The sequence below is a fragment of the Vidua chalybeata genome, chromosome 8 (genome assembly GCF_026979565.1).
Source record: "Vidua chalybeata isolate OUT-0048 chromosome 8, bVidCha1 merged haplotype, whole genome shotgun sequence".
NCBI lineage: Eukaryota > Metazoa > Chordata > Aves > Passeriformes > Viduidae > Vidua > Vidua chalybeata.
In genome coordinates, this window is record NC_071537.1 from 35,881,245 (window position 1) to 35,948,641 (window position 67,397).

Below are 67,397 nucleotides of genomic sequence, written 5' to 3' on the forward strand. Positions count from 1 at the left end.
AAAGCATTTTGCCATTTGATATTTGTGGTTTGTTGTTGATTTATAGAAACATGAAGTATTTTAAATATTGTGCTTGTGAAACAGGAGTTCTCATTCTGCTGTTTTGCTTTGGCTCTTTGCTGTTGATCATGTCTGTGGCAGTGCAAACACGATGGGAGGATTATTCCAGGGAGTTTTGGCTTTGTTTTGTTTTCTTACATTGTCAAGCAGGCCCGCACGCTGTCTGTAGCACTGAAAGCTTTCCTCTGAAGTGCACCTGCAAGAACAAGTTGAAAAACAGAATAATTTAAACCTTTTTCAATCTGCCACAGCATGAAAGTTCCTCTTTTGAGACAGCCAACTTTAAATTAAGCAAGCAATTAAGTTAAATTTTGGCTTCATCATTCTTTTGATAGACTGTTCCACTCTGAGTGTAACCTACACTTGTTTCTTTCTGTTGGATTTGTAAGAAGCATTTTTCTGGCAAACAGAGATCAACAAATAGGAACTCACTAAGATGTGAGGAGCCAACATTGTAGACCATGTATTTCTGTAGAGGTTGTTGGAGGTTGTTTTAAGTTCAGCACTGAAGGCTCAGCACATTTCCTCAGGGCAGAAATATTTTTAGTTACAGTCATATAAATGTGATCAGCTCATGTTCCTGATCAAGGGTCTGTTGTTAATTCTCTCCTAAATGGTCAGAATTTGTAGTTATTGCAGCAAGGTTTCCCTCTTTTACATGGTTGCTGCAGGCTTTACTGAAGTGCAATATTCTGCTGTAGTTCACCCGTGAAATACATTTGGCTTTAGGAGAGTAATGAGCTAAGGAAGAGTTTCACATTTGTGTCCTAATTTGCATAAATAAAAATTAGAAAAATCAATTGAAGCAGATCATTATGCTTCCCTATCTGAGCAACTATTGCTCTTTCCACTGTTTTTTCCTGTCTTCCCTCAATTTCTTTTCAGATCAGCTTTCTCTGAATGTTGAATTTTGCCTTCCATTCTTGCCCTAAGCTGCTTGGAACAGCTTGTGCCATGCTGGGTCTGGGCTGGGCAGACATCTACAGCAATTCCTTCAGTAAAAAGGAAAACGGGGACATTTTATTAGTTTTAAATACTCAACTATTGTAACATTGGCACATCAAACCAGCACTTCATTTCCTCTGCATTGTTTATCTTTTATCTGATGATTCTTGACCTCTCTTCTACAACAAAAAGACCAAAGAACCCCTTGGTGCCACCTCATTTTTAAATCATGTCTTTTCATTAGAAATGTTGTATTAAAGGTCTGTGTAGTGATTTGGTTTTGAAACTAATTTTTCATGTTCTGTGATCTGAAGATTTGAACCAATGAAAACTCTGACCACTTCCAACCCGGTTGACACACAGAGGTTTTCATCAATGCTCAGTGCTGACATATTTATAGTAGGAGCGGCACCATTCTTTTCTGTCTTTGCATCAAGACTTAATACTTGGTTTTCCATCCTGATGGCTGTGTTTCCCCTACAGTTTCTACTTCCTTTTACAGTCTTCATTTTCCTTTGTAACCTAAGAAAAATCTATTGCCTTGTGACATTGCTTCTCATAAAAATAATTTGTCTTCCTTACTTGGAAATTTTTTTGCCAAAGGGCGAACAAGACATAAAGCAAGTTCTCTTTGCTATGCCAGAACTGCTCCTCTTGTGTCATTATCATTTTTTGTGGTGAGATGGGGTATTAAAGACCAGGGCTTGAACAATGGGGGTGTTTTCCTTTGTGCTCTTTATATTATTTATTAGTCATGTGCTACAGTCTACATTAACTAATGTTGCTGTAAGCCTGAGACTGAGAAATTAATTCCATGGAAGGCTGTGACTGTGGAGCTTGAAAGCCAGCGTGAAATCTTCTCCAACGGGAACTCAGTAAAAACACACTTCCAGCAGCTGCCTCATTCATGTATTTCCATGTGCATAACTTGGAGGTATCTGTTCAAAAATGGAACCCCCCAGCAAAACCCAAACAGTTACACACGCTCCCAAAAAAAATCACAACCCAAACAAAATAATAAACAGCACCTGGGAGCATAAATTGAATCTGCACTCAGTTTCCATGATTCCTCGCTCTCCTTTGTCCTTTCCTTTGGCCTTTTGCCCTCAGCCTGATCTGTGGACTGTGCATTTCTGGACCTCTTCTCAAAGGGCAGTAATTTTACTGACCTGCAGTAATTTTACTGACCTGCAGATAATTTGACATATACACACACAGAGATAAGATGCTTGTTGTGCATTTGTCTTGTCAGCTTCTATTTATTGTTCCTCCCTTCGTTTGGCTGTCCTTATTTTTCCAACATCTGACCCATTTTATGAGGCAATATGGTGCCATTAATTGCTGATGCCTGTGGAAGTTGAGATTGTTCCTTTTTCTGCAGGTGAACTCTGAGCGATCTTTGAAAAATTACCCATGTTCTGAGTTCCTCCTGAGAACAGCAGTGATGGGTGAAACTCCTGAGTCTTAATGAGTGCAGACCCATCAGTGCTGGTTCAGACCAGGAGAACCCTTTGGAAATGTATATCCCAGTCATCCCAGCTCTGTGTTGCAGGGTGGTCCTGGGGCATGGAGCTTGTTTTTGGTTCCTGGATCCCACTGCAGCTCATTGGACATAGAAGCCCTGACATGGAGAGCTTAGTTCACAGCATTTTCCTCCACAGATGTGCTCCCGTTGGCTGGCTCTCTGCATCTTGGAGAGCACAAGGTAGGCATTTCTGGCAGCTGGGCATCAGCAGGCCTTAAAATGGGGGCGTGTTGTGGAGCGAGCCCAGCTGAGATTCCCTGAGGGGAGCCCAGTGCTCCTTGCTCCTCTCTGCTGACACGTGAGCATCTGTCTGGTTTTGGGACGGCCCTGGCTGTGTCAGGGGTGCTACGTGGACACGAGACAGCCGGTCCTGTCCCGCTGGGTCCCAGCAGTGCCTCGCAGCAGTCCGGCATCCACGTCAGGATGCTGGCCAAGAGAGGCCCTGGAAGCTGAGGCAGCTGATTTTAAGCTTTTGCAGATACACACAGGGGATGGCCAACAGTGTTCCCTCAGGATACAGCAGTCCTCAAGTGCCTCCCCAGAGCTGCCTGAAGCTGCCCACTCCTTGTGGCACCAGTTGCTTTCCTGTGGAATGTTCTACCTCTCCCGAGAGTGAAGAGGGAGCTGGAGAAAGAGCTTGCCAGGCTGCTCTCCATCCTTTCCCAGCAGCCCTGGCTGAGTGGAGAAGTCCGAGCTGAGCGCAGATGTGCCAATGGAACAGCCGTGCACAGGAAGGCTCGGTGGGAAGGATGAGCCAGGATCCATAGGCCTGGCAGCCTGAGCTTGCTGCCAGGGAAGGCCTTGGAGCAGATGCTCCCGAGTGCCATCCCATGGCACTTGCAGGGAACCAGGGGGTCTGCTGGAGGGTGGGGAAGCTCTGCGGAGGGACGGGGACAGCTGGGGGTCCTGGTGGGCTGTTGAGGGCTTCTGTGGGTATGTTTGTGGGGGGTTGGTCTTGGGGAGCATGTTGGGGAAGGAGTTGTCTGCAAGGTGAGAGGTCTAGGCTGGAATTTGAGTCAGCTTGAAGGCAGCATCTGTGGTTTGGCACAGCTTTGCTTATGGAGGGCAGCAAGAATATCTGTGACTATTTCTGTTCATGGTCCTGATTCTCCTGCAGGGAACAAGATGGGAGAGCTGTACTTTATTGGCCACTTAGATATCTGTACTGGGGAAGGATGAGCCCTTCTTCCATCTACTCATTTGTTTGGGCTACTTTTGTAAGACTGAGTGGACTTTCATTCCTTGAGAGCTTTCATTCCTTAAGAGAATCACGATATTATCATCCCTTCATCGAAAACCATTTGCACTGAAACATAAACTTTAAGAGATTTAGAGATTCTAGAGGAGCTAAGATTTTAGTTAGAGATAAGCCTTACTAGAGTTAATTAAAATAAAGGGATTCTGTAAGTAGGCCTTGATGAAGTTAAGAGTTAGTAGTTAACTAAGAATTGATTGCTTGTCAACACAATGTTTAGTGAGCTGAGTTTATAATGAAGAATATAGAAACTGACAAATAGCTTTTAGGAACATAAGACAATTGTGGGCCTCCTCTCTTCTGAAACCAATTGAAGACAAGGAATGGGAGTTCTACCAAGGTTCATATTTGCATTGAAAAGGTAGAAAGATCAGAATGAGGAAGACTTCATTGACTTCCTCATTTTGGGACCCCTCCCCATGAAAGGGACCACCGACCCATTTCAAGGAACAAACTACGCATGCTTAATAGCTTTTGAAATGATTAGCATAGGAAGCGAGGAATGGCATGTACCAAAATGATGAATATGTCTTTGTATTTTAAATATTCAATTCTTGTGTGGATAAAAGGACTCTGTAATCATTGGAAAGGTGCGGTGGGTATTTGGGAGCTATCCCGCACGCTGTCCGGCGTCGCAATGAACATACACTTTCTAACTTTAAAACTGTTAGAGAGTTTTTGTCCGTGTCAGTTGGATATTGGTGCTAGATCAATATCCATATTTCTTTAATAAATCAGCACACCAAAGAATGGCCTTCTTTTTGCCACTGTATAGTGCTATGTTTCCAAAGTGACTTTCAATGGAATGTGTTAAGGCAAATTAATTGCTGCTTGTAGATGGGAACAAACTTCCAAATCCTTCACGTTCTCCGGCAATCGCTATTAATTTGAGAAGTTTGCAAATGTTGGAAACTCCTTCAGTTGTGCAATGAGAAGTAAAGCCTTTAAGAATTGAGGATTCTTAAATGCCCTGATCCCGCAGAGGAGGGCAGGGTTTGCTGGTGGTTTGAGCTGTTCCTAAAGATCCTGTCGGGCTGTCTTAGACACTTGGAGCCAGGGATTCCTTCCAAGCTGGGCCATTTTGGGGGGGCTGGGGGCAGCCCCAGGGCAGGTGACAGTGTGTGCAAGGTCCCTTTGTGACACGCTGCAGCATGGTCAGCCTGGAATGGAACAGGACAGGGTGTCCAAGGGCCCTCCCTTTGTGACACGTGGTGACATAGGAGCTGGCGGTGACAAGAGCACGCCACAGTGCTTGGTGCACGCATCAGGACAGGACAGAACTGAGTAGTGCTGTGAGGAGCCCCCCCACAGCGTGCTCATTTGTGTCTGACCCAGCAATTTTCCAAGGCGTTATTCCTGCAGCTGACCTCGCGGCCAGACTGTGGGACTTGGTGATCAGAATCATTTACGAGGAGTCTCCTGTCATTGTGGCAGGAGCCCTCCAGACCACAGTGCAGGACTTGCTGTCCTGCAGCCTTCCTGAGGCTCCTCTGTCTCAGGTGTCTTCAAGGGTCAACTGCAACTGTTGACTTGGATATATCCTGAGGCATCTCTCTAGAAGGTGCCTTCAAGGCTAGCTGGTGGAATGGCGGGCAGATTTCTCAGCCTGTGCAAAGTGTTCAGAAGGGGAAAAAAGAAAGGCCCTGGAGCTGCCCCAGCACAACAGCCTGAAGAGCCAGAGCAGATCCAGACACTGCAGGATGGTGAGTGGCAAAGTGGGGCCACAGGGCTGATGCCTGCAGCCAGCTTGACCCCATCCCATCCCATCCCATCCCATCCCATCCCATCCCATCCCAGCCCATCCCCTGGGGACATGCCCATGGACAGGATGGAAGAGGGGCTGGGCAGACACCCCGCAGTGGCCATGCTCCATCCCCTGGGGCGTCCCGGGGCTCTCCCTGCCTGGGGAGCGCAGGGCTGGGCTGTGTTCTCCGGCCTCTCCCGCAGCCCCTCAGCTCTGGCTGCGCTCGCTCTTTGCCAGATGCAGCCCTGGGCCGGACACAAGAGCGGGAACCCACCCGTGGCCGCTTCCACAGAACCCTGAAGGTACCAGCAGCCATCCCCACCTGGGCTGGGCCTGCTGTCACTGCTCAGCCCAGCACCACACTTGGAGCACTCCATGGAACACTCCGGGCTTCCCTGTCCTTTGTTCTCCTGCAGATGTTCCGGAGGTTCCTGCGCATTCGGCGTAGAAAGACCTCAGTGAATGAGGATGTGGCCATCACAAGCACCAAAACGAGGGAGACTCAGGGCCTCACAAATACTGGTACCACGCCTGCTCCAACTATGATTCCTGCTCCCACTATGGATTTTTTCAAAGAGACTGCTGTTCCTCCTCAGCAGCGGGTAAGCAGCCGGGGGCCAGGCCTGGAGGCCTCCCAGGATGGTGTGTCCCCTCAAGCCACGGTCACTGGGCCCCTCAGCTTTTGAGGCCAGCACAGTGTGGTGGGAACAGAAGCACTTCTTGGGGGAAGCTGGGCAAGTTTCTCCCTTGGACAGTGCTCCAAGTCTCCCCCATGTCTCCTCCAGGTGCCAGCCAAGGTGAAGGACATCCACCAGAGTCTCCTGTCCCACGTCTCTGCGGATGCCAGGCTGCAAAGGGACATTGTGAGGCTGGCTGAAGAACACCCTGCTGACGTGGTGCTGACCCTCCTGCGCTGTGCCCCAACATGTGACAGGTACGGGGCCCACGAGTCTTCAGAGCTCAGGGCTCAGCAGCCTTTAGGGCCCGTGGCCCTGCACAGCCTGTCCAATGGGGTCTGCCAGACAGGCAGAGAGGCCCAGGACCCTCGGGCCCCTCTGTTTCCTGAGCCTGCTGCCAGTGCTCCTTCCCTGCCCTTCAGGGCACCGGGGCTCTGTCACCTGGGCCCCCACAGCTGCACAGGGCATGGTGCTGTGACTGAGATGCCCCTGACACAGAGCTCCCATCCCACAGAGCAGCTGCAATGATGTGGAGAGCCATAGCCTCATCGGGACCAGCAGTGGAGAAAGTGCTGCCAACACTGCTCTGTGTGATGGAGGACTGGCCACAGCACAGAATGTGCACCTCCGATGGGGACAACGAGGCTGTTTTTGCCCTGGCTGTGAGTTTCTGGACCTGGCCTCTGCTCGCCCCCAGGTCACCTTTCCAGCAGCATTCCATCCTCTCCGTGCCTCAGGCGCTGGGCTGAAACCGGGGCTAGGGGCAGGCTCAGGGGGCACCAGGCCCGCTGCTCCCCCTGCCTCTGCCCTTGGGCCCTGCCCATGGACACCTCGGCACTGAGCGCTGCCTTGGGCTGCTTCTTTTGCAGGCAACTCTGGTGATCTGGGTGATTGTGCCTGTGTACAACAAGGCGATGATCCCTTTTACTGGGCGATTGTTTGTGGCTCTGCTCTTCCATGTTGCCATCGCCACACAGCAGATGCCACCAGAGGAAGTTGCTAACTTCTGGAGAGCGTGCCGGGAGGAACAACGCCTTCCCAGCAAGCCCAACAGGTCCCAGTCCTCCTGTCCTTCCCGTGCCCTTGTGGCCAGTGCCAGTGCTCCCAGTGTGACCTGGGCTTTGCTCTGCACACAGATTTGCAGTGCAGGCCATGAAGGCTCTGCTCTACCGACTGCCGTGTGACAAGGTGGTGATGGCTATGGAGCGCAAGCGTGGCTGGGACACGCTGCTGCGTGCTCACACCCAGCACTATGCCGTGGGTCTGCTGGCCAGGTGAGACCCCCCTCTCCCCACTGCCCCCGGCATTTGTGCCCTGTCCCCGGATGCCACTCACAGTCCCTGTGGTCATGGGCCAGAGGGCCTTGTCACCGAGGGACACCTGAGCAGACTGGAAAAGGCTGGGAAAGGAGGGTGTCCAGAAAGGGCTGCCTCACAACGCGCCCACATCCCCTCCAGGGATGCTGGGGAAAGACCGGACCTCTGTGACTCAGTCCTGGGAGTGGATTGGTCTCCCCACCTCAGCGCCTTTTTCCCCCCTGCCAGGGAGATGCGCCGTGTCTCGATCCTTTTCTGTTCTTGCATCGCACCCCACGTGCTCTGGCACCTCAGCAGGGAGGAGCCATGCTGGGATCTGCCTGCCCTGGCATTCCTTGTGGAGGTGAGCCTGTTGGTCAGCGCTGCCTCGCTCAGCTGCCTCCCAGCTCCCTGCCCTCTCATAGCCACAGCTGCCTGGGACAGTGCCCATGCCCTGTGCTGCTGCCTGGGCCCAGCCCTGTGCGCTTCTGGGCTCCTGCCGGCCGGCTCCCCTGTCACTGCCCTGTGCCTTTCAGGTCCTGGATTGCCTGGACTTGAGTAAATGTGGTGGCAGCGTCCTGAACATCATGTCAAGGCACCTCCAGAGTGAATGCAGTCAGAGGCGTCGCCTGGCACTCAGAGGCCTCGTGCTGCTCAGCAAGGATCCCTTGATGGTGAGAAGGGGGCAGCGGCTGAAGCTGCGCCGGGCAAAGCAGCCCCGTGGGCTGGCAGGGTTTCAGGAGCTGAGGCAGCTACTCCCAGCTCTCCTGCCTCACCTGCCCCAGTGCTTTGGGACAGGCGTTTGGCCTGTGGGCCCTGCAGCAGCAGGGTGGGGTTGCAGTGCCAGGGCGGTGTTGGCCATGCAGCCGTCCATGGCTTCCCAGCACAGCCTTGTGTTCCACACAGGCTGGAAGGATGTGCAGTCTGTCTTGCAGCCTTCTGGAGCTGCTGAGGGATGCAGATGGAGAGGTGGTCAGCATGAGCCTCCGTGTGCTCACGAATGTGCTCCCGCACCACGGCATCCTGCTATCCGGTACCACTGCCCCAAAGCTGGCTGAGGTGCTCCTGCTGCTCTTTGACCATGTAAGGTTCTGCATCCTGAGCCACAGGCATCAGGTGCTTGCCAGAAACTTTGTGCCCTGTGGATTTTCAGGCCTTTGCCCAGGTGGGCCTGGAGTAGCTGGTGTAGGTCTTTTCCTTTCCTCTAGGACAACAGCCACGTGCAGTTGCTCTGCATTCAGCTCTTCTGTAAGCTGATGGAATTGGTAGCGGATGAGGGGAAAAAGCCCCTGAAGACGATTGTGATCAAGAGCCTGTATGCACTTTTAATCTACTGCCATGATGACAACTGGCACGTGGCAAAGGTGAGCATTTCTATGATGCTGGGAGGGGGCTCGGCTGCCTCCTGCCCTGGCGCCTGGCGGGCTGCAGCCTCCTCCAGGCCTTGGCACAGGGACACAGGTCTTGTGCCCTGGGCTGTGGGGCCATCTCTGGGTCTCTGCTGCTCTCCAGGCCTCTCGGGAAATGCTGCATTGTGCAGCCAAGTTCCTGATGAGGAGAGATCTTGAACAGCTGGTGGAGAAGGAGCAGCTGTCAAAGTTTGTCAAGTGCCTGGTAAGAACGGCCTGGAAGGCCCAGCCTCAGCCTGGAGAAGCCCCCTGAGCGCGGTGCTCAGTGTGTGGGCCGGCAGCTGTGCTCCTGCCCGCTGCTGCAGCCAGAGGCCGCACGGGCTCTTCTCCAGGCTCCCGTGGCCCCGAGCCGGGTGCCGATGGAGCCCTGGCCCGGCGGGGCTGCGGGGCGGCCCCGCGGCTCCCCGGGCAGCAGCCGGCCCTCTGCCCCCTCCAGAGCCCGGCACCAGCGGCTGCTGGCCGGGCCTCAGGGCTGTGCGGCCAGGGGAGGCCGGGGCTGGGCGCAGGGAGCGGCCGGCCCAGGGGCTGAGCCCGCGCCAAGCCTTCCCTCCTGCCGCTCTCTCCAGCTGGCAGAGGACAGGATCCGAGCGGCCGAGCACCTGCGCCGGGCCCTGCCCTACCTGGAGAGCCCAGAGGAGCCCCTGCGAGAGGCGGCCCTCAGCTTCATGGGTGAGCCACGAGCCCGGGCTCCCTCCCCGCCCCGCCGCAGCTCTGCCCCAGCCCCGCCTGCTGCCCCGGCAGCGCCATCCGGGCCCGGCGCCGGGGAGCCCCGCCTGGCCTGGGCGCTGCTGCCGCCCTCCGGCAGCCGTGCCCTCGGGCGGCAGTGTGCGGCAAGGGCCCGGGCTGAGCCCTGCCGGGCCACGAGGCCGTGTGGCCGCAGGGCTGGCAGCGCCGCTGGCAGGGAGCTGTGCCGCTGGGGCCAAGATGAGCTCTTTGTTCTCAGGGATGGACGAGTTTCCCATGATGAGGGGGCAGCAGGAAGAGCTCCACGGCCTCAGTCAGGGCGCTCCAGGCAGAGCTGACGCTGGGCACAATTCTTGTGGCTTCAGCCCTCTCCCTGCCTCTACATAGCTCCCTCCCTCTAGATAGCTCCCTCCCTCCAGCCCTCAGACACTGTCCGTCCCCTTTTTTCCCTCCACTCTTCCTGTCTTTTGACAGCTCCATTCCTCTAGCCCTCAGACCCTGCCCATTCCCTATTTTTACCTCCCTGCTCATCCCTTTGTTTCATCTTCCATTAATAAAGAGTTTGGCTTTTTCACTTTGCCTCCGTCTCTGTGGAGATGAAACGACGCCAATCCCGAGCCCTGGGACACGCAGACCCCTGCTGTCGTTCTCTTCCACACCGTCTTTTGTGCGCACACACAGAGGAACGAGGGCAGATCAGGCTGGAAAGGTGCCTGTGCTGAAGCTGCAGTTCCACAGCACTGTGGAGCTGCAGATCTTGCTGAGCACCCTGGAGCCCCTGGAATTTGGAAGAGCCAACCTGAGGATGCTCTGAAGCCAGCTGTGAGGGATTCCATGGCAAGCACCCACGGAGGGCAAAGGAGCTTGGAATGCTGGAAGGTTTCAAGAATAGCTTCCTGAAAGCACAGCAGTGCTCCATCCCTGCACAGCATGAGGAAGAGGACAGAACCAGCGACCATCCGGGCTTAACAGGGAGCTTTAGGTGTGCCTAAGAGCAAATGAAGCAGCAGCGCGGTGCCCGAGACTGGGACGCGCCACCGTGCCAGTGCCTGGAGCGCTGTCAGGCAGTGCCGGGATCCAGGGTGTGGTTCTGGTCTCCAGAGGTGAGGAATGGCAGCCCCAGGCTCAGAGCCAGTCAGAAAACCAACCAAGTGAGCCCACAGAGAGGGCACCCTTCCAGTTTCTCTTGGGCATGGCTGCAAAACAGCCCCTGCTGCTTCTTCCTCCGCCTGTGTTTGGGCTGTGCTGCTGGCAGAGGCAGCCAGGTTGTGCTCTGCCTTCCAAAGCCTGTTGGGAGCGGGCATGAAAAGCGCTGCGTGCACAGCGGAGAGTCCTGGAAGGTGCTGGTAAGAGCGTCCTGCGGGAACAGGGCTCTGGTCTGTGGCCGGGAACAGCCTGGTTTTGGTGCCGTGAGCGCAGGCAGGAGTTGAGGCAGGTGAAGAGGCAGTGAGCAGCTTGTGTTTGTAGAGGGCCTGGGGCTGCACGTCTGAACCTCCACCTGGAAACGCACTTGGGGGAATAGGAGCGAGAGCTGGAGTGCCTGGCCTGAAAGGACATGAAGTCCTTCAGCCTTGCCAGCGTTCCTTAAGGCTGTGTTGGTGTTCCCCAGAAAAGCTGTGCCTCTGGGAAAACGCCTTTGGAGGAAAGGGGCTTGCTTCTCAGGGAAAGCGCTTCCCAGGGAGCTCCCAGTGAGGCAGGTGCAAGTGGGCACCGGCGGAGGCGCGGTCGCAGCGCTCACGGGCCGGGGGCGGCGGGCGGGAGACGAGTGGCGTCGGAAAGTGCAGGACTGAGTGTAAAGAACAGGCAAACTCCAGCTCCTTCCCCTGCCACAGGAGCTGCTGCCCTTTGGGAAGCTTTGCTCTCCATCTGCATCTCCTTCCCACACCAGGACCGCGTCCATCTGTTTCCCGCCAGGAAAACATGGTGCTCACCTGGTGGAAGCCCAAGTAGTCCCGCACGGTAGGGGAGATGTAGAAGATGCAGCCGTCTCCAGTCACGGCGATGACAAATCCATTGAGTGCCTGAATGCAAAAGTTTGGTCCAAACTTACTCTGCCCAGCTTCAATCCCGCTGCTGAAGGATGAAATCCCCCAGCTGTTTCTTCAGCATCCAGGGACAGGAAGGGACCTTCTTCCTCAACAAGGAGCCCCACAAAGAAGGACAGCACTTGGTAACCATGCAAGATTCAGTTCTGTGGAGTTTCTTCTTCTCAGCACAAGCAATGATCCAAGCTGGACTGACCACTTTCTCCAAACCTCCCATGCAACCCCCTCTCACTGCAGGGCTGCTCCTGCATCAGGAGGGACCAGATAAGGAGAGGTTTCATGGAGGATCTGGAGTCCTTCTTTCCAGCTGCGAATAGCTACACTCTCCTAGGGCTGTGCTTTGGACACTACGATCCTTGTGGGTCCCTTCCAGCTCTGCATATTCTATGATTCTGGTGACCATTTCAGGCTGATTTTCCCCAAAAGCAAAGCACTGCACTAGATAGTAATTCATACCCCCTGTTCTTCACTGTGGTGTGTTTAATTTATTAGCGAATGGAAGGAGAGAAATTAGGGAAAGAACACCCGAAATGGAAACCTAGCGTACAGATCCAGCTTGCTGAGGGACCAGTCCCTTCCCTTTGTGTGCTGCAGCCCCCCTGAGGGGTCCCAAGTCAGAGATTTCTGCAAATCACAGTATATGCTTAACATTATCTTTGTGGAGAGGAAAAAAAAGCCACCAGACAGCTCAGCGGGGGGATTTCTGTCACAGGAACACCTCATGAGCTCTCCAGGTGCCTTCAGTCACCCCAGCCTGCCAATGCTCTGATGGTGATGGCTCAACAAATTCCCATCATATGGTCCAAGTCCAAAGCCCTGGGGAGTGCTCAGGAGATGCTGGGGCTGGGGCAGTCACGGGCTCTCTCCTGGCATCCAGCTGCTCCTCTGTGACCATCACACTGGCACACAGCTGGGACCTCGTGTGGTCCAAGATTCACTGCCAAAAGTCACACTGAGCTCCCAGGAGTCACTGCCTCACCAAAATCCCACATGCAGGCTCCTGCTGGGGGTCTGCTCACACTGCCTGCTGCCTGGAGGGCTCTGCAGGAGCAGGGCTGAAGTGACCAAAGCCAGGCTTAAAGAGAGCCAAGCATTCATCTGCTGGTGTGTGGAGAGGTGGGAGAAGAGGACTGAAGGCCCAGAAAGCCTATAGGAGAGTGGGAGAAGGTGGTGAGGCCCTGGCACAGGGTGCCCAGAGAAGCTGTGGTTCCCCTGGATCCCTGGAAGTGCCCAAGGCCAGGCTGGATGGGGCTTGGAGCAACCTGGGATAGTGCAAGGTGCCTGTGCCCATGGCAGCTCATCACAAGATGAGCTTTAAGGTCCCTTCCCACCCAAACCATTCTGGGATTCTGTGAAAGGCCAGGCATGGGAGATGCCAAGAACACAGAGTGATTGAAGGTCTTGCACAGACTGGTCCTGCAGCCCCAGTAAGCATGTTCCTCAGCTGATGTGCCCAGATGCTTGTTCAGCAGTCAGCCTGTCCATGGGACCTTCCATGCCAGGCCCTTCCAGCTGACATTTATAGATGGCAGCCCAAAGCAGCAGCACTGTGGGAGGCTGATTCACCAGGCCCTCGTGCTCCGAGCTTCACTGTCAGCTGTTTCATGAGACGCACGTGGCCTTTCTACAAAACATAGCTCTCATTTCCCACTGGTTTTGTCCAGCACTGTTGTCCAACATCCAACTGCTCTTCTTTTCTCCCCCAAAACCTACAGACTGAAGCTGGGCTTTTCCCATCCTAGGCAGGCTGTGAACTCATCCCTATGGAGCTCACACAACACCCCAGGTAAGGCAAGGAGTTCCTGGGGGATGTTTTGCCCCACAGCTCTCAACATTCTCCTCTTGGCCTTTGCTAATGAACCAAGCCAGCACCTTGGGAACTACTCAGGGATCAATCCTTACACCACCATATGACATCCCTGAACCTCTTGGTTGGGATGGAGCTTGTGTCCATGAGATGTAACATAATCAAAGGGGCAGCAAATTGCTGTGGGATGAGAGGGAATGGTGGGAATGGGGATCTGGACCCACCCCAGCCAGGCAGTGCCACTGGTCTCTGTCCCCAGGAACTCATTGCCTGCAGGAATCACAGGGAAGCAGCTCTAGGCAAGGCAGGGTCTCCTCCTGCTCCAAGGATGTGACCACAAGCTCCAGAGAAGCTTGGGGAGACCCCAGATGACCAAGCCACAGCACCATACCTGCAGCAGCAGCTCCTCCTCAGGAAACAGCTCCCTGTCACCCTGCGGCTCCGTCCATCTGTCCCCTCCTGGGGGTCTGGGCTGATCCACGCAGTAGCCAACCTTTGGAGCTGTAGCTGCAAGTGAGAAGGCAAGAAATCAGTGTGGAAGAGGCAAGGCAGGAGCCTCCCACTCCTCCTTCCCACCCCAGGGCTGCTCATGCAGCTACTGGATGCTGTGGACCCAGCACAGCGTGGAGGAAGGTGTGACCATCAGTGGGAACTGGCACAGAGCCCACTTACAGAGCCATGCCCAGCTTGCCCGAGGCTTCCTCCTCGAGGAAGAGATTCTTTCCCCTGCTTGACCTCATTGCTGGAAACCTCACTCCTGCCAGGGTGTGAGGCAGAGATGCAAAGGACAGAGGGGGGCTGAGTGCTTCTGTGCTGCCCAGGCTGGAGAACACCACCCAACATAGCCAGGAGGCTTCTGGTTAGAGCCTGGTGGAGCCGGGGTTGGCTTCAAGCCACCCCACCGGGGTGCTCTGTCTGCTCTGCTGCCCTTCAGGGTTAGAGAATGACAGAAACAACCCTTCCCAAAGCCCCTCAGATGCCATCAAAGCACCCATACTTGTTTTCTCCCTTCCACCTTTGGCTGCCTGGAAGCAGATCAAGAGCTGGCGGCCATGGTACTCCCAGTGACACCTGAGAGCTCTCGGCTCCCAGGACTTGCTGCCATGACCTCCCTAGGCTGATGCAGGAGCTGCCTCATGCTTCAGCACTGGACGCCTTCAAGGCAACACCCCTGGGTGCAGCCAGCATGAAACCTCCTGCTGCCCTGCTCGTGGGACCTCAAGCATCACAGGACTCCCACAGAACCAGTTGTTCAGGGAACAGGAATGAGGACAGGGGCTCCCAGGCAAATCTCCAGCATGATCCTTTATCTGCTGATTAACATTGAAAAAACTCAAGCCAAGCTCAGCTGCCAGCTAAAGGATGATTTTCAAGACATGTTTTTGTGCCAGCTCACACAAAAAAAGGAAAATCACAGAAAAGCTCAAAGCAGCTCCTGTGTAGGAGCCACCCCACCTCTGCCACCACCAGCAGCAGCTCATGCAGCTCCCTGAGGTCCGACTGAGTTGACACACCCCGTGTAATTCACATCCCAGCAGAGAGCACTGCCTGCCCCATCTCAGCCTTGGCTGTCAGATGGTGCTGGATCCAAAGGGAAAAGATCCTCTGAAAGCTGGATATGAGGAAGAACCTCAAACCATCCTGAGTCTGACCATATGTTTCATTTTCTCCATGGCAGAAGCTCTCACTTCACCACTGAAATGTTTTTGAGGTTTGTTGGGTTTCTTCCCTGGTAACACCAAGTTCAAAACCCAATTTGGAATCTAAAGAAGTTTCACGTGCAACTGCTGATCCGGGACATTTTGCTTTGCAGCAATCCTGATGGATTGGCGTGCTTGAATTCAAAACTAATTTGGAATCAAAGCATCCCTGGGATGTATTTACACCCGGAGCACGAGTGCCAACAAGCACCGACCCGTGGAGGCTTTCGTCAACCAGGGCATGGATACAGTAGGGTTAGGGTAACTAGCTGCAGGTCTTGCACAAGCTGACACAAATAGCAGTGGAGAGGGTGTTCTGGAGCAGAGTCAGCTTCCATCTCCATCGCTGGCAGAGCTGGGATACTTCTTGCTCCCTCAAACCTTCAGCACTCCTTGGAGATGCTCAGGCAGCATCTCCACCTTATCCATCAGCCATGGCTTCTGCTCTTTTCCATCCTGTGCTGTCAGACCAGCCTGCTCAGGGGATGTGAGACCTCTGCGAAAGGTTGGGAAAGATGAGATTCAACAGAATCTTTGCTTGGAGACACCAAGCAAAAAGCCTCCTCACATGATTGCCGAGTGATCCTCAAGGAAAAAAATCCCATCGGGACCACACGGCTTCCATTTGCACTTCATGGAGTGTAATAGTTTCAAAATGAAACACCGATTCTCATTTCAAATGTTACTTCTTTTGAAGGGCTGACTCCTCTGTAAAGCATTGAAATGAGGCAGGCTGCCAGGGGATTTCAAAAAGAAGCAAGTTCTTCCAAAATAAAGCTCCAAAAGGGCACAGAACTTTTTGAGAGCATGCACATCCTGAGAGCATCTGGTCTCCAGCTCTCTCCCAGCATCCACCAGCAGTATCTGCAGGGAAAGCTGGGGAGAGCTGCTGTGGCTTTCAGAACCCAGCAGGACATACCCATTTTGTGCTCTCCAGCAAAATTTCTTCACCTCTCCCACTGATCCTAGCAAGGGGCTTTTAATCTCCCACCAAAGGTGCTCACTTCCCCTTCTCTCAAACACAGAGCAGTCCATTTCTGCAGAACTGAGCTCAGAAATCCTCCAGAATCTGTCTCCCATGGGACACACGTGACCCAGGGAGAAGGTCTGGAGCATGGAGAGAGCGGAGGAAACTCAAAGAGATATTGTCTGCCACCAAAGGACTGGTGGTGTGGAGCAGCTGGTGGTCACATCCCGCCCAGTCCTCACTATCCACAGCCAGGGGCCATGCTGTTGCTGTGGCTCTCCTCCTCCAAACAGGTCTCTGAACTCATCCTCACTCAAACTGCCAAGAACCATTGGGACTGGGAGCAATCCCAAGAGAAAGCCAAGCACTTCCAGGTAGAGGACTCCAGGCCCACGCAACTGAAATGAACAGGGCTAATGCTTTTATTAATGTTCAGCTCTTTATTAAAAGGATCAGCTGGGCAGGGGGCTCGACGCAGAACTCGCCCCCGCGGTCGTAGCTTTCCCAGGCAGCCAAAAGGAAGGAGGCGTGCAGAGTCTGTCACTGGAGTCCTGAGCAGCAGCTGTCCTTTCTTCTTTCCTTGTGGCACAACGGTGGCCCAAGGACGAGGAGGCGTGGCGTGCAGAGTCTGTTGCTGAAGTCCAGAACAACAGCCGTCCCCGCTCCTTCCATGGTGGCAGCACCAGGGCTCTCTGTCTCTATCTCCCTGCTTCTCAGAGCCTAATATAGTCTGTTCTTTCTTAGGTGATGGAGACGGTTAAAAGTCAATCAGGGGATGTGTTTCCCTCTTCCTCAGCTAGGGCATTTGTCTAGACTCCTCTATTGTGTTCAGTTTTTTACTTATATTCCTTTTTATCTCCTAAAAATACTCCCGTAATCCTAAGGGGTTTTTATTTGCATGTTAGTCCCAGAATGGCAACGTGGAGGGGTGGAAGGCCAGTTATCTCCAGGTAGTTTAGAGAAAACAAACAGAGTAATTAGCTAATTAGCATTTCAATATCGGTACTTAGCTAGAGTTAGTAGGTTTTTTTTAGTGTTGCCATAGGAACTAGGAAGGCCCTGCCCGCGTCTCTGGGGAACACGTGGAAACTGTTCATAACAACAATGGTCTCCATGATTCCGGACGGAAAGAATGGAGCCTTGGTTCCAGGAGGTTCCATGATGTCACAATGGTCTCCTAGATTTTGGACCTTAACAATGGAGCCTTGTTTCCACGAGGTTCCATGATGTCATAATGGTCTCTTTGGTTCTGGACGGTAACAATGGAGGATTGGTTCCACGAGGTTCCATGATGTTGTAAGAGTCTGTCTGAAGCCCCTCATTTTCCATTCTGCCTTCTGATTGCCACGAGAAAGAATCCCTTCCTCCACTGCAGTTCCGGCTTAGAACAGGACACAGTGCAGGTGCAACCACTGAACCGTCACGCTAGCTGTTCCGAACAAGGCCTGGCAAGAACTTGGCAAGGAGTTGGCAAGGACTTGGCAAAGACCTGACATGGACCCAGCACGGGACAGCCTGATGCGCGGCCTGCTTCTAATCTCCGTTCTTAAGCCAAATGAACTTTTGGGGTGACTCCTGTGGTCCTTCATTGAAGACCCCCTCATCTGCCTCGTTACCACTGTGACAAACAAAGAATGAGAACCCTCCTCCCAAGGACTGAGACTGAGACCCCTACTACAGGGAGGAGGGAAAATTGGTGGTCTGACCACTAATGACATGACCTGTTTCCCTTCAGTAATTTCAATGGACTTATTCTTCATTGTATTCGTCTTGCTTTGGTGGTTTCTGTGGACTCACCTGTTCCCTCGTGGCGATTACAATGGACTTTCATTGTTACACTTGTTCCCCCCTCTTTCCTCTGTGGACTATAACTGGACCCCCGAGTCGACCAGAACTTCGGAGACTCCCCCAACACGACAAACGGATCCCCATCGTCCGGACCACTGAGGATCTGGCCTGTGTTGGTAGCTATTCCCATACCCTCTTCTCTCGCTCTCTCTATCTTTTTATCTCCTTTCTGATCCCCACTATCGCATTTACTGTTTTGGCCCCTAATAAAGGTGCATTTGTTGTGATTAACTGATAGTCCCTTGTTGTTTGCCTTTTTGCACTTTTGGGATCGGTGAAAAGAACCATCACGACACCCCGCAAGAAGCGGATCGTGACATTAAAATTGGCGTCACGGACAGGATTTCTGTCTAGACAGAAGGGTTGCAGCTGAAAAGGCACCCACACTGTCTTTGGCAATTCATAAAGGATCCACTAGTGCAAAAGGCGGGACACTGTTGTTTTGTTGTTGTTGTGTGTATCTGGTCTGGGAAGGAAGGGACAACTTGAAGAAACTAAGCAGAGCCTCCCAGGCAGATTATTGTCCTTTCACCCACCCAGGGAAGCAAAGGGCGACACAGCGAGGGCTGTGTAATTTTGTGGAACTTAAGTCGTACCTCCCTGTCGTGGTTTTGGTCCCTTCACAAAATGAGTTACAATCTTAGCGTTGAAATTAAAGCTGAATTTTATGCACTACTAGCCAAACACAATGCCAAACCTTCTACGGAAGGAGAAAAATGGGCACAGAGTAATTGGTTGAACTTAGAAAATGTTATTGATAGAGTGTGTTCATTACAACATGAAACAAAATTCAAACTGGGCAAAAATAAAACTATCTTATGCTCAGTTTTGGGAGCTTGTCTTATGGCAGCTATAGAAAATGGCTTCGAGCGAAGAAGTGAGGAACATGCTATAATAGACTCCCTTCAAAATCTAATTGAAATTTTGCAAAAACAATTATATGAAGCAAAAAATGTGATCTATGCATTGCGAGCTGCCTTAACAGAGGAACATGTTAACAAATCACATCATGCTGATTCCTCTACAGAGCCTGAGGAGGCTCATGTGAGTTTCCTCACATGAAACAAATCTATCCTCATCAAGAACTTGAAGCAGCAAGTAATTGTGAGGAACATTGCTGCCATCACTTGAGACCCTTGATTAAAACAGAGTATAACTATCTCAGTGATGATGATCTCCAACCTCACATCACAACCAAACACATACCATCACAACTAAACACTGCCACTGAGCTAGCTAAGCTTAAAAGGGAATATGGACACCCTCCACATGAATCAGAAACAGAATATGTTTTCCGGGTGTCCCTCACTGGTGGTGATCAAATTAACTGAACAGGAAGCCAGTGGGTACTGGGGACATGGTGTCTTCTTAACAACAGGAGATAAACGTGACACATGGTCCCTGACACAGCGTGCAGCTTTTTGGGCCGGGGGAACAAGCCCCTTGGAAAGGGGAGATCCCATAGCTAGAATTAGTACCCCCGACCAACTCTTGGAAAATGTGCACAAAGCTGCTTGCCTGCAAATGACTCACAAAAAGAAATTAATTCCTGACTTTGAATCCCTGATGCAATTACCTGTGAAGCCCGAGATAACGACCCCTTGAATTTGTGGGCTTCCAGAATCACTCAAACCTACAGCAATTCTCCTTCCAAAAACGATAGCAGCTGTATCTCCTGTAGAAAGACCAGCTAGATTTCCTAGTAAGCAGAAGGACCCATTTGTTCCCCTTTATGACTTGTTGAGGAAAGGGGTGAAATGGGATTGGAGTCTTTCTCAGGAGTCAGCATTGCAATTGCTGATTTTTGAAGCAACAGCTCATCAAGCAGTGACCCCTATCCATCCTACAGATCCTTTCCAGGTGGAATGGGGATTTGCCTCCTCAGGGCTGTCAGTACACATATGGCAGCGGGGTCCTGAGGGTCTGACAAGACCTGTTGGTTTTTACTCCCGTGGTTCCAAAGATGCTGAGAAAAGATACACTACCCGGGAAAAAGGATTGTTGATGGTTATCTTGGCTTTCATAGAAGTAGAAAAAATTGCACAAAAAGAACCAATTGTATTGAGAGGCCCCTTCAAGGTTATTAAGACAGTCACTAGTAGGACTCCCCCTCCTGACGGGGTGGCCCAGTGGGCCTTAGTGAGAAAGTGGTATGCTCAGGTTGAAAATTACTGTAACTTCTTCTCAATGACAGAAGGACCTGTAAAAACTTCAGCAGTCCAAGAAACTGAGAGCTTGGACAAACTTGCCTCTGTAATCAAAGTAACCCCTCCTTTCTGCCCCAAACAATCAGCAAACTCTTGGTTTACTGATGCTTCTGCTAAAGGGGAAGGAAAAGGATGGAAATATAGGGCAGAAGCCCTCCACTTTTCCTCTGGTGAGCAAATTATTACAGAGGGAGAAGGTAGTACACACAGTGGGGAGCTGATAGCTGTCTGGAGTATTTTTCAATGAGAAGCACAGAATTCTTCTTTGGTCTGCATCTACACTGACTCCTATGCTCTGTACCAAATGATCCTAATAATCCAGCTCATGACCCTGGCCAACCTGTTCTGGTGGACCTCTCTCACTATAGGACTAGTAGCACTTGTGCTAAAACCCCCTCTGAATAAATATGCATGGGAAGCCTCTGGTGCTCTAGGGAAAGAGCATTGGACAAATACATGCTGGATAATTCCATCATTCTAACTTTTCTGCCTCTCGGCGGCAGAATTCTGTTGTGTTTACTTTTCCAGAAGAACTCCGAGGGACATGAAGACCACCTAATCCATGATCAAACTGGTAATACTTTTCTGCATCCTACCACAACCCCATGGCCAGAAACCAGCTGAGTGACCGTGGTCTGAACTAATTGTGGTAGCATGCAGAAAAAGTGAAAGGATCTCTTTAAGCACAAAAAGGTTTGTACGCACCCAAGCATACAGGATTGTTGGCACAATTTTACACTAACAGAGACTGCAGAAGTGGTTTGCTTATGGGGAAAAAACACCAAAGGGCTTTCTTTTAAATTTATAATAAATGCTGTAGCCCAATCTACTACGGGTTATACCTATGACCCCAACACAAACACAGCCACAGCATTTGTGTTGACCATAAATGCCTCGGAGCATTTGATATTCCCTATCATTGCACTAGGATTAAATCATGATGGACCCACTTTCTATCCTTCTGAACATAGAGAATGGGCCCATCAAATTGATGACAAATGGCAAACTGTCAATTTAGAGTCCTGTACCATCTGAGAACAACTAGGGTTTATCTGTGAAGGTAATGCAATTATAGCTCAAGATATTTGTCTGGACACAGAACAAAATAGCTGTCATTTTGATATTCATCCTAACGAGACTTCTGAAACAGTCCTCGTATATACAGACAATGGGCGTGCCTGCTTCAGAACCGCTTGTGATACTGTGTTTATAGAAAGTACAGTAGTAGCACTAAAAATCATTCAAATTTTTGTGCTTGCAACTTTACTAAAATTGCAGGATGTGATTTTTCTTTTGTAGCTCCAGTTACTTCATATGAACTTTTAGAATCCAATTTCACGTTGATTCACAAGCTACTGCCTATTCCCATTGGGATGAACCTTACTCTGGTAAAGCAATTATTACTTCATCAAGATCTAATAGAGATCCTAGGAAAAATCAAGGGGAATGGACAGAGAACTCTGGTAACTGTTCATCATGATGTGCAAGAAATACATCGTGTTGTAGAAAGGGTGAAAAGTGATGCTGAGCACAAGTGGTGGGATACCCTTTTCGGGTGGTCACCCACCGCCACTGGTATCCTGAACAAATTGTGTCATCCCATTGTTGTTCTTTTGATTTTAGTTATGATTGGTTTTGTTTTATCAGTAATCTTGCTTATTGTAAGTTGGAGAATGATGAAACAATTAACAAAATTAACATCCATAATTAATGCACACCACTTGGCCGACATCCTTTACACTGTAGATGTTCCCAGGACTGTAGACACAAGAAGATTATAAGGTTAGAAGATATGTTTTACATAATTTTCTTTTATGATTTGTTTTAATCATTGTTTTAATTATTTTTTGTTTATTGATTATAAAATTGTGCTGAGTAATATTGATTATACTAAGTCTATTATTTTATTGTTTTAATATTGATTATACTGGTTTATTATTTGATCAATTTATTGTTTAATTGATTAATATTGATTATTATTTATGTTGTGATTGTTTTAGTTTTCCTGTTTTCTCTTTCCTTTCCTTTTTCTCTTCCCTTTTCCCTGGGACGTGCTGCCAACACCGGACGAGTCCTGAAGACTCCACAACGACATCATGGAAGATCTTTTGAGGGCAATCGTCAGTCACGGGGTGGTGTAAGAGTCCGTCTGAAGCCCCTCATTTCCCATTCTGCCTTCTGATTGCCACGAGAAAGAACCCCTTCCCCCACTGCAGTTCCGGCTTAGAACAGGACACAGTGCAGGTGGGACCACTGAACTGTCACGCTAGCTGTTCTGAACAAGGCCTGGCAAGAACTTGGCAAGGAGTTGGCAAGGACTTGGCAAAGACCTGGCATGGACCCAGCACGGGACAGCCTGATGCGCGGCCTGCTTCTAATCTCCATTCTTAAGCCAAATGAACTTTTGGGGTGACTCCCGGGGTCCTTCATTGAAGACCTCTCATCTGCCTCGTTACCACTGTGACAAACAAAGAATGAGAACCCTCCTCCCAAGGACTGAGACTGAGACCCCTACTACAGGGAGGAGGGAAAATTGGTGGTCTGATCACTAATGACATGACCTGTTTCCCTTCAGTAATTTCAATGGACTTATTCTTCATTTTATTCGTCTTGCTTTGGTGGTTTCTGTGGACTCACCTGTTCCCTCGTGGCGATTACAATGGACTTTCATTGTTACACTGGTTCCCCCCTCTTTCCTCTGTGGACTATAACTGGAGCCCCGAGTCGACCAGAACTTCGGAGACTCCCCCGACACGACAGATGGATCCCCATTGTCCGGACAACTGAGGATCTCGCCGAATAAAGGTGCATTTGTTGTGATTAACTGATAGTCCCTTGTTGTTTGCCTTAGTTGCACTTTTGGGATGGGTGAAAAGAACCATCACGACACCCCGCAAGAAGCGGATCGTGACAGATGTCACAATGGCCTCCTCGGTTCTGGATGGTAACAATGGAGCCCTGGTTCCACGACGTGCCATGATGTCACAATGGTCTCTGTGGTTATGGACTGGAATAATGGAGCCTTGGTTCCACGAGGCTCCGTGATGTCACAATGGTTTCCTTGGATCTGAATGGTAACAAGGGAGCCTTGCTTCCATGAGGTTCCCTGATGTCACAATGCTGTCCGCGGTTATTGAGGGTAAAAATGGAGGCTTGATTCCACGAGGTTCCATGATGTCACAATGGTCACCTCGGTTCTGGACGGTAACAATGTAGCCTTTGTTCCACGAGGTTCCATGATATCACAATGGTCTCCATGGTTATGGAGGATAACAATGGAGCCATGTTTCCATGAGCTTCCATGATGTCACAATGGTCTCTTTGGTTCTGGACGGTAACAATGGAGCCTTGGTTCCACGAGGTTCCATGATGTCACAATGGTCTCTATAATTCCAGACGGAAAGAATGGAGCCTGGTTCCACGACGTTCCATAATGTCACAGTGGTCTCCTAGATTTTGGACAGTATCAATGTAGCCTTGGTTCCACGAGGTTCCGTGATGTCACAATGGTCTCCTTGGTTCTGGACTGTAAAATTGGAGCCTTGGTCCCACAAGGTTCCATGATGTCACAATGTTCTCCTTGATTCTGCACGGTAACAATGGAGCCTTGGTTCCACGAGCTTCCATGATGTCACAGTGGTCTCCGCGGTTATGGACTGGAACAATGCAGCCTTGGTTCCAGAAGGTTCCATGATGTCACAGTAGTCTCCTAGGTTCTGGACGGTAACAATGGAGGCTTGGTTCCATGAGGTTCCATGATGTCACAATGGTCTCTTTGCTTCTGGACGGAAGCAATGTAGGATTGGTTCCATGAGGTTCCATGATGTCACAGTGGTCTCCGCGGTTATGGACTGAAACAATGCAGCCTTGGTTCCAGAAGGTTCCATGATGTCACAGTGGTCTCCACGGTTATGGACGGTAACAATGGAGGCTTGGTTCCACAAGGTTCCATGATGTCACAATGGTCTCCTAGATTTTGGACGGTAATAATGGAGTCTTGGTTCCACGAGGTTCCATGATGCCAGAATGGTCTCCCCGGTTCTGGACAGTAACAATGGAGGTTCGGTTCCACGAGGTTCCATGATGTCACAATGGTCTCCTAGGTTATGGACTGGAACAATAGAACCTTAGTTCCAGAAGGTTCCATGATGTCACAAGGTTTCCGTGGTTCTGGACGGGAAGAATGGAGCCTTATTTAGATGAGGTTCCATGATGTCACAATGGTCTCCGCGGTTATGGACTGGAACAATAGAGCCTTGGTTCCACGAGGTTCCATGATGTCAAAATGGTCTCCTAGATTTTGGACGGTAGCAATGCAGCCTTGGTTCCATGAGGTTCCATGATGTCACAATGGTCCCCGCGATTATGGACTGGAACAATGGAGTCTTGGTTCCACGAGGTTCCATGATGTCACAATGGCCTCCTCGGTTCAGGAGGGTACGAATGGAGCTGGTTCCATGAGGTTCCATGATGTCACAAGAGACTCCTTCGTTCTGGAGGGTAACAATTCAGCCCTGGTTTCACGAGGTTCCATTATGTCACAATGGTCTCCTTGGACGTGGACGGTAACAATGGAGCCTTGGTTCCATGAGGTTCCATGATGCCACAATGGTCTCATAGATTTTGGACGGTAACAATGGAGCCTTGCTTCCACAAGCTTCCATAATGTTCACAATGGTCTCCTTGGTTTTGGAGGGTAACTGTGGAGGCTTGGTTCCACGAGGTTCCATGATGTCACAATCCTCTCCTCGGTTCTGGACGGTAACAATGGAGACTTGGTTCCCACGAGGTTCCATGGTTTCACAATGGTCTGTTTGGTTCTGGAGGGTAACAATGGAGCCTTGGTTGCACGAGGTTCCATGATGTCACAATGGTCGCTATGATTCCAGACGAAAAGAATGGAGACTTGGTTCCACGAAATTCCATGATGTCACGGTGGTCTCCTAGATTTTGGACAGTATCAATGGAGTCTTGACTCCACGAGGTTCCATGATGACACAGTGGTGTCCGCGGTTATGGACTGGAACAATGGAGCCTTCGTTCCACGAGGTTCCATGATGTCACAATGGCCTCTTTGGTTCTGGACGGTAACAATTGAGGCTTCGTTCCACGAGGTATCATGATGTCACAATGTTCTCCTTGATTCTGGACGGTAACAATGGAGCCTTGATTCCACGAGGTTCCATGATGTCACAGTGGTCGGCGCGGTTATGGACTGGAACAATGGAGCCTTGTATCCAGAAGGTTCCATGATGTCACTATGGTCTCCTAGGTTATGGACGGTAACAATGAAGCCTTGGTTCCATGAGGTTCCATGGTGTCACAATGGTCTCCTCTATTCTGGACGGTAGAAATGGAGTCTTCCTTCCACGAAATTCCATGATGTCAGAATGGTCTCCTAGATTTTGGACCGTAGCAATGCAGCCTTGGATATACAATGTTCCATGATGTCACAATGGTTTCCGTGCTTCTGGACGGTAACAATGGAGGCTTGGTTCCATGAGGTTCCATGATGTCACAATGGTGCCCGAAGTTATCGCTGGAACAATGGAGCCTTGGTTCCACGAGGTTCCATGATGTCACAATGGTCTCCGTGGTTGTGGACGATAACAATGGAGGCTTAGTTCCATGAAGTTCCATGATGTCAAAATATTCTCCTTGGTTGTGGACGGTAACAATGGAGTCTTGGTTCCACGAGGTTCCATTATGTCACGGTGGTCTCTGCGGTTATGGACTAGAACAGTGGAGCCTTGGATCCACAAGGTTCCATGATGTCACAATGGTCTCCTCGGTTCTAGATGGTGATAATGGATTTTTAGTTCCACGAGGTTCCATGATGTCACTATGGTCTCCTAGGTTCTGGACGGTATCAATGGAGGCTCGGTTCCATGAGGTTCCATGTCACAATAGTCTCTTTTATTCTGGACGGTAACAATGGAGCCTTGGTTCCATGAGGTTCCATGATGTCACGATGGTCTCCTCGGATCTGGACAGAAAGAATGGAGCCTTGAAACTATGAGGTTCCATGATATCACAATGGTCTCCTGGATTTTGAACGGTAGCAATGCAGCCTTGGTTCCATGAGGTTCCATGATGTCACAATGGTCTCCGCGGTTATGGGGAGTAACAATGTAGCCTTGGTTCCACGAGGTTCACTGATGTCACAATGGGCTCCTCGGTTCTGGACTGTACGACTGGAGCCTTGGTTCCACGAGGTTCCATGATGTCACAATAGTGTCTTTCATTCTGGAGGGTAACATTGGAGCTTCGGTTCCATGAGGTTCCATGATGTCACAATGGACTCCTGGATTTTGGACAGTAGCAATGGAGCCTTGATTCCACGAGGTTCCATGATGTCCCAATGGTGTCCGCGGTTCTGGACGGTAACAATGGAACCATGGTTCCACAAGGTTCCATGATGTCACAGTGGTCTCCGCGGTTATGGACTGGAACAATGGAGCCTTGGTTCCACGAGGTTCCATGATGTCACAAGAGACTCCTTCGTTCTGGAGGGTAACAATGCAGCCCTTGCTCCAGGAGGTTCCATGATGCCACAATGGTCTCCTTGGATCTGGACGGTAACAATGGAGCCCTGGTTCCACGAGGTTCCATGATGTCAAAATGGTCTCCTAGGCTATGGAAAGTAACAATGGAGCCTTGGTTCCATGAGGTTCCATGATGTCAGAATGGTCTCTTTCGTTCTTCACGGTAACAATGGCCTTGGTTCCATGAGGTTCCATGGTGTCAAAATGGTCTCTATATTTCCCGACAGAAAGAATGGAGCCTTGGTTCCACGAGGTTCCATGATGTCACAATGTTCTCCTAGATTTTGGACGGTAGCAATGCAGCCTTGGTTCCATGAGGTTCCATGATGTAACAATAGCCTTATCGGTTCTGATCAGCACGAATGGAGCCTTGGTTCCACAAGGTTCCATGATGTACCAATGGCATCCTCGGTTCTGGACTGGAACAATGCAGCCTTGGTTCCATGAGGTTCCATGATGTCACAAGATACTTCTTCGTTCTGGAGGGTAACAATGCAGTCCTGGTTCCACGAGGTTCCATGATGTCACAATGTTCTCCTAGATTTTGGACGGTAGCAATGCAGCCTTGGTTCCATGAGGTTCCATGATGTAACAATGGCCTTCTCGGTTCTGATCGGCACGAATGGAGCATTAGTTACACAAGGTTCCATGATGTCACAATCGTCTCTTTGGTTGCGGAGGGTAACAATGGAGCACTGGTTCCATGACGTTCCATGATATCACAATGGTTTCTTGGGTTCTGGACGGTAATAATGGAGCCTTGGTTCCACGAGGTTTCATGATGTAACAATTGTCTCTTCGGTGCTGGACGGTAACAATGGAGGATTGGTTTCATGAGTTTCCATGATGTCACAATCGTCTCCTTGTTTTTGGAGGGTAACTGTGGAGCCTTGGATCCACGAGGTTCCATGATGTCACAATGGTATCTTTCGTTGTGGAGTGTAACAATGGAGCATTGGTTCCATGAGGTTCCATGACGTCACAATGGCCTCCTCGGTTATGGATGGTAACAATGGAGCCTTGGTTCCACGAGCTTCCATGATGTCACAATGGTCTCTTTGGTTCTGGACAGTAACAAGGGATTCTTCGTTCTACGAGGTTCCATGATGTCACAATGGTCTCCTAGATTTTGGACGGTAGCAATGCAGCCTTGATTCCCCGAGGTTCCATGATGTCACAATGCTCTCACGCGGTTATGGACTGGAACAATGGAGCCTTGGTTCCACGAGGTTCCATGATGTCAAAATGGTTTCCTAGATGTTGGACGGTAGCAATGCAGCTTTGGTTCCATGAGGTTCCATGATGTCACAGTGGTCTCCGCAGTTATGGATTGGAACAATGGAGCCTTGGTTCCACAAGGTTCCATGATGTCACAATGGTCTCCGTGGTTCTGGACGGTAATAATGGAGCCTTGGTTCCATGCGGTTCCATGATGTCACAATGGTGTCCGCGGTTATGGACGTTAGCAATGGAGCCTTGGTTCCACGAGGTTCCATGATGTCACAATGGTCTCCTCAGTTCTAGATGGTAACAATGGAGCCTTGATTCCCTGAGGTTCCATGATGTCACAATGGTCTTCTTGGTTATGGACTGTAACAATAGAGTCTTGGTTCCGCGAGGTTCCATTATGTCACAATGGTCTAGATTTTGGACAGTAGCAATGCAGCCTTTGTTCCATGAGGTTCCATGATGTCACAATGGCCTCCGCGGTTATGGGGAGTAACAATAGAGCCTTGGTTCCACGACCTTCCATGACGTCACAATGGCCTCCTTGACTCAGGACGGTAACAATGGAGGTTTCGTTCCTCATGGTTCCATGATGTCACAATGGTCTCCGCGGTTCCGGTCGGAAATAATGGCAACTTGGTTCCACAAGGTCCCATTATGTCACAATGGTCTCCTCGGTTCTGGACGGTAACAATGGAGGCTTGGTTCCACGAGGTTCCTTGGTGTCACTATCTTCTCCTTTTTCCTGGACGGTAACAGTGGAGGCTTGGTTCCACGTGGTTCCATGATGTCACAAGGGTCTGCGCGGTTATGGACTGAAACAATGGAGCCTTGGTTACACGAGGTTCCAGGATGTTAGAATGGTCTTCTCGGTTCTGGACAGTAACAATGGAGCCTTGTTTCCATGAGGTTCCATGATGTCAAAATTGTCTCTTTCTTTTTGGAGGGCAACAATGGAGGCTTGGTTCCACGTGGTTCCATGATATCACAATGGTCTCCGCGGTTATGGACTGTAACAATGGAGCCTTGGTTCCACGAGGTTCCATGATGTCACAAGGGTCTCCTCGGTTCTGGACGGTAACAATGGAGGCATGGTTCCCAGAGGTTCCATGATGTCAGAATGGTCTCCTTGGTTCTGGACGGTAACAATGGACACTTGTTTCCATGAGGTTCCATGATATCGCAATGCTCTCCTTGGTTCTGGACGGTAACAATGGAGCCTTAGTTCCACGAGGTTCTATGATGTCAGAATGGTCTCTTTGGCTGTGGACGGCAACAATGGAGCCTTGGTTCCACGAGCTTCCATGATGTCACAATGCTCTCCTAGGTTTTGGATGGTAACAATGGAGGCTTGGTTCCACATGGTTCCATGATGTCACAATGGTGTCCTAGATTTTGGACGGTATCAATGGAGCCTTGATTCCACGAGGTTCCATGATGTCACAATGATCTCTTTGGTTATGGACTGGAACAATTCAGCCTTGGTTCCACAAGGTTCAATGATGTCACAATGGTCTCCTCGGTTCTAGACGGTAACAATAAAATTTTGGTTCCACGAGGTTCCATATTACTGTGGCCTCCTAGGTTATGGACGGTAACATTGGAGGCTTGGTTCCATGAGGTTCCATGATGTCACAATGGTCGCTTTGGTTCTGCACGGTAACAAAGGAGCCTTGGTTCCATGAGGTTTGATGATGTCACTATGGTCTCCATGCTTCCGGACGGAAAGAATGGAGCCTTGGTTCCACGAAATTGCATGATGTGACATCGGTCTCCTAGATTTTGGACGGTAGCAATGCAGACTTGGTTCCACAAGGTTCCATGATGTCACAATGGTCTCCGCGGTTATGGACTGGAACAATGGAGGCTTGGTTCCACGAAGTTCCGTGATGTCACAATGCTCTCCTTGATTCTGGACGGAACGAATGGAGCCTTGGTTCCACGAGGTTCCATGATGTCAAAATGTTCTTCTTGGATCTGGACGGTAAACAATGGTGCCTTGGTTCCACGAGGTTAAATAATGTCGCAATGGTCTCTTTGGTAGTGGAGTGTAACAATGGAGCCTTGGTTCTATGATGTTCCATGATGTCACAATGGTCTCTTTCGTTCAGGAGGGTAACAAGGGAGCCTTGGTTCCACGAGATTCCATGGTGTCACAATGGTCTCCTTGGTTCTGGACGGTAACAATGGAGCCTTGGTTCCACAAGGTTCCATGATGTCACAATGGTCTCCGGGGTTAAGGACGGGAACAATGGAGCGTGAGTTCCACAAGGTTCCATGATGTCACAATGGTCTCCGCGGTTATGGACGGTAATAATGGAGTCTTGGTTCCACGATGTTCCATGATGTCACAATGCTCTCCTAGATTTTGGACGGTAGCAATGGAGCCTTGGTTCCATAGGGTTCCATGATGTAACAATGGTCCCCATGATTGCGGACGGAAGAAATGGAGCCTTGGTGCTACGAGGTTCCATAATGTCACAATGGTCTGTTTGGTTCTTGGCGGTAACAATGGAGGCTTTGTTCCACGAGGTTCCATGATGTCACAATGGTCTCTCTGATTCCAGACGGAAAGAACGGAGCCTTGATTCCACGAGATTCCATGATGTCAGAATGGTCTCCTAGATTTTGGATGGTAGCAATGCAGGCATGATTCCACGCGGTTCCATGATGTCACAATGCTGTCCGCGGTTATGAACTGGACCAATGGAGCCTTGGTTCCACGAGCTTCCATCATGTCACAATGGTCTCCTAGATTTTGGACGGTAGCAATGCAGCCTTGGTTCCATGAGGTTCCATGATGTCACAATGGTCTCCTTGGTTCTGGACGGTAACAATGGAGGCTTGCTTCCACGAGGTTCCATGGTGTCACAATGGTCTCCTTGGTCCTGGACGATAACAGTGGAGCATTGGTTCCACGGGGTTTCATGATGTCACAGTGGTCTCTTTCGTTCTGGACGGTAAAAATGGAGCCTTGGTTCCATGAGATTCCATGGTGTCACAATGGTTTCCTTGGTTCTGGACGGTAACAATGGAGCCTTGGTTCCACGAGGTTCCATGATGTCACAATGGACTCCGCGGTTATGGATTGTAAAAATGGAGGCTTGGTTCCACGATGTTCCATGATGTCACAATGGTCTCCCCGGTTCTGTACGGTAACAATGGAAGCTTTTTTCCACTAGGTTCCATGATGTCACAATGGTCGCCTAGATTTTGGACGGTAGCAATGGTGGCTTGGCTCAACGAGGTTCCATGATGTCACAATGGTCTCCTTGGTTCTGGACAGTAACAAAGGATCCTTGGTTCCACGAGGTTCCATGATGTCACAATGGTCTCTTTGGTTCTGGGCCGTAACAATGCAGCCTTTGTTCCACGAGTTTCCATGATGTCACAATGATCTCTATGGTTCTGGATGGTAACTATGGAGCCTTGGTTCCACGAGGTTCCATGACGTCACAATGGTCTCCATGCTTCCATTTGGAAATAATGGCGACTTGTTTCCACAATATTCCATGATGTCACAATTCTCTCTTTGTTTTTGGAGGGCAACAATGGAGGCTTGGTTCCACGGGGTTCCATGATGTCACAATGGTCTCCACGGTTATGGACAGTAACAATGGATCCTTGGTTCCACGAGGTTCGATGATGTTAGAATGGTCTTCTCGGTTCCGGACAGTAACAATGGAGCCCTGGTTCCATGAGATTCCATGATGTCACAATTGTCTCTTTGTTTTCGAAGGGCAACAATGGAGGCTTCGATCCACGTGGTTCCATGATGTCACAATGGTCTCCTTGGTTATGGACGGTAACAATGGAGCCTTGGTTCCACGAGGTTCCATGATATCACAATCTTCCCCTTGGATGTGGACTGTAAACAATGGAGCCTCGGTTCCACGTGGTTCCACGATGTCACAATGGTCTCTTTGGTAGTGGAGGGTAACAATGGAGCCTCGGTTCCATGAGGTTCCATGATGTCACAATGGTCTCTTTCGTTCTGGAGGGTGACAATGGAGACTTGGTTCCACGAGGTTCCATGGTGTCGATATATTCTCCTTGTTCCTGGACGGTAATAATGGAGCCTTGGTTCCACGAGGTTCCGTGATGTCACAATGCTCTCCTACGTTATGGACGGTAACAATGGAGCCTTGGTTCCACGAGATTCCATGGTGTCACAATGGTCTCCTTGGTTCTGGACGGTAACAATGGAGCCTTGGTTCCACAAGGTTCCGTGATGTCACAATGGTCTCCTAGATTTTGGACGGTAGCAATGTAGCCTTGGTTCAACAAGGTTCTATGATGTCAAAATGGTCTCCGCGGTTCACGACGGTAACAATGGATCCTTGGTTCCATGAGGTTCCGTGATGTCACAACGGTCCCCATGATTCCGGACAGAGACAATGCAGCCTTGTTTCCACAAGGTTCCATGATGTCACAATGGTCTCCTAGATTTTGGACGGTAGCAATGCAGCCTTGGTTCCATGAGGTTCCATGATGTCACAAGGCCTCCGCGGTTATGGAGAGGACCAATGGAGTCTTGGTTCCATGAGGTTCCATGATGTCACAATGGTCTCTTTGTTTTTGGAGGGCAACAATGGAGGCTTTGTTCCACGAGATTCCATGATGTCAAAATGGACTCCGCGGTTATGGACTGGGACAGTGGAGCATTGGTTCCATGAGGCTCCATGATGTCAGAATGGTCTTCTCAGTTCTGGATGGTAACAATGGAGCCATGGTTCCACGAGGTTCCTTGACGTCACAGTGGTCTCCATGGTTCTGGACAGTAACAATGGAGGCTTGGTTCCCCGAGGTTCCATGATCTCACAATTGTCTCCTTGCTTCTGGACGGTAACAGCGGAGCCTTGGTTCCATGAGGTTCCATGATGTCACAATGCTCTCCTCGCTTCTGGACGGTAATAATGGATCCTTGGTTCCACGAGGTTCCATGATGTCACAATGGTCTCCTTGGTTATGGACGGTAACAATGGAGCCTTGGTTCCACAAGGTCCCATGATGTTACAATGGTCTCCTTAGTTCTGGACAGTAACAAGGGAAGCTTTGTTCCACGATGTTCCATGATGTAACAAGGGTCTCCTTGGTTCTCGATGGTAACAATGGAGCCTTGGTTCCACGAGGTTCCATGGTGTCACTATGTTCTCCTTGGTTCTGGACGGTAATAATGGAGCCTTGTTTCCACGAGGTTCCATGATGTCACAATGGTCTCTGCTGTTATGGGCTGGAACAATGGAGCCTTGATTCCACAAGGATCCATGATGTCACAATGACCTCCTTGGTTCTGGACGGTACGAATGGAGCCTGGGTTCCACAAGGTTTCATGATGCCACAATTTTCTCCTTGGATCTGGACTGTAAACAACGGAGGCTTGGCTCCACGAGGTTCCATGATGTCGAAATTTTCTCTTTAGTAGTGGAGGGTAACAATGGATCCTTGGTTCCATGAGGTTCCATGATGTCAGAATGGTCTCTTTCATTCTGGAGGGTAACAATGGAAGCTTGGTTCCACGAGGTTCCATGGTGTCACTATGTTCTCCTTGTTCCTGGACGGTATTAATGGAGCCTTGGTTCCACGAGGTTCGGTGATGTCACAATGGTCTCCGCAGTCATGGCCTGGAAAAATGGAACCTTTGTTCCACAAGGTTCCATGATGTCACAATGGTGTCCACGGTTATGGACTGGAACATTGGAGCCTTGGTTCCACAAGATTCCATGATGTCACAATGGTCTCCCCGGTTATGGACTGGAAGAATGGAGGCTTGGTTCCAGGTGGTTCCATGATGTCACAATGGTCTCTATGGTTATGGACTGGAACAATGGAGCCTTCGTTTCATGAAGTTCCATGGCGTCACAATGGCCTCCTCAGTTCTGGACGGTAACTATGGAGCCTTGGTTCCATGAGATTCCATGACATCACAGTGGTCTCCATGGTTCCGGTCGGAAATAGTGGCAACTTGGTTCCACGAGGTTCCGTGATGTCACAATTCTCTCTTTGTTTTTGGAGGGCAACAATAGAGGCTTGGTTCCACGTGGTTCCATGATGTCACAATGGTGTCCGCGGTTATGGACTCAAACAATGGAGCCTTGGTTCCACGTGGTTCAATGATGTCAGAATGGTCTTCTCGGTTCTGGACAGTAACAATGGAGCCTTCGTTCTACGAGGTTCCATGATGTCACAATGGTCTCCTTGGTTCTGGACGGAAACAATGGAGCCTTGGTTCCACGAGCTTCCATGATGTCACAATGGTCTCTTTGGTTCTGGACAGCAACAAGGGAGGCTTTGTTCCACGAGGTTCCATGATGTCAGAATGGTCTCCATGATTCCGGACAGAAAGAATGGAGCCTTGTTTCCACGAGGATCCATGATGTCACAATGGTGTCCGCGGTTATGAACAGTAACGATGGAGGCTTGGTTCCATGAGGTTCCATGATGTCACGATGGTCTCCTTGGTTCTGGACGGTAATAATGGAGCCTTGGTTCCACGAGGTTCCATGGTGTCACAATGTTCTCCTTGGTTCTGGACGGTAATAATGGAGCCTTGTTTCCACTGGATTCCATGATGTCACAATGGTCTCCGTAGTTATGGACTGGAACAATGGAGCCTTCGTTCCACGGGGTTCCGTAATGTTACAATGACCTCCTTGGTTCTGGACGGTACGAATGGAGTTTTCATTCCACGAGGTTCCATGATGTCACAATGTTCTCCTTGGATCTGGACTGTAAACAATGGAGCCTTGGGTCCATGAGGTTCCATGATGTCACAATGGTCTCTATCGTTCTGGAGGGTAACAATGGCGGCTTGGTTCCGTGAGGTTCCATGGTGTCACTATGTTTTCCTTGTTCCTGGATGGTAAATAATGGAGGTTTATTTACCCCCATTATAATTATAATCGGGTTCCGTGATGTCACAATGGTCTCCGCAGTTATGGACTGGAACAATGGATCCTTGGCTCCACAAAGTTCCATGATGTCACAATGGTGTCCGCTGTTATGAACTGGAACATTGGAGCATTGGTTCCACGAGGTTCCATGATATCACAATGGTGTCCTTTAATCTGGACGGTAACAATGGAGCCTTGGCTCCAGGAGGTTCCATGATGTCACTATGGTCTCCTTGGTTCTGGACTTTAACAGTGGAGCCTTGGTTGCACAAGATTCCATGATGGCACAATGGTCTCTTTCGTTCTGGATGGTAACAATGGAGTCTTGGTTCCATGATGTTCCACGATGTCACAATGGTCTCACCGGTTCTGGATGGTAACAATGGAGCCCTGGTTCCACAAGGTTCCATGATGTCAGAATGGTCTCCTAGATTTTGGACGGTAGCAATGCAGCCTTGGGTCCATGAGGTTCCATGATGTCACAATGGTCTCGTCGGTTATGGAGTGGAACACTGGAGCCTTCATTCCACGAGGTTCCATGACATCACAATGGTCTCCATGATTCCGGACGGAAAGAATGGAGCCTTGGTTCCACGAGGTTCCATGATGTCACAATGGTCTCCTTGGACCTGGATTTTTCCATGAGGTTCCATGATGTCAGAATGGTCTCCTTGGTTCTGGACGGTAACAATGGAGCCCTGGTTCCACGACGTTCCATGATGCCACAATGGTCTCTTTGGTTCTGGACGGTGACAATGGAGCCTTGGTTCCACGAGGTTCCATGATGTTACAATGCTCTCCTTTATTCTATACAGTAACAATGGAGCCTTGGTTGTACAAGGTACCGTGATGTCACAAGGGTCTCCTTGGTTCTAGGGGGTAACAATGGAGCCTTGGTTCCACAAGCTTCCATGATGTCACAATGGTCTCCTCGGTTCTGGATGGTAACAATGGAGCCTTTGTTTCACGAATTTCCATGGCGTCAGAATGGTCTCCTCAGTTATGGACTGGAACAACGGAGCCTTGGTTCCAGAAACTTTCATGATGTCACAATGATCTACATGGTTCCGGCCAGAAAGAATGGAGCCTTGGTTCCAAGAGGTTCCAGGATGTCACAATGTTCTCCTACATTTTGGACGGTAACAATGGAGCCTTGGTTCCACAAGTTTCCATGATGTCACAAGGGTCTTCGCGGTTATGGACAGTAACAATGGATGCTTGGTTCCACGAGGTTCCGTGATGTCACAATGGTCTCCTTGGTTATGAACGGTAACAAAGGACCCTTAGTTCCACGAGCTTCCATGATGTCACAATGGTCTCTTTGGTTCTGGATGGTAACAATGGAGCCTTGGCTCCAGGAGGTTCAATGGTGTCACTATGTTCTCCTTGGCTCTGGACGGTAAGAATGGAGCCTTGGTTCCATGAGGTTCCATGATGTCACAATGATCTCCGTGGTTATGGACTGGAACAATGCAGCCTTGGTTCCACAAGGTTCCATGATGTCACAATGGTCTCCTTGGTTGTAGACAGTAACAATGGAGCCTTGGTTCCACGAGGTTCCATGATGTCACAATGGTCTCCTTGGTTCTGGACGGTAACAATGGAGCCTTGGTTCCATGAGGTTTCATGATGTCACAATGGTCTTCTTGGGTCTTGCTGTGGTTTGATATGGTAGTGAATTTCTTGTTCAGTAAGTTGGGTCAAACTAATTAGTGGTAAGGTTTGTATATTGTTACTTGCAGTGACTACTGAAAGTATGGACACGCTTTTGAGAACACAGAGGGTTAAAAGTAAGAACTTCTAGGGGAACTATCTCTTTCCTTCTGGTTAGAGAGTGCAGACTCTCTCTGGTTTAGCTATAGGCTGGGTGGGGGAGGGGAAGCTATGTGGCTTTGTGTAAGCTGAGGGGACTGAAGGTTTGGAACTGAGCTGGCTTTTGCGGACAGAAGGGTGGAGAGAAACGGAGATGCTTTTGTCTTTCCCTTCTAGAGGGAAAGAGACAGAGATCTTGACTGCACCTGGAAAGAGGAGAAGGAGAAAGAGGGGGGATGATGCTCAGTGTGGGAATGGAGAATGCTGGGCAAAGATTTCAGCTGTCTAGGGAGTCAGAACTTTTAACCCTTTCCTGGGAAATGAGGGCTTTGTAAAATATTACCCCTCCTCGATTTGTAGTAGAAGAGAGACAGTCTAGGCCTTGAGATGTTAGAAAAAGAAATTTTGAGGTGGGAGAAGATGATGGAGGTAGCTTTTAGCTAGACTTTTCTTGTTAGCCGTAGACTAAACCAAATTTTCCTGCAATAGAGACTGCATTTTAGGGGGATGCAGTGGTGACCCAAGGAGACCTGCTTCAGCAACCACCAGCACAAGAATAGCAAGAACAGAGGAAAGCTAAAGAGAGAATGGTGATGGCCTGTGTCTTCAGGAAGAAGATGATCTCTGTTCCTGGACCCTTGGCCCCAGGGGAAAATTGGGGGGACTGTGGTCCCAAGATGAGAAGCTGAACTGTTGTCTCTTTTGCTCCATAGCAAAGCATCCTTAAAGGAGCCCTATGGGCAGTCGGTCTGAAACAAAAACTTTAAGAAATTTAGAGATTTTAGAGGAGCTAAGATTTTAGTTAGAGACAAGTTTTACTAGAGTTAATTAAAATAAAAAGATTCTGTAAGTGGGCCTTGATGAAGTTAAGAGTTAGTAGTTAACTAATAATTGATTGCTCGTCAACACAATGTTTAGTTAGCTGGGTTTATAATGAAGAATATAGAAACTGACAAATAGCTATTAGGAACGTAAGACAATTGTGGGCCTCCTCTGTTCTGAAACCAATTGAAGACAAGGAATGGGAGTTCTACCAAGGTTCATTTGTCATATTTGCATTGAAAAGGTAGAAAGGTCAGAATGAGGAAGACTTCATTGACTTCCTCATTTTGGGACCCCTCCCCATGAAAGGGACCACCGACCCATTTCAAGGAACAAACTACACATGCTTAATAGCTTTTGAAATGATTAGCATAGGAAGCGAGGAATGGCATGTACCAAAATGATGAATATGTCTTTGTATTTTGGGTATTCAATTCTTGTGTGGATAAAAGGACTCTGTAATCATTGGAAAGGTGCAGTGTGTATTTGGGAGCTATCCCACACGCTGTCCGGCGTCGCAATGAACATACACTTTCTAACTTTAAAACTGTGTTAGAGAGTTTTTGTCCGTGTCAGTTGGATATTGGTGCTAGATCAATATCCATATTTCTTTAATAAATCAGCACACCAAAGAATGGCCTTCTTTTTGCCTCTGTATAGTGCTATGTTTCCAAAGTGACTTTCAATGGAATGTGTTAAGGCAAATTAATTGCTGCTTTTAGACAGGAACAAACTTCCAAATCCTTCACGTTCTCCGGCAATCACTATGAATTTGAGAAGTTTGCAAATGTTGGAAACTCCTTCAGTTGTGCAATGAGAAGTAAAGCCTTTAAGAATTGAGGATTCTTAAATGCCCTGATCCTGCAGAGCAGGGCAGGGTTTGCTGATGGTTTGAGCTGTTCCTAAAGATCCTGTCGGGCTGTCTTAGACACTTGGAGCCAGGGATTCCTTCCAACCTGGGCCATTTTGAGGGGGCTGGGGGCAGCCCCAGGGCAGGTGACAGTGTGTGCAAGGTCCCTTTGTGACACGCTGCAGCATGGTCAGCCTGGAATGGAACAGGACAGGGTGTCCAAGGGCCCTCCCTTTGTGACACGTGGTGACATAGGAGCTGGCGGTGACAAGAGCACGCCACAGTCCTTGGTGCACACATCAGGACAGGACAGAACCGAGTAGTGCTGTGAGGAGCCCCCCCACAGCGTGCTCATTTGTGTCTGACCCAGCAATTTTCCAAGGCGTTATTCCTGCAGCTGACCTCGCGGCCAGACTGTGGGACTTGGTGATCAGAATCATTTACGAGGAGTCTCCTGTCATTGTGGCAGGAGCCCTCCAGACCACAGTGCAGGACTTGCTGTCCTGCAGCCTTCCTGAGGCTCCTCTGTCTCAGGTGTCTTCAAGGCTCAACTGCAATTGTTGACTTGGATATATCCTGAGGCATCTCTCTAGAAGGTGCCTTCAAGGTTAGCTGGTGGAATGGCGGGCAGATTTCTCAGCCTGTGCAATGTGTTCAGGGGGGGAAAAAAGAAAGGCCCTGGAGCTGCCCCAGCACAACAGCCTGAAGAGCCAGAGCAGATCCAGACACTGCAGGATGGTGAGTGGCAGAGTGGGGCCACAGGGCTGATGCCTGCAGCCAGCTTGACCCCATCCTATCCCATCCAATCCCAGCCCATCCCATCCCAGCCCATCCCATCACCTGGGGACATGCCCATGGACAGGACGGAACAGGGGCCGTGCTCCATCCCCTGGGGCATCCCGGGGCTGTCCCTGCCTGGGGAGCGCAGGGCTGGGCTGTGTTCTCCGGCCTCTCCTGCAGCCCCTCAGCTCTGGCTGCGCTCGCTCTTTGCCAGATGCAGCCCTGGGCCGGACACAAGAGCGGGAACCCGCCCGTGGCCGCTTCCACAGAACCCTGAAGGTACCAGCAGCCATCCCCACCTGGGCTGGGCCTGCTGTCACTGCTCAGCCCAGCACCACGCTTGGAGCACTCCATGGAACACTCCGGGCTTCCCTGTCCTTTGTTCTCCTGCAGATGTTCCGGAGGTTCCTGCGCATTCGGCGTAGAAAGACCGGCAGCACAGCAGCTGAGGGCCCGGCCAAGCCTGACTCGGGGATGACTGAGCTCCAGGCAGAGCCTGATGTCAGCCCAGATTCAGCTGAGATCTCAGAAGACTCTGAGGCTGGAATGAACGGTCATAGGGCAAAGCCTGAGATGGCAGTCACTGAGGATGTGGCCATCACAACCGCCAAAACCAGAGAGACTCAGGGCCTCACAAATACTGGTACCACGCCTGCTCCAACTATGATTCCTGCTCCGACTATGGATTTTTTCAAAGAGAGTGCTGTTCCTTCTCAGCAGTGGGTAAGCAGCCGGGGGCCAGGCCTGGAGGCCTCCCAGGATGGTGTGTCCCCTCAAGCCACGGTCACTGGGCCCCTCAGCCTTTGAGGCCAGCACAGTGTGGCGGGAACAGAAGCACTTCTTGGGGGAAGCTGGGCAAGTTTCTCCCATGGACAGCGCTCCAAGTCTCCCCCATGTCTCCTCCAGGTGCCAGCCAAAGTGAAGAACATCCACCCAGAGTCTCCTGTCCCACGTCTCTGCGGATGCCAGGCTGCAAAGGGACATTGTGAGGCTGGCTGAAGAACACCCTGCTGACGTGGTGCTGACCCTCCTGCGCTGTGCCCCAACATGTGACAGGTACGGGGCCCATGAGTCTTCAGAGCTCAGGGCTCAGCAGCCTTTAGGGCCCGTGGCCCTGCACAGCCTGTCCAATGGGGTCTGCCAGACAGGCAGAGAGGCCCAGGACCCTCAGGCCCCTCTGTTTCCTGAGCCTGCTGCCAGTGCTCCTTCCCTGCCCTTCAGGGCACCGGGGCTCTGTCACCTGGGCCCCCACAGCTGCACAGGGCATGGTGCTGTGACTGAGATGCCCCTGACACAGAGCTCCCATCCCACAGAGCTGCTGCAATGATGTGGAGAGCCATAGCCTCATCGGGACCAGCAGTGGAGAAAGTGCTGCCAACGCTGCTCTGTGTGATGGAGAACTGGCCACAGCACAGAATGTGCACCTCCGATGGGGACAATGAGGCTGTTTTTGCCCTGGCTGTGAGTTTCTGGACCTGGCCTCTGCTCGCCCCCAGGTCACCTTTCCAGCAGCATTCCATCCTCTCCGTGCCTCAGGCGCTGGGCTGAAACCGGGGCTAGGGGCAGGCTCAGGGGGCACCAGGCCCACTGCTCCCCCTGCCTCTGCCCTTGGGCCCTGCCCATGGACACCTCAGCACTGAGCGCTGCCTTGGGCTGCTTCTTTTGCAGGCAACTCTGGTGATCTGGGTGATCGTGCCTGTGTACAACAAGGCGATGATCCCTTTTACTGGGCGATTGTTTGTGGCTCTGCTCTTCCATGTTGCCATCACCACACAGCAGATGCCACCAGAGGAAGTTGATAACTTCTGGAGAGCGTGCTGGGAGGAACACCGCCTTCCCAGCGAGCCCAACAGGTCCCAGTCCTCCTGTTCTTCCCGTGCCCTTGTGGCCAGTGCCAGTGCTCCCAGTGTGACCTGGGCTTTGCTCTGCATACAGGTTTGCAGTGCAGGCCATGAAGGCTCTGCTCTACCAACTGCCGTGTGACAAGATGGTGATGGCTATGGAGCGCAAGCGTGGCTGGGACACGCTGCTGCGTGCTCACACCCAGCACTATGCCATGGGTCTGCTGGCCAGGTGAGACCCCCTTCTCCCCACTGCCCCTGGCATTTGTGCCCTGTCTCCAGGTGCCACTCACAGTCCCTGTGGTCATGGGCCAGAGGGCCTTGCCACCGAGGAACAGCCGAGCAGACTGGAAAAGGCTGGGAAAGGAGGGTGTCCAGAAAGGGCTGCCTCACAACGCACCCACATCCCCTCCAGGGATGCTGGGGAAAGACCGGACCTCTGTGACTCAGTCCTGGGAGTGGATTGGTCTCCCCACCTCAGCGCCTTTTTCCCCCCTGCCAGGGAGATGCGCCGTGTCTCGATCCTTTACTGTTCTTGCATCGCACCCCACATGCTCTGGCACCTCAGCAGGGAGGAGCCGTGCTGGGATCTGCCTGCCCTGGCATTCCTTGTGGAGGTGAGCCTGTTGGTCAGCGCTACCTCGCTCAGCTGCCTCCCAGCTCCCTGCTCTCTCGTAGCCACAGCTGCCAGGACAGTGCCCACGCCCTGTGCTGCTGCCTAGGCCCAGCCCTGTGCGCTTCTGGGCTCCTGCCGGCCGGCTCCCCTGTCACTGCCCTGTGCCTTTCAGGTCCTGGATTGCCTGGACTTGAGTAAATGTGGTGGCAGCGTCCTGAAGATCATGTCAAGGCACCTCCAGAGTGAATGCAGTCAGAGGCGTCGCCTGGCACTCAGAGGCCTCATGGTGCTCAGCAAGGATCCCTCGATGGTGAGAAGGGGGCAGCGGCTGAAGCTGCGCCGGGCAAAGCAGCCCCTTGGGCTGGCAGGGCTTCAGGAGCTGAGGCAGCTACTCCCAGCTCTCCTGCCTCACCTGCCCCAGTGCTTTGGGACAGGCCTTTGGCCTGTGGGCCCTGCAGCAGCAGGGTGGGGTTGCAGTGCCAGGGCGGTGTTGGCCATGCAGCCGTCCATGGCTTCCCAGCACAGCCTTGAGTTCCACACAGGCCGGAAGGATGTGCAGTCTGTCTCGCAGCCTTCTGGAGCTGCTGAGGGATGCAGATGGAGAGGTGGTCAGCATGAGCCTCCGTGTGCTCACGAATGTGCTCCCGCACCACGGCATCCTGCTATCCGGCACCACTGCCCCAAAGCTGGCTGAGGTGCTCCGGCTGCTCTTTGACCACGTAAGGTTCTGCATCCTGAGCCACAGGCATCAGGTGCTTCCCAGAAACTTTGTGCCCTGTGGATTTTCAGGCCTTTGCCCAGGTGGGCCTGGAGTAGCTGGTATAGGTCTTTTCCTTTCCTCTAGGACAACAGCCACGTGCAGTTGCTCTGCATTCAGCTCTTCTGTAAGCTGATGGAATTGGTAGCGGATGAGGGGAAAAAGCCCCTGAAGACAATTGTGAACAAGAGCCTGTACGCACTTTTAATCTACTGCCATGATGACAACTGGCACGTGGCAAAGGTGAGCATTTCTATGATGCTTGGAGGGGGCTCGGCTGCCTCCTGCCCTGGCGCCTGGCGGGCTGCAGCCTCCTCCAGGCCTTGGCACAGGGACACAGGTCTTGTGCCCTGGGCTGTGGGGCCATCTCTGGGTCTCTGCTGCTCTCCAGGCCTCTCGGGAAACGCTGCATTGTGCGGCCAAGTTCCTGACAAGGAGAGATCTCGAACAGCTGGTGGAGAAGGAGCAGCTGTCAAAGTTTGTCAAGTGCCTGGTAAGAACGGCCTGGAAGGCCCAGCCTCAGCCTGGAGAAGCCCCCTGAGCGCGGTGCTCAGTGTGTGGGCTGGCAGCTGTGCCCCTGCCCGCTGCTGCAGCCAGAGGCCGCGCAGGCTCTTCTCCAGGCTCCCGTGGGCCCCAGCCGGGTGCCGATGGAGCCCCGGCCCAGCAGGGCTGCGGGGCGGCCCCGCGGCTCCCCGGGCAGCAGCCGTCCCTCTGCCCCCTTCAGAGCCCGGCGCCAGCGACTGCTGGCCGGGTCTCAGGGCTGTGCGGGCAGGGGAGGCCGGGGCTGGACGCAGGGAGCGGCCGGCCCAGGGGCTGAGCCCGCACCAAGCCTTCCCTCCTGCCGCTCTCTCCAGCTGGCAGAGGACAGGAGCCGAGCGGCCGAGCACCTGCGCCGGGCCCTCCCCTACCTGGAGAGCCCAGAGGAGCCCCTGCGAGCGGCGGCCCTCAGCTTCATGGGTGAGCCACGAGCCCGGGCTCCCTCCCCGCCCCGCCGCAGCTCGGCCCCAGCCCCGCCTGCTGCCCCGGCAGTGCCATCCAGGCCCGGCGCAGGGGAGCCCCGCCTGGCCTGGGCGCTGCTGTTGCCCTCCGGCAGCCGTGCCCTCGGGCGGCAGCGTGCGGCAAGGGCCCAGGCTGAGCCCTGCCGGGCCACGAGGCCGTGTGGCCACAGGGCTGGCAGTGCCGCTGGCAGGGAGCTGTGCCGCTGGGGCCAAGATGAGCTCTTTGTTCTCAGGGATGGACGAGTTTCCCATGATGAGGGGGCAGCAGGAAGAGCTCCACGGCCTCAGTCAGGGCGCTCCAGGCAGAGCTGACGCTGGGCACAATTCTTGTGGCTTCAGCCCTCTCCCTGCCTCTACATAGCTCCCTCCCTCTAGATAGCTCCCTCCCTCCAGCCCTCAGACACTGTCCGTCCCCATTTTTTCTCTCCACTCTTCCTGTCTTTTGACAGCTCCATTCCTCTAGCCCTCAGACCCTGCCCATTCCCTTTTTTTACCTCCCCGCTCATCCCTTTGTTTCATCTTCCATTAATAAAGAGTTTGGCTTTTTCACTTGGCCTCCGTCTCTGTGGAGATGAAACGACGCCAATCCCGAGCCCTGGGACACACAGACCCCTGCTGCCGTTCTCTTCCACACCGTTTTTTGTGCGCACACACAGAGGAATGAGGGCAGATCAGGCTGGAAAGGTGCCCATGCTGAAGCTGCAGTTCCACAGCACTGTGGAGTTGCAGATCTTGCTGAGCACCCTGGAGCCCCTGGAATTTGGAAGAGCCAACCTGAGGATGCTCTGAAGCCAGCTGTGAGGGATTCCATGGCAAGCATCCACGGAGGGCAAAGGAGCTTGGAATGCTGGAAGGTTTCAAGAATAGCTTCCTGAAAGCACAGCAGTGCTCCATCCCTGCACAGCATGAGGAAGAGGACAGAACCAGCGACCATCTGGGCTTAACAGGGAGCTTTAGGTGTGCCTAAGAGCAAATGAAGCAGCAGCGCAGTGCCCGAGACTGGGACGCGCCACCGTGCCAGTGCCCGGAGCGCTGTCAGGCAGTGCTGGGATCCCGGGTGTGGTTCTGGTCTCCAGAGGTGAGGAATGGCAGCCCCAGGCTCAGAGCCAGTCAGAAAGCCAACCAAGTGAGCCCACAGAGAGGGCACCCTTCCAGTTTCTCTTGGGCATGGCTGCAAAACAGCCCCTGCTGCTTCTTCCTCCGCCTGTGTTTGGGGTGTGCTGCTGGCAGAGGCAGCCAGGTTGTGCTCTGCCTTCCAAAGCCTGTTGGGAGCAGGCATGAAAAGCGCTGCGTGCGCAGCGGAGAGTCCTGGAAGGTGCTGGTAAGAGCGTCCTGCGGGAACAGGGCTCTGGTCTGTGGCCGGGAACAGCCTGGTTTTGGTGCCGTGAGCGCAGGCAGGAGTTGAGGCAGGTGAAGAGGCAGTGAGCAGCTTGTGTTTGTAGAGGGCCTGGGGCTGCACGTCTGAACCTCCACCTGGAAACGCACTTGGGGGAATAGGAGCGAGAGCTGGAGTGCCTGGCCTGAAAGGACATGAAGTCCTTCAGCCTTGCCAGCGTTCCTTAAGGGTGTGTTGGTGTTCCCCAGATAAGCTGTGCCTCTGGGAAAACGCCTTTGGAGGAAAGGGGCTTGCTTCTCAGGGAAAGCGCTTCCCAGGGAGCTCCCAGTGAGGCAGGTGCAAGTGGGCACCGGCGGAGGCGCGGTCGCAGCGCTCACGGGCCGGGGGCAGCGGGCGGGAGGCGAGCGGCGTCGGAAGAGGGCTGCACCTCCCTTTCCAGACCCCCGCACGCGTCCCTCTCAAGACGCTGGAAGCGACCGCGTGCCGGAAAATCCCGCCGGGGTGGCATGCAGGCGGCGCAGTCGGCGGAGCGGGGCCCCGGCTTTCCCCGCCCTTTCTGCCGGCATCTTTGGAAGGTCAAGCGAGTCGTCCCCGTCCCGCCGCGTCCCTGTCTCGTCCCGCCGCATTCCCACCGTCTCCACTCTCACACAAACCGCCCCCCTCCCGGCCCCCCTCCGGTGCAGGGAAATGCAGGAGAACGCGAAAGCATCGGGGCAGAGCAGCCCCTGGAGGTGCCCGAGCCGTCTCCCCCTTGCCCGCAGGGCCGGAGTTGCCCACCGCCGGGAGCTGACAGGTACGCTGACAGCACGGGCGGCTCCGGCACGCTTTGCCTCGCTGTGTTCCGGTGCCGTGCTGCTGCGGGAGGACGGGGCCAGCGCTCCAAAGGCCAGAGCAGAGCGCTGGCGAATGGGAGGCGAGGAAGGCTTGGGCTAAGGATGGATTGAAACCGGGCTGCCTGTAAGTGTGCAGAAAGAGACCTTTGTCATCCACGCTGCCAAAAGGACCACCTGGTACACCCTATAGGTGTGCCTTGTGTTTCACGTGTTTTCATTTCCTGTTTGTGTCATCCCAAAAAGCAGGGACGGAGCAAATGGGACTGGCTCCCACTGTTGCTGTGTGAAGGCTTTTTACAGGCTACTGTGTTGATGTCATCTTTTTTTCACCCCAAGCTTGGCTTCTCCCATCCTTTTCCCGTGGCTGCTGAATTGGGTGTTCCCAGGAGGGCTGGGTTCCTCAGCAGGGGTCTTAGGAGTTACTATGGATTCTGATTTTTCTGAAGCTGTATGGAAGCGTGCTAGCAAATCAGCTCTTTTCTCTCCTGAAAAGCTTTCCATCTATATCCACCCGTGCGTCTCTGTGTTTTAATCACATAGGCGGATGCACTGAGGTTTTTACTTTCTAGGCCAAAAGCTGAGGCAGATGAGTGTTTGCTTTGTCTGTGTGAGAAGGGGCATTTGTGCTGGAGAGCTGCGGTTGGGAGGAAAAGATGGACTAAAGGTGCTCTGGGGACGGGCACGGGAGGAAACACTTGCAGAGAAAGGCAAGGCAGTGATGATTGCGGAGGAGAAATGAGAGGTGGTTGCTTCCGATCCATGGGGACTTTCCTTGGGAGTGATGGATCAGAGAGCGTACAGAAGCAGAGAGCATCTTCTGGCTGTTGCTGCTCCGTAAACTTCTCCCTGGCTTCACAGGTCCGTGCTGGAGAGTGGGAGAAGGGTCCCTGCTGGCTGCCGTGTCCTGGGTGGGCACAGAGCTCTGACCTTGGCCAGATGGGCTGATGAGTATTGAATCAATCCCTGCCTCCTCGTGAACAAGTTGTTTGAAGGAGTCGTCGGCAGGGACGGCTTTTAGCCGGCTGCAGTTTGGTTTCTTTCTCACAGGTTTCCGGGTGTTTTGATCCTGACGTCGCCAAAGCCTCAGGTTTGCTGAACTGGGGCTCTTACCTGTGTGACCCGTGAAATGTCCCGGAAGCTGATCGATGTCTTCCTGCTCCCGCTGTGTTCATTTGGGCTGTGCTTCAGGCTTCTCTCCCGGGGCCCTTACCGTTGCTGTATCTCTTGGATGCCATGCAGAACGGAATCAGGCAGCCAAGCCTCATGTTCACCTTCTCCCTCACCCTCTGCGCTGCTCGTGTGGCACAGCAGATCCTGAAGCCAGGTACTGGAACGTGCTGCGTGTGTCACTGCTGGGGTGAAAAACAGAGCCCTGGGGAGTGTTGATCCCCTCACCTGCTCTGTGCTCGTGCGCTCTTGCCTGAGCTTTTCCTCCTGGGCAAGAGAAGGGGAGGGTGGGCAGCACTGGGAATGCGCCTCAGAGCAAAGGCCTTCTGCAGTTGCCGGGCTGTTCTCCCAGCTCGGAGCGCTGCACGCTCACTGACTGCAGCTTCCACGAATTGTCATCCGTGCTTGTGGATTGGGAGCGCTGTCCTCCTCCACCATGCCAGCCTTTTCTCTTTACAGAGGAGCACGTGTACATAAGGGTAAAGAGATTCCTTCTGTCGCACCGGTGTTTGGACCTGAGGAAGGTACCGGGTTTTCTCCAGCTTTTCTACAGTTTTGATTTTGAGGTGAGAGTCCCATTTTAGGTATCCAGTAATTCTTCAGAAATGTATTAAAAACAGTCATAAAAATACGACGAGACCTCATTCTCCCACGGGTAGTTAATTAGAAGCGTCTTTCTTCTGTTTCCTATAGGAATTCAAAATGTTATTTCTGTGGGGTCTTGGTTGTTTTCTTGACACTAACGCACAAGGAGTTGTGCTGCGTATGCTCTGTGAGCACGAGAAAAGAATGTTCTGCCCCAGCTAGCTACAATTCCTCTTTGAGTTTAGGTTAGTAACTTTGAGTTCAACTGAAGTATTTTAGAAACAGCAACTTCTAAAATTCCATTTCCACTGCATGTTTGGGCTGCAGACTGACTGTTCCCAGTGGATGTTAGCGATTAAATTTGGTAGGAATGGAAATGGAGAAGTCCAGAAGAAGCTGTGGTGAGCCCTGAGCTGGCACTCGGAGGGAACCGGGGTTTTGTGCTCTTAGGAGCAGGTATCCTTTGGAAATGTCAGAATGTCTGACAGTGGTGTTTTTCTTTGTGGCTTCCCATAGAAAACAGAGCATGAGTGGATCCTCAGATTTCTTGGGAAGGGCTGCGTGACAAACATTGCTGTGAGCTTTATGTCTACCAGAGGATTTTCCGGGTCATTCTTGCCTTTCTCAGCAGTCCTTTGTGTGACCAGGGCTCCCAGGTAAGAATTGAAAAAGAACAGTTCCCAAATACCCCAAAACCACAAAAGCTTGTATAGCCTCGAGATCTCAAGTACCAAACAGAAAGGAATAGCTGATTCTGCCTTGGTCCTCTTGAAAATCTGTTCCTTGTTGGTTTTGTGGATGTGTGGATGGGGAAATAATTTAGCTTGTGTCTAAACCAGTCCCATCCTTATCCCCTGAAACTGGGACCAGTTCCTGCTGTCGTGGAGCCTCACGGGGGTGCCGTGGTTTTGCTCCTGCAGTCGGGGCCTTTTCTTTTTGGGGTCTCTATTTCCCCAGCCAGCAGGTTTGTCACCTGCACAATGCTTCGGCAGGAGGGAAACTCGCCTGCTGGGAGCTCTCGGGTTTGGGAGCATCCACCCTGAGGATTTCAGGTATCAAAACCTCGGACAAAAAGAGAAAATTGTCTTGCTACCTGAATACTTCTTGTAAGAGCAGCACCTGTGGTGTGAAGCGTTGAAGGGAGAATGTCTTTCCTTCTCTGGAGTTGCTGAGAACAGGCGGTGTTCATTTTAGCTGGAAGTTGATCGGGTACCAGCCAAATTGCTCATTTTAAGTTAGATAATCAGATCTTGACTGTAAAAGAACAAGTTGCATTGTCTGTTTCAGAGTCGTATTCTGGAGATATGACAGAGTGCTGCCCGTGTCACCTCTAGAGCTGCCCATGAGCTGATAGAGGATCACAGCCTCCTCTTGTGGGTCCTGCACAGCTTAGAGAAAAGGTAACCAGCCAAGTACGGGAGACATGGGGACAATTTCCTGTCCACGGCTGAAGAATGACGTGGCTGAGGATGAAAGCAAGGGGGACAGACCTGGAGACGGGGGCACCGAGGGCTGCACTGGCAGAACTTGCTGAACTCTGAGGTGTCCCTTGTGTTTTTGAGAAGAGAATCAAGAGGCTTTCAGGTGGTGGTAGGAGGGACGATGGTGGGGGGGCTGTGTGATTTGGGAATCACTTCCTTGACAAAGCAAAAGGACACCTTGTGCTGGTGTCTTTAGCTTTTAAATTTCAAGCAGCCTCAGTTCCCATCCTGTCACAGGACCTGCTGCACAGGAAGTGGCACAGTAATGGATTTGAGCTGTCTAGAACGTTATTTCTCCTCCCCTTGCCTCTCCCTGACAAAAAAAAATCTCTTCTGCAAGCACAGAGTGCCCTGACAGGTTCAGGCAAGTGCACCAAAAGTGCCCTAGAATATGGTCCCCCGTAGGAGATGGACCAGCTGCTGGTGAGAATCTGCCTTTCAAATGTGGTTTTCTTTTTTTTCTTTTTGTTCTGTTTTATTTTGTTTTTCAGGTTTCTGGAGAACAAGGTGATAAATAAAATTATTTCCTTACTCCATCCTCTCTGGCTAATAAATTTAGGAGACAAGAGAGAAAACAGGAATCGGTCCCAGATGCTGCTGTTGAGATGGGTATATGATCTACCTGTATATAGATATATGCGTATCTATGTATATCTGTGTAGTGATAATAATGGGAGTTTTTATGATACGTTGCTTCACCGTTTTATATTTTTAATAAAGTGTGATTTTAAGTTATTAGTTATGATATTTTATTATAGTTATTGGCTAAAGTAACATTTTCTTGTATTTTATTGGTATCAAGTAATTAATGTTAATCATTAATTGGTAAGAGTTTGTAATGAATTATTAAGCTATGAATATTGTTCATTAAGGTACGTCTTTTTTAACTGTAGGTATTTTCATGTGTTTATATGGGTTTTTATGTTAATGATTTGGGGTTTTTATGTTATGAATATATTAGTATTTTATTAGGTTTTTCTTGTTAGTTTAGTTGTTTGGTGTGTAAATTATTCATTAAGTATGTTTATCTATAAATGTTTTAAATTTAAGTTATAAATATACTTGTTAAGGATTTTTGTAGAGTTCTATGTAAAAATTTAAATTGGTAGGGGAGATAAAAAGCAGTAATTATTAATAATATGAGTATTTTAATTTTTAATAATGATTTAAGTTATTTAGTGATGTTTTAATTCTTGAAAATATTATTTCGTTATTTTTTATTTATGTGTGATTGATTAATTTAAAATTTTTGTAATGTTTTTGTAAATTGATTTCTTGTGATTTCATCAATTTATATATTTTTTAAATGTTTTATATTTATGATTATGTGTGAATAATAAAAAATTAACAGTTGTTTTATTTTGTAAGGTAGTATGTTTAAAGATGTTCCTATTTGGCAGTAATTTATTTAATGTTATAGATGTGTTATTGTTTCATTTGGCTAGTTAATAAGTAAGTTCATTTAATGTGGTTCAAGTGTGAGCTGTAGTTATTTTAGGTGTTAAAAGAGATGCAGAAATAATAGAATTAGGTTATTAAAAGGTCGTACTGTTTTGATACTGAGAAGTAAATTTGTGTTGGAGCGATTGGGTATTTTTGGGTGGGTGTTCTTTTTTTTGGTTTTTTTTTTTTTGGTTTTTTTTTATGTATTATTGTTAAGTTTGGTCTTAGTGGATTAATTGTTTTAAATTGTAGGTTTGCTGTTTTGAGGTAACTTCTTTGTGGTTTTGTGTGGTTTGGGGGTTGTTTTGTAACTAAATCTTGTACAAGTATTTGTTTGTAATGATTTTAGTAATTTTACTTTTGGTGGTTTACCTGTAATTTGGGGTATGAGTGTATAAATGTTATTTTAAGAGTTTATGTTATGTGTAAGTTTTTTGATTTGCAATTTAGTGTTTGTAAAGGATAAGGTTAGTTGTGAGGAGGTATACAAACGAGACACGTTGAAAAGAGATTTTTCGGGTTGGTGACTGATAAACAGTGTATTTGGATGCGTGGTTTTAGTTAGTGTTACTTGTTTGTTCTGTTTTGGTTGTGGAACTATTTCTTTTAGGAGTTTTTTGTGTGTTTTAAATAAGGCTTGACACAGTGAGTAGGACTCGTGTGTGATTTTTCTTTTTTTAAGTGTGGAAACTTAAGTATAACGTGTTCTTTAGGTTATGAAATTGACGGGACTACTTTATCGGCTACTTACTGAGTCTTGTAGTTGAGTAGGTTTTTGTAACTCTGATTTTGAAATCAAAGAAGAAAAGTGAGGATACGAAGGAGGTAGAGAAGTTTATCTCCTTCTAGGACAGAAAGGGTTTAGCGCAGAAACTGCTGGGTCTAATGTGGCGCGGGGGTTTCCGTGCGCCGGCCGGGCCAGGCGCGGGGCTCGGCGGCAGGAGAGCGGCGAGCTGTGCGCGTGCGCGGGAGGCGCGCTGCCGCGGGGAGCCGAGCGGAGCCGAACGGAGCCGAGCCGAGCGAGCGGCTCCGAGTTGAGCCGAGCCGAGCTGCGCCGAAGAGGCGAATCCAGCCGAGTCTAGCGGAGAACAGCCGAGTGTAGGCGAGGAGCCGAGCGGGGCCGAACCGAGCCGAGCTCCGCCGAGCGCAGCATCCCGAGCAGGGCGGGCCGCCGGGGCGGGCTCGGGGTGGATCGGCGCTCTCTGAGGCTCCCCCTCTTGTCCCTCTCTCTACCAATCCTTCTTCCTTTCTTCCTCCTTCCCGTATTCCCCTTCTTTCTCTCTCTATCCCTTAGTTCCCTCTCTCCCCAAAGCCGACCCCTTTCTCTCCCTTTTCGGTCTCCCCTCCCGTCCCCCCCTCTACCCTTCCTTCCTCCTCCCCGTATTCCTGTTCTTTGTCCGCGGACCCTCCCCTCCTCTCCCTCGCAAACCCGACCCCCACTGCCCTGTCCCTATCCCGCTCCTCCGTTCTATTCCTCTTCTCTCCCTCCTCTGTGCACCGTCCCTCTTCCCCGCTCCCGGCCTTTCCCTTGCCCTCCCGCTTTCCTCCACAGCCCGACCTCCCTCCCTCCCTACCCTTTCTCATGCCCTGCTAGCCCTCCTCTCTTCCCGTCGCCCCGTTCCTTCTTTCCCCGCAGCCGCGGGGCCGGGGGCGCCGGAGAATAAAGCCCAGAGGGCCGGAGCCCGGCGCCCCTGGGCCCTTGCGGGAGTCCCCGCACGGGGCCGGAGGCTCTCGGCGGATCCCCCCGTGCCGGTCAAACCCCGCCCGGCCCCGCCGGACCTGCGGCTTTGCCGGCATCGCGCTGAGAGCGGCCCCCGCTCTGTGCCGTGCCGTCCGTGCCGCGTCCCCGCCGTCTCTGCCGCTCCCTCTCTCTGCCCCTCGCCCGTGACAGCGAGGCTGGGCAGGAGCTTCGACCCTTCTGGGGGCTGCCCCCCTTTCTCGTTGCGGCAGAGTCCCTTTCGGGGGGATGTACATGTGGAAAGGGATGGAAGCAAGTGCTGGGCTGCTGTCCAGGGCAGTTAAGATTCGTTCTGTGCCTTCTTTGGGGGCCAGGAAAAGGGGGTGAAGACTCGGGGCTCTGGTGTCATTTGGGGCACCCTAAGGTCCCTAGGAGAGGGACGCACGCTGCGGCGGAGGAGCAGGTGGGTGGTGAATGAGGGGGGGTCCTGCCGGGTGCCGTCCCCCCGAGGGACCCAAAGCTGCCCCAAAATGCACAGGGAGGGGGGTGTGTAGAATACTACTAAATCCTGGCAAATGTTTCGTTTTTATAGGTATTGGTAAAAATAGGAAAGTATTGCTAAATTCATTTGGAAAGAAAGCCCCAGCTATGCGCTGTGAGGATGTAATGTATAATTAATATACGTGTATATATAAATATAAATATAAAATAGAAAAAAATACAAAATCACAGAAATCGATACAATACCTAATAGATATTCTAGTGTATATGTCTTATTATACCACATTACATGTAATATATTATATATATCTAAATATAGTACGTCAATATACTGTAATATAATATACAAGAGCATGTAAATGTAAATATCAAAAGCATGAATATAGAAATATTCAAATATAGTTTAAAATAAAAGGATTTTTAAAATTTTGTATTTGTTAGTAGGCAGGGTTTTTATTGTAAAAATTAGAAATATAAATAAATTAGAAATCTATGTATAGAAGTATATCATACGTACATTAAAATCTATATAAAAATTAAAATGTAAGTAAGTAGAAGTATTAGCAGTATGTATGAAATATAATATATATAATATTTTATCTATCTTGTTATCTTATTATATATATTATATACATTTATAAATATAATCCATCAATAGAAAGTATAAATGCAAATGTGATTATAATTATGAAAATATGATATAAATATTTAAATATTGTTTAAAGAAAGGGCTTTTTTGGTTTTTATTTGGTTCGAGGCAGGGTTTTTATTTAAAAAAATATGAATATACATTTTATTTTGATAGACTTATAAATATAAAAATATATAATCAATGTATAAAGATAGATATAAAAATATGAAATATAAGTAAAAATAAGTAATAGGAAGAGATAGAATATAAATAACGACATATATCAATCTACCTTTAAAATGCAAATTTGAATATAAATGCGAAAAATATATAGATAAATTTACAAACAGTTTAAAAAAAAGTTTGGTTTTATTTTAGGTTTTTATTTGGATAGATGCAGGGATTTTATTTTTAAAAATATAAACCTTTTAGAAATATCAATCTAAATATAGAAATATGTAATCAATATATTAAGACATGCATAGAAATATAAAATAAAATAAACTTTAAGTAATATGAATGAATGTAAGAAATTATAAAATTATCATTATACATCAGTATACATTTTAAATCAAAATGTTAATATAAATATAAAAAATATAAAAATAATATAGATTGAAATATAGCTTAAAAGAAAAGATTTTTTATTTTGGTTATTATTGGGTTAGAGGCAGATTTTTTTTTTTTGTCGGTGTTTTTTGGTTTCGTGCGGGATGTTATGGGGCATTTATTGCAGAGGATGTTTTGAAGGGGGTCGCGCCTGTTCTTTGCGCGCCTTCCCCGCCTGCAGCCCCAGGGCGGGCGGCAGTGCCGCCGCCTTGTGGCCAGAGTGCCCGAGGTCCTCCCGCGGCCGCCATCTTGGGAGTGGGTTGTCACGGACTCGCTTGACCTTCCCAATATGGCGGCAAAAAGGCGGGAAAAACGAGGACCACGGTCTGTTTACTGCCACCCTGACGCCGGCGCCGCCCCGCGGGATTTTTTTCGCTTTTTCCCGTGTCGTGGCCACGGACTGTGAGCTCAGCGGCTGCGCGGGCGGTCAGGTTGTGAGCGGGCGCCGACAGGCATCGGCAAAAACGCCTCTCCCCTCCGAGGGCCTCACGCTGCCGCCATCTTGAAAGTGTCGCGGCGGCCGGGACACTCTTGACCTTCTCAATATGGCGGATAGGAAAAAAAAAAAAAAAAAAAAAAAAAAAAAAAAAAAAAAAAAGGCGCGGGAAAATCGTGGTCCGCGTGCTGCACTGCCCGCGCGCCACGCAGGGGCCGCCCCGCCGGGATTTCCCGCGGCCTTGCCAGTACTGCGGACACGGGCTGTTGCCACACTTGCGCCGCGGGCGGGTGGGTTTCAGGCAGCATTTTTCTTTTAAATAAGAGATCGTTAATATTAATATCATAGAGCTAGAATTTGGTTACAGGCAGGGCTTTTATTTTAAATAACAGAACTATTTTTGCAATATAAATATAGAAATGTATAATATATATATCTAGATCTATAAAAAGATAAAATATAAATAAATAGAAGTCATAGGAAGATATTTAATATAGAATCGAAATAACATCATGCATCAATATACATGATAAATGGGAATGTGAAAAGTATAAATATGAAAGATAGTTCTAGAGAGTTTAAAAGAAAAGGATTTTGGAGGGGTTTTATTGGGTTAGAGGCAGTGTGTTTTAGTTTGTGTGCGGGTGTTTTTGGGCCATTTATTTTTCAGGATTTTTCCAAGTTCTTTTCTGCCTCTCTTCCCTCCGGGCGAGCGGCAGCCCCCGGCTGTGGCCGGCGGGGGTGCTGCCGCCTTGTGGACAGAGAGCGGTACTGCAGCCCCCCCCAGCTAGCGCCCTGCCCCTCGCCGCTGGGTGCCGGCTGAGGGGGAAGGACGGCTGCCGAGCGTGGGAAGGGCGAGGCGCGGGAGCGAGCGGCAAGCGGGGCGGTGTCTGTAAATAGAGGGGAGGGGTGAAGGAGATTCGGGAGAGCAAAGGGACCCGATGACCGAGAAGAACGGCAGCGGCGAGGGCGGCCCGGCGGGGCCGGTTTCGGCAGGCGGCGGAGGCGCGGTCGCAGCGCTCACGGGCCGGGGGCGGCGGGCGGGGGGCGAGCGGCGTCGGAACAGGGCTGCCCTCCCCTTTCCCGATCCCCGCGCGCGTCCCTCTCTAGACGCTGGAAGCGACCGCGTGCCGGAAAATGCCGCCGGGGCGGCGCGCATGCGGCGGAGCGGGGCCCCGGCTTTCCCCTCCCCTCCTGCCGCCATCTTTGGAAGGTCAAGCGAGCCGTCCCCGTCCCGCCGCGTCGCTGTCTCGTCCCGCCGCGTTCCCGCCGCCTCCCCGCGCTTCCCCGCCGTCTCCACTCTGACACGATCCGCCCCCGTCCCGGACCCCCTCCGCTGCAGGGAAATGCAGGAGAACGCGAAAGCATCGGGGCAGAGCAGCCGCTGGAGGTGCCCGAGCCGTCTCCCCCTTGCCCGCAGGGCCGGAGTTGCCCACCGCCGGGAGCTGACAGGTACGCTGACAGCACGGGCGGCTCCGGCACGCTTTGCCTCGCTGTGTTCCGGTGCCGTGCTGCCGTGTTAACTTACAGTAACTAAAATTAATAGAATTATAATTGGGTGACATAAAGTCTTCTAAACAGTGTATTTCACTAGTTATGACTTGTGTTTATTAGCTAGTGATTGGTGCTGGATACACCAAGTTAAGAGACTTAACATACAGGAGGTTAGTGACATGTCTTGGGTAGACATTCTCTTTCGCACCCCATATGGTTTTTCATAAAGCAATTCAAAGTGGTTTAGCTTTTCTTTAGTCTTGGGTTTGGTTCGGATCTGCAGTAGTGCTAATGGGAGGGATTGAGTCCATGACAAATTAGCTTCTTGTCCCAATTGTACAATTTGTTGTTTGATCAAATGATTCATTTTTTTTTACCTGACCACTTGATTGTGGGTTATAAGGGGTGTGAAGTTCTCAGTCTATGTTCAAGTATTGGCTAACTTGTTGCACGAATTTTACAATAAAATGTGGTCCTCTATTTGAGGAGATTGTGGCCAGGACTCTAAAGCATGGTATGTTTTCTTGTACCAATACCTTAGTTACTTCTTGAGCTTTAGAAGTCCTGGTGGGGAATGCTTCTGGCCATCCTGAAAAGGTATCTGTTAGCACCAGTAAAAACTTATACCCCCCTTTTCTTGGCAATTCTGTACAATCAATCTGCCATTGCTGCTCCGGCCCATGACCCTTCCTAATCTGGCTAAGCTTTGGTTTGGGAGTATTTTTGGGGTTGGTCTGGAGGCAAAGGTCACATTGTCGAGTTGTAAATGTCTAGTTATGATAGAGCATCAATACCCCAATGGTTTTCTGGTGTTCTTCCTTTATTAGGGACCATAATAAATAGGAGGGTAGAACTAATTTTCCTTCTATGGTGGCCCATCCCTCTTGGTTATAGTCTCCCTTTTGCTCATAGATTAATTTTTTTTCTAGTTTGTTGTATCTTGGCTTACCTTTAGGGGAAATTTGCCCGTCTGGAATCAGGGCTGCCTCAGTTATGACCTCAATTCTTGCTGCTTCTTTTGCTTCCCTATCTGCCAGCTTGTTTCCTTCTTCCAATTCTGAGTTTATCTTCTGATGTGCCTTAATGTGCATGATCGCTACTTTCTCTGGCAACTGGACTGCTTCTAGAAGTCGCAGTACTTCTGATGCATCTTTAATATTTTTCCCTTGAGAGTTCAGCAGTCCTCTCTCTTTCTAAATGGCTCTGTGAGCATGCACTACTCCAAATGCATACTTCGAGTCCGTGTAGATGTTTATTTCTTTCCCTCTTGCCAATTCTAGGGCCCGAGTTAGAGCAATTATCTCGGCCTTCTGTGCAGAGGTATTTGTTGGCAGGGGCCCAGATGATATTACTTCCTTGCACATTGTAACTGCCTACCCGGCGTGCCGTTTTCCACTGATGATATAACTGCTTCCATCAGTAAACGAGACTTCTGCATTCTCCAGAGGGGTGTCCTTCGAGTCAGGGCAGCTGGAGTAGGTGGCTTCAATGGTCTCCAGGCAGTCATGTTCCACTGGTTCCCCTTGGTTTCTACTGAGGAAGGAGGCTGGATTGACAATGTTAGTCACTACTATCTCTACATCATCTTGCTCCACTATGATAGCTTGGTATCTCAGGAGCCGTTGTGGGGAAAGCCAATGCCCACCTTTTACCTCTAGCACTGCAGACACTGTGTGAGACACTAGCACAGTTCTTTTCTGGCCTAGGGTGAATTTGTGTGCCTCTTGGATGTTCAGTACGACTGCTGCAACAGCTCTGAGGCACCCAGGCCACCCTTTAGCTGCTGTATCCAATTGCTTAGAGAAGTAAGCCACTGCTCTCCGATATGGGCCGCGGTCCTGTGCTAGTATTCCTAAGGCGATTCCTTGCTTCTCATGGGAGAATAAAAGGAAAGGCTTACTCACGTCCGGCAATCTCAGGGCTGGAGCTGACATGAGGGCTTTTTTCAGCTGGTTGAAAGCTTGCGTAGCTTCCTTTGTCTCTTGGATGTTCCTGCTTTCAGTTGCAATCAGTTCATATAAGGGCTTAACAAACAGTCCATAGTTATAGATCCATAACCTGCACCACCCTGTCATCCTCAGGAAAGTTCGTAGTTCCTTTACAGTCTGAGGTTTTGGGGTCTGGCATATTGCCTCCTTCCGGTTTCGGCCCAAGGTACGTTGTCTAGCACTGACTTCGTAGCCCAGATAAGTTACTTTCTGTTTTACTACTTGGGCTTTTTTCTTTGATACTCGGTACCCTTGGAGCCCCAAAAAGTTCAAGAGGCTTATCGTCCAGGCCATGCATGCTTCCCTTGTCCGTGTGGCTATCAGGATGTCATCTACGTACTGTAGCAACTTCCCTTCCTCTGGAGGGGCTTCTCAGGTCTCTCTCTAATTCTTTTGCAAGTTGTTCTCCAAACAAAGTGGGTGAGTTTTTGAATCCTTGTGGGAGTCTGGTCCATGTCAGTTGAGTTCTTCGCCCGCTCTTAGGATTTTCCCATTCAAATGCAAAAATTTTCTGGCTTCGTGGATAGGAAGGCAAAAGAAGGCATCTTTTAAATCTAAAACGGTAAACCAAGTTAGCTCGGCTGTTAAGCAAGTTAATAACGTGTAGGGATTGGCCACCACAGGATACAGATCCTCAGTTACCTTCTTTATGGCCCGCAGATCCTGTACTAACCGGTATGACCCATCAGGTTTACGAACTGGTAGGATAGGGGTATTAACACTTTTACATAACATAAGTTGTAACAAGGTATTATAGACAATATCATGGTCATCAATGGAAGCAATATTTGATTGAACTTTTTCAGTTCTGAGGGTTCGTAACTTGTGTTTGTCGGTCACAGCAGGGAAGCACAGTGAGGCTGCTTAACAGGGCAGGATGCATACATATACTTTCCTTCGTCTACATTCACTTAACTTTATTTTTACTTACTCTTATACATAACAAAACAACCACAACAACAAGGTACCTTTTATTTTTCAACACACCTATTACACTTTTAGGTGTCCCTGGCTAGTCCCAGTGTTCTTGGATATCCCTCAATCTAGCTGTGTGGTTCCCAACTCTAGATCCTGTCAGACTTATCTTCAAACTGGCAAAATTTTTACTCAATCTTGGGTGCTCTCAACAACCCAGCAAACTTAATTCTGGCTGCTCTTGGAATGTTAATCCCTCAACCCAGCAGGTTTGACTTAACCCTGGATGCTCTTGGAACATTAATCCCTCAATCCAGCAGGTTTGATCTTGATGTTCTTGGGCATTCCTATCCCTCAATCCAGCAGAATTTTTAGGGGCCCCTCCTACACATTTTACCTTTTATTTTTCCCCAATAGATTATGCCAAGAAAACCCTCTTTTTACCTTTTAATTAATTTTTTTTTCTAATTAATTACCTTTTCCTCCCCCCCCCCCACACACACTAAGGGGTCCCACTCTTTCTCTGAGACCCAGTCCCAGGGGGGGTTCTCTCACTCTTTTTATCACTCGCTTAGTCTCTTTACTGGCCGCTTTTCTCGCGAAAAAGACGGAAACGCAACATGGGAGACTGCCGCTCTTGCTTAGCAGGTCTGGGGTAACCAGCCCGCCTCTCATTCACACACATTCATCCCCCCTTTATTTGCCCTGTAATGCAAAGGATCTCCCAGTTGCCGAGCCGTGGGGGCTTTTCGGCACTCGGCACGAAGCTCGGATAGCTGGTACATCTGAGGGTCCACCAGAAGAACGGGAGGGACACTCAGGTTGCTGAAATCCTGCTCGTTTATTGAAGGGTCGCAGAAGGGGCAAACAGGGAGACAACGAAGCAGAAGGGAGGCAGATTCCGAGAGCCCCGAAGGGCGGGGTGAGGATTCTTTTACTGCGTAGGGGTAGGAGGGTTTAGCATTCGAGGGTACAATCTGGAGAAGGCTAAAGGGAGGGGAAATATAACATTAACCAGTGGGGAAAAGGGAAAGGAGTGTTCTTGGTGGAAGAACCAAAGGGAAAACGTGGAACAGAGAAGATTCTAGGCTAAGGGGCAGACTTGAACAATAACTGACAGGACAGGGGGAGGGTACAATTCTCTTACAAAAGGGGGTGGAGAACTCATACAACTGCTGTTTCCCATGGCAACCCTAGACTGCCTTCCCCAACCCCTCCTCCTACATCTCCCCGTTTTTATTTATTAAATAAGCACTTCCCAACGTTTTAAGCAACATACGTCTAAACAAAAATAAAGCAACCGAGATCATGAACATTATCAGAAAGATCCAAAAGAGTCCCCTGAGGATGATAGCAACCCACCCTGGGACACCCCATTGAGACAGCAATTTATTCACAGGATCTACAGTCGAGGTCTCAGTCTTGAGGTCATCAACTTGCTCTCGGATCCGCTGGATATTAGCTTGGATGGATGTGCTCTTTGATGCCAGATTGAAGCAGCACATTCCTTCCAAGTCCTCACAGCCGTGGCCATGGGCGAGCAGTAAGAAGTCAATAGCAGCCCTATTTTGCAGTGTGGCGTGCCGGGTGACTTCTTCGTCCGCTAGCAAGTCGGAAAGGGCAGCGGACGTGGCGTTGGCCTGCTTACTGAGCCAACACTCGAGGTGAGAAAGCTCACCGAGGGCCTTTGCTGTGGCATACCATGGTAAAAATATGGATACCGTGACTCTCTTCGTCTTTCCCCAGTTGTAAATTTTTGAATCACAATTTTCGTCGAATTGGTTATAGGATCTCTTTTTGCGAGCCAATTTATTTTCGTTTTTCCAATTTAAAATTTGGGTTTTGTTCGGTGTCAGTGTGGTAAGCTGCCCAAGGCTGCAGAGGCCTCCCTGGATTTGGGAGGGAATCCCTGCCCACACCCTGTGGCCGCAGATGAGAAAAACCCCCCTGGGGAGCACCCTGGGAACTGAGGAGGACCTAGATACCATGGTCGAGGTGTAATTGCACCAATTTGCTGCATGGTATCTCCCATCGTGGGGAGATACATCATGTCTTTTTACTTCTTGGGTACCAGCGGGGTGGAGTTTAGCCATTTGATCCCAGTCTTTCTGGGAGGGCTGGTACCTAAACCTGACACAATATGTTGCCTGAGAGGAGCCCAATAGGTCCAATTCTTGGGGCTCCTGTGGTGCATATGGCAGAATCCTCGTCCACTCATCCCAGGTGTCCACAGGATTAGGTTTTTTTTCCTGCATATGGATAGTCGTTTGGCGACGGGGGGCTCCTACCAGGCACGTGGATAACGGATTGTCCACACTTCCCATGGCCATACAGAAGTTGTCCTGCTTCAAGGACTTCGCCAGCGTGACCCATATGTTTTCTCTCAGCTGTGGGACTATCCAGCTCCTGACCGGTGACAGCCAGATGATGACGATCAGGAGCATCAGATGTTTCAGAGGTGTCCTCAAGGCGGTAGTCATCCTCAGCGTCTTGTGATAAAAGAAAGCATAACTTGAATGATAAATTTTCCTCAGTGGTCCCTCCCCAACCTCCCCCGTTTTTATTTACTAAATAAGCACTAAATAAAATTAGAGAAAAGGGGTAAGGATTGAGGGAAAGGGGAGGTTAGGGGAAAGGAAAGGGTACAGGGGGCGATGGGGTAATTGGGTACGTAGAGTTCAGCGGGGGAAAATATCTTCGGGTAATCATGACACGTGTGACGATATTGGGAGGAACGGTCTTCTTCTCCTCCTCTTCCAGGCAGTGGAAACTCCGTCCAGCGATGAGGTGTTCTCGGTGCTTTGCACCAAGGACACGTTGTCTTGCTGAGCTGGCACCTCTACGAAGGGCTTGACATATTTCCCCGGAATCCATCTTGGTCCTTTATCTGTAGAAACACAGGCATACCCTCTCCCCCAGGTTATTAGAGGGAAAGGGCCCTGGATAGCTTTGGATTCTGGGTCCTTTATCAAGACTGGTGGCCTCTCGGCGAGTTGCGCTCTGGTGTTATTGTGAAAATGGCGGATAATAGGAGGGTCAGGCTCCCTTTCTGAGCAGTTTAAAAAATTCAGGACATACAGGGCCTTACATAACCTTTCGGCTGGGCTCACTGTAATGTCCGGCTTATGTTGTTGTTCAAGGAGCCTTTTTAGATTTCTGTGGGCCCTCTCTATTATCGCCTGTCCTGTAGGATTGTGGGGAATTCCGGTGGTATGGGAAATTCCCCACTGTTGCGCAAACTCACCGAAGCGCTTTGACGCATAGCATGGGCCATTATCAGTTTTTATGTGAGATGGGACTCCCAACGTAGAGAATGCCATGAAAAGATGTTTCATGGCATCCCTGGTTTTTTCGCCTGCATGGACGGAGGCAAACACTGCGCCGGAAAACGTGTCAATAGAGACATGTATGTATTTCATCCGACCAAACGGCTCGAAGTGTGTTACATCTGTCTGCCATATCTCTAGCGCTCCCAACCCTCGGGGATTTGTCCCCGAAATGAGGGAAGGAAGAGCGAAAGACTGGCAGCTCGGGCAGGTAGAAACAATGGTTCTTGCCTGTGCTATCGAGATCTTAAACTGTCGCACTAGAGCCGGGGCATTCTGGTGGTAAAATGCACGGCTGAGCCGCGCTTGCCGGAGTATGTCTGGTAAGGTGGTTGAAGCGGTTGCAGATATTTGTGTTGACATGGCTAGGAGGTCCGCTTTCCGATTACCCTCAGTGATCTCTCCGGGTAAATCGGTGTGTGCCCTTACGTGCATGATATGATAAGGTTGCTCTCTATGGGAAAGTAGCCAAATGAGATCAGAGAGTAAACTGTATAAATTTGTGTTTGAAACTTCTTTGAGGAGGGCACCTTCGGCCCTTTCTGCTACCCCAGCGACATAGGCCGAATCAGTGACCACATTCAGAGGCTGTTGAAATTTTTTGAATGCTCTCACGACTGCGGCAAGTTCCGCCATCTGGGGGGAACCCTCAACCACTTGGACGTCAGACTCCCACTTCTGACTGTCCGGGTCCTTCCAAGTGATCACCGATTTGTGGGATCTGCCCGACCCATCGGTGAACACCGTGAGAGCACCTGGAATTGGTGTTTTGCTTTTAAACATTCTCGGGCCAAATGCAATGTATCCTTAAACAATTTATGCTTAGGATAGTGAACCGAAATTTGTCCGGGGAAGCTGTCCAGAGCAATGAGCAAATTTTCATTAGTTTGCAACAACGAGTCCAATTGATCTAATCTAACAGGTAAGTAAATGCACTCAGGGTCACACCCTGCGAGGGTTCAGAGGCGGTGTCGTGCCTTCATTATTAAAGTGGCTAGCAATTCTGCAGGGGTCGTGATCGTCCTAGAGGGCTGGTGTGGTAGGAAGAGCCACTCTAAGATGACCAGGGGATCAGATGCTCTGTTATCCCACTGGAAGAGAAGTCCATGGAGGTGGGGGCACTTACCCAACACCGCGAAGTTCACGGGAAGGGTCCGGACCACGCGGTGTGCCTGGCGAGACTTCAGAGCAACAGCAACCCGTTGCAGGGCTTCCCGCGCGGCAGGTGTCAGCTCGCGTGGTGAGGCGAGGTCTCCGTCGCCTCGAAGCAGACAGAAGAGAGGTGACAGCTCCTCAGTCGTCAGTCCCAGGAGGGGGCGGATCCAGGTGATCGTTCCGCACAGCTGCTGAAGGTCTCGCAGAGTCTTCGGATCCTTGTTGATGGTCAGTGTCTGTGGCGTCACTGTCCTTCCCGTGATGAGGAATCCGAGGTACCTCCATGGTGCTGAGAATTGGATCTTCTCTTCTGCTATCTGGAGCCCTGCAGCTTTGATAGCCTTAATAGTCTTGTCCAGTGTTGCCTTTAGGTATGTCGAGTCGGAAGCACAAACTAGCACATCATCCATGTCATGCAGGATGATGGCCTCAGGGAAAAGCCGACGCACAGGTGATAAAATCTGCGCTACAAAAGTCTGACAGAGCACAGGGGAATTTTTCATCCCCTGAGGCAGGGATGTCCAATGATATCTTTTAAAAGGTTCAGCCCTATTCAATGATGGTACAGAAAAGGCGAACCTGGGAGCATCCCCGGGGTAGAGCGGAATGTTAAAAAAGCAGTCTTTGATGTCTATCACTGCTAGCTGCCAGTCTCTGGGGAGCATAGAAGGTGACGGAAGGCCTGGTTGAATGGGACCCATATCTTCTATCACATCATTAACCCTTCGCAGGTCTTGGAGCAGGCGCCACCTGTCTGTGCCAGGTTTTCTAATTACAAAGACAGGGCTATTCCAAGGGCTGGTAGAAGGTGTTAAATGCCCAAGTTTCACCTGCTCCTCTACTCATTTATGAAGCGCACTCAATTTTTCTGATGGAAGGGGCCACTGATCCACCCAGACCGGTGTGTTGGTTTTCCAGGTCAGGGGTGGGGAAGTGCGCTCTGCAGTGGCCCACGCTAAAAATCCCACAAAGGGCTAGGGATGTCGAGGCGGGCTCCCCATTGGCATAAAACATCCCTTCCTAATAATAGTATGTTTGAAGAGACAACAAAAGGTCTCACCGTTGCCAATTGTCCTTCCGGACCTTCCACGCACACAAGATGCCTACTCCTCAGAGAGTGGACCGCTCCGCCCACACCGGAGATCCTGCCGCAAGGGGGCACAAGCTCCCAGTCGCTGGGCCACCTCACCTGGGGGATGATGGTCACGTCAGCTCCTGTGTCTGCCATGAGCCGCATCTGCACCGACTTTCCCTGCAAAGAAAGTTTGGCATCAATTAATGGTCTTTCTTTACATACATTTTGGGTGAAGAAAACATGTCTCTCTGTGTCCGGGTCATCGTGGGTGTCCAGTACGTAAAGCAAAGCAAAAGGATCGCCTTTCCTTAAAGTAAATGGTGGGTGGTTACAAATGACGGAGACGGTGATCTCCTCTCCTGGTGGAAAACACACTACCTCAGGTAAGATGGTGATTTCATTTGGCGTGTTGAAGGAGTCTTCTAAGATGAGCACGGTGGTGTCCCGACAGTCGTGGAGGGGGCCCAGGAACCCAGCAGGAATTCTCGTCAGGTCCTCATCCTGGAGAGAGATGGTGACGCTGCTGCGGAGGACCTGATGATTGCCCTGATTTAGGGTACCTGTCCGGCGGAAGAGGCGGAGTCCGTCCTCGTGGCTGCGCTGAACTGCTGGACTTGGCCGCGCGGCCACTCGTCCTCCCTGATGGTCGGGAGGCTGGGATGCTGAGAAGGGCACTTGGTGTCGTCGCGCGGCCCTTCCTCGCGCTTCGCCGCCAGTTTCCCGCTGGCTGGTACCCTTGTCGCTGTAGATGAAACTGGTGATGTTGATAAAATGGGTTCCTAGGATATGGTCTTGGGGGGGCAAGATAGGTTGTTGAATCTGTGGCCAGTGGGGACAGTTCACCTGGATGTGACCCAGCTGACCACAGTTAAAACAGCGCGTATTTTGTAAGTTTATCATGGCCTCTCCCACCCCTTTGCTGACAGCCAGGGCCACCGTGTGCTCCATTGACATTGCCTTTGTGCAAGCCTCCACCATCTGAGAGATGGTGGGCTCGGGGTCCTGGTAGTGCACGGAGAATCTTTTTTGTTTCCGAATTAGAGTTAGAAATGGCCATCTTTCGTAGAAGCTCTGCACGAGCTTCTGCGTTGTCTATTTGTCTCTCAATGGCCTCTTTCAGTCTATCAACAAAAGTAATAAAAGTCTCCTCAGGCCCTTGCATGATAGAAGAAAAGTTTTGGAGGGGGTCTTACCATCCGGTATCTTCAGGAGTGCCTCCTTTCCCGCTGCTGCTATGTCCTGAAGCAGCTCCTGTGCTAGTAGAATTTGGTCCTCCGGACTGCTGAACTCCCCTTCTCCAGCAAGGGCTTCCATTGCCTCATCCCCCTCTCCCACCACCTCTGCGAGATCATACTTGCGCAGGAGTGGTTTCAACAGTTTTTTTCCAATGAATCTCCCAGAGGTCGCATTCGGTGGGAGCAAACAGTGCCTTAGCAATATACCTTAAATCATGGGGACTAGGAAACGTCCAGCAAATGTTAAGTCCAGCACATTTTTAAAGAAAGGCGAGTTTCTGCTGCATAATCTTTGGCAGCCTTCCTTAACTCCTTCACCTCAGCGTATGGAATTTGCTCCCACTTTGGCTCCCTCCCCCGCCGGAGGATGACCGGTGCCGCAAAGCTGCCCAAGTCCCGTGCCAATTCCAATTCCCATCCTTAATTGCCTCCTCTCTGATCTTTGCCCAACCCCCCCCCCCCCGACTTGTTGGAATGCTGGGGGCTGCCACTCTCCTCATCCTCTTCCGAGGATGAAGCAGGCTGGGTTAGGGCACGGTGCCTCCCCCTGGCCGGTGGGTCCCGGAGACCGTGCGTCCGACAGGCCAGGATGGCCTGCTCCGGGCCAGGCTTCTCCCTGGTTCCAGTACTGGCAGTGGCAGGAGAGGAGGAGGCGTGTCCTGACCCACCCACTGGGGCGTGACTTTCTGGTGGGGGGGTTTCCACCCACGGGGGCTGGGCCCACTTGGGGGCTGGTCCCAGCCACAGGGGGCCCACCCAGTGGTGTGGTCAGAGGGAAGGAGGGGGCGGGTCCCGACACAGGGGCGGCACTCGACGGAGAGGGGGGAGGAGGCGGGGGCGAGATGTCAGGATGTCAGGAATTTCTGGGGGAAGGAGAAGGAGGGGCGCCATCTTGGGGCTGGTCTTTTTTCGCCATGAGGCAGGCGCCATTTTGTCCTATTTGTTCAGTTAAGTCCTCTAAAGAGCAACAGGGTTTCAAACTAGGATTAGGGTCTCTGGTATAGAGGGAACAGGAATGACATGTGTTGGGGTGGCCAGTCCAACACACGAATGGGACAGGGAGGATCGGGAAGCAGCAGAGAGACGGCAGCAGCTCTGTGCCGATGTATGGCAGGATCTGTCTCCCGATCCGCCCTTAGGGGAAGAGGGAATAGGATTGGGGGGGAGGAACACGAGGTAGGTGAACTGGGGACCCAACTCTCTCTCTTTCTTTTTTAACAAATTAAGAATGGAATGAAAAAGCGGAAAAAAACGACCGACTGAAATCCTCCCCTGAACTTGTAAATCGTAAATCTTTCTCCCAACTCTTCCCCAGAAATCAGGCACCAAAACATCTTCCCGTGTAATAGCAGGAAAATGTTCAAAAATAATTTAACAAAGGCTTTAAATCTCTCTTATTAAAAGAAATGTTCCCTAAAACAAGGTGGGACTTCATTTGGATATAAAACTCCCGTTGAGCTGGAGACAGGCGGTTACCCATTATATCAGGTCTCACAGCTAAATCACCCTCTTCGAAAAGGAAAAAAAAACAAAAAAAAAAAACAAAAAGGGAGGTGACGCCTAGTCAGGCGTAAGTAAAAGTGAGATAAGCATACCTCTGAAGGACACAGGCATAAAACGGGGACATCGAAGAGGGGTCTGGTGGAACTTCTGCTGGTCCGAGGGCGTTGCTGCTGCCGCGCGCAGCTCGAAGGTCCGTCGGTTATCAGCAGAACCCAGGAGACAGAAGCCTTCCGAACTGAAAGGCCGACTGTCCAGGAAACTGGTCCCGAACGCCACTTGCAATCCTGGAGAAGGCTGGTCACAGAGCAGGCAATCTCCAGGAGACGGTCAAGGACTGGACCCGCTGGTGTCCGTCCCTGTTCGGGCAGCCAGTTGCCGAGCCGTGGGGGCTTTTAGGCACTCGGCACGAAGCTCGGATAGCTGGTACATCTGAGGGTCCACCAGAAGAACGGGAGGGACACTCGGGCTGCTGAAATCCTGCTCGTTGATTGAAGGGTCGCAGAAGGGGCAAACAGGGACAACGAAGCAGAAGGGAGGCAGATTCCGAGAGCCCCGAAGGGCGGGGTGAGGATTCTTTTACTGCGTAGGGTAGGAGGGTTTAGCATTCGAGGGTACAATCGGATGTGTTGATGTGATAAACTGTGGTAAATTGTTTGTTCATCAAAGGAATTGTGAATATTAAGGAGGAAAAATAAAA

General features: G+C 50.5%; 2 protein-coding genes and 1 long non-coding RNA gene across 5 annotated transcripts; all 3 read left to right on the forward strand.

Moving 5' to 3' along the window:
• The first annotated feature begins 4,468 nt into the window (after positions 1 to 4,468).
• On the forward strand, positions 4,469 to 10,168 carry LOC128791481 (maestro heat-like repeat-containing protein family member 6). Its single transcript, XM_053949190.1, has 14 exons — positions 4,469 to 5,488; positions 5,767 to 5,831; positions 5,946 to 6,131; positions 6,315 to 6,463; positions 6,721 to 6,868; positions 7,076 to 7,260; positions 7,343 to 7,480; positions 7,751 to 7,865; positions 8,038 to 8,175; positions 8,408 to 8,584; positions 8,710 to 8,865; positions 9,014 to 9,115; positions 9,477 to 9,579; positions 9,854 to 10,168. Exons 1-14 carry the CDS (start codon positions 5,371 to 5,373, stop codon positions 9,979 to 9,981), a joined length of 1,908 nt encoding a protein of 635 aa, XP_053805165.1. The 5' UTR covers positions 4,469 to 5,370; the 3' UTR covers positions 9,982 to 10,168.
• Positions 10,169 to 38,460: 28,292 nt separating this feature from the next.
• Positions 38,461 to 43,858, forward strand: LOC128791509 (maestro heat-like repeat-containing protein family member 6). Its single transcript, XM_053949231.1, has 14 exons — positions 38,461 to 39,055; positions 39,312 to 39,376; positions 39,491 to 39,820; positions 40,004 to 40,153; positions 40,411 to 40,558; positions 40,766 to 40,950; positions 41,033 to 41,170; positions 41,441 to 41,555; positions 41,727 to 41,864; positions 42,097 to 42,273; positions 42,399 to 42,554; positions 42,703 to 42,804; positions 43,166 to 43,268; positions 43,543 to 43,858. The coding sequence occupies exons 5-14, from the start codon at positions 40,421 to 40,423 to the stop codon at positions 43,668 to 43,670; spliced, it is 1,380 nt and encodes a 459-aa protein (XP_053805206.1). The 5' UTR covers positions 38,461 to 39,055; positions 39,312 to 39,376; positions 39,491 to 39,820; positions 40,004 to 40,153; positions 40,411 to 40,420; the 3' UTR covers positions 43,671 to 43,858.
• A 1,586-nt stretch (positions 43,859 to 45,444) lies between these two features.
• On the forward strand, positions 45,445 to 49,708 carry LOC128791878 (uncharacterized). Of its 3 annotated transcripts, none has more exons than XR_008432202.1 (6): positions 45,445 to 45,602; positions 46,526 to 46,802; positions 47,105 to 47,211; positions 47,747 to 47,886; positions 48,518 to 49,134; positions 49,203 to 49,708. It is a non-coding gene; the product is annotated as an uncharacterized LOC128791878 (long non-coding RNA). The 3 variants fall into 3 exon arrangements; XR_008432204.1 differs by having other exon boundaries at positions 49,271 to 49,708; XR_008432203.1 differs by having other exon boundaries at positions 48,518 to 48,630.
• The last annotated feature ends 17,689 nt before the right edge of the window (positions 49,709 to 67,397 follow it).

Bases quoted from the DNA above. Each gene is read 5' to 3' on its own strand.
- LOC128791481 (XM_053949190.1), top strand. From the start codon at position 5,371: ATGGCGGGCAGATTTCTCAGCCTGTGCAAAGTGTTCAGAAGGGGAAAA. The intron at 7,261-7,342 runs GTCCCAGTCCTC...CTCTGCACACAG, and splicing joins CTTCCCAGCAAGCCCAACAG to ATTTGCAGTGCAGGCCATGA. The intron at 9,580-9,853 runs GTGAGCCACGAG...CTTTGTTCTCAG, and splicing joins GGCGGCCCTCAGCTTCATGG to GGATGGACGAGTTTCCCATG.
- LOC128791509 (XM_053949231.1), top strand. From the start codon at position 40,421: ATGATGTGGAGAGCCATAGCCTCATCGGGACCAGCAGTGGAGAAAGTG. The intron at 40,951-41,032 runs GTCCCAGTCCTC...CTCTGCATACAG, and splicing joins CTTCCCAGCGAGCCCAACAG to GTTTGCAGTGCAGGCCATGA. The intron at 41,171-41,440 runs GTGAGACCCCCT...CCCCCCTGCCAG, and splicing joins GCCATGGGTCTGCTGGCCAG to GGAGATGCGCCGTGTCTCGA.